Raw genomic sequence first — 52,664 nt, 5'->3', positions numbered from 1 at the left:
TAAAAAAAATAGACACTTTGTTCAGAAAGCAAATTATCCTTGTGGTTGAAAGTCCTGCCTACACATGCGAATCGGCTGGGGAACTTTGCAAACATCGGGATGCCTCAGCCCTGCATCAGAATAACTCAGTCCCATCTTTGGGGTGAAACCAAGCTTCAGGATGTTTGGAAAAGCTCCCCAGGTGATTCCCATGTGCAGCCAGCATTCCACTGCTCCAGTGGAATGTCTCAGAGCGATGGGCTGACGGGGTTTGAGCGGATGCAACATTGATGGTCTGTGGAGAGAGGAAATAGGTAAGAGGAGGTGGTGGAGAATCTACTAGACACCAAAGAGGGATATGTACCCATTAAAGAATTAAAAGCTCAAGATGGAAAAAAAAAAAAAAAATGGCAGCCAGAAATAACACACGGATTAAAAAAAATATTGTCTCAGGAAACATATCCACAATCTGAACGTAAAAATAGACGAATTACAAAGAAAGGAATGAAAATCCACTAAGCAATTCATAACTATCTTTATTAAAGGAGAAAATATGATTGTTTCCCTAAAAGGGAGGGAGGCTAAGCTTTAAATGAACTTCTATCCACATTTATTAAAATGTTCAAATATGAATAGCTGCTCACTTGGGGGAGAGTCTAGGAATGTGTTTGAAGTTGAGTGGCTCTGTGAGGTGCAGTTTTATTATAGAATAATTACGTGTGTCTACCCCTGCGATAAAGTAGAACAAGGTCCAGTTCAATATTGGCTTCCTGAATGTTATTGCATTTGCTCCTCACAAAAAGCTGGTGAAGCAGATAAGGCAGGAATTTGTGTTGGTATGTGACAGAAAAGGAAACTGAGGCTCAGAGAGTTACATAAAACCATGCAACTAACAAGAAGCTTATTGGGCACTTGTGATCCCAAATCAAACCTCTTCTCGTCACACAATCCCACCGCTAGTTACAAGCGGGAGCTTTACAAAACCTCGATTTTAGAACTTTACAGAAGTTCCAAGTCTGGTTTAAAAATATGATAATAGATTAAAGGGCCATATTAGGCATATGGTTGTGGGAAGACTTGGCCATTCAAAGGAATGGGATTATTTTGCAGATCACTCCCAGACTGGCCTTGAAGAGATCAGCAAGGTCATTGACCCTAGTCTTTAGACAGTTTGTGGTAGAACAATCTTACAACTTTACACATTAATTCCATTCCAGGTTCCACTCACTTTCATCAACAGGAAGCCCTTACTTAACCCGAAGTTCTTCCAGTAACATGTGAAAACAAACCAACATTCTAAATTCCAAGGAAGAAGGAAATCATGTTCTGCTTTATAAAGTTGAAGTTGACAGGGTGCTGACCTGAGAAACCAGGGTGTTTTGAATAGACTTCGGCATCTGCGTTCCTCCTAATGATGGAGCTGGTAGCTAGCGTGCCCACTGAGCGGCTGGGGTGTTTTCCACAGGCTGTGGCATAAAAGAAGCTACCAACTAGGGCTCTGGGTGGTGCAGCTGGTTAAGGGTCCAGCTCTGGGTTTTGGCTCAGGTCATGATCTCAGCGTTGTGAGATCGAGCCCCACGTCAGGCTCCCTGCTTAGTGAGGAGTCTGCTTCTCCCTCTCCCTCTGCCCCCCTGACCTGTGCTCTCTTTTTCTCTCTCGCAAATGAATAAATAAAATCTTTTTTTTTTTTAAAAAAAGATTTTATTTATTTATTTGACAGAGAGAGAGAGAGCGAGAGAGCACAAGCAGGGTGAGTGGGAGAGGGAGAAGCAGGCCCCATGTTGGGCTCCACATCCATCATGGAACCTTCTTAAAAAAAAAAATATTTTGAGGATTAAGTGTAAAACACCGAGCATTTATCTCTAGCAGGTGAGATAGTTGTTCATATAGGATTCTTTAAGAGATCAACTTTGCCTTTAATTTTAAGTTTAGGTTAAGTTAATTTTAAGTTTAGGTTAGGTTCTTAAAAATGTTTACGAAACTCCATTATTATTGAAAATGGAAGCTGGACATTTTTTTGCTAAGTTAAAGCTTAGGTGCAAGACTTTAAAGGAAGGGAGAGAAAGGACGAGGCTTATTTAAAAATGTAATTACTGCATATTTTTGGGAGAAAGAGTCGATGAATTTTAGGTCCATATTTCCTCTTTTTTTTTTTTCCCCAAAGGGAGGGTAAATAATATCGGTTACGTTTTTCCTTACTTTTCTTACTACTATGGGTATCAAAACTGCGAAAATAGAATTTTTTTTAATGTTGTAGTAGTTACTTGTGCTTTAAATCTTAAAAGAACTCAAAAAAAGGAGAATAATGCATTAATTGCATAATAAAATGTACAAGATTGATAAGACAATAGATTTAACAACAGCAGCTTACATATATTGAGCATGCCAAATTCTGTGCTAAATGCTTAGCATATTCGTTTGTCCTTTACAATAACCTGGCCACCCATCTTGCACGTTGACGCTCAGAGAGACTAACCTAATTTACCCCTGGCCTCCTGGTTAGTGGGAAAACCCGAATTCAAACCTAGGTCAGTCTGACTCCAGGGCTTAATTATCAAACTATATTGACTTAATTTTCAATCTCTCCTTTGATCCTAATTGTGCAGAAATGTAACTGAGGAAATTTTGCTTGCCCCACAGGGTGATTTTTAAAAGTCTAAGCCAAGGGGCGCCTTGGTGGCTCAGTTGGTTAAGCATCTGCCTTCAGCTCAGGTCATGATCTCAGGGTTCTGGGATTGAGCCCCATGTCGAGCCCCATGTCGGGCTCCCTGCTCAGCAGGGAGTCTATTTCTCCCTCCCTCCACCCTCCCACTTTCTCTTTGTCGCATAAATAAATAAAATCTTTAAAAAAATAAAAATTAAAGTTTAAGCCAATATTAAAAATCAGAGTGGTGGGTGGATAGTCAACATCAGAATGTACAGTTCTAGATTTTCATGAAAAGTGGGGGGATCTGGCCACGTTGGGCCTCTTTTCCGTGGATGGGAGGCGAAATACATCTGGCCGTCCCTTTTTGATGGGGCAGGTCCTCTGAACTTGGCCCAGTTCTCCGCACATGCTCTGTGGTTCCCTGGGTTTCCTGCTTCCGTCCCTTCTCCTGTTTATCAGTTCTTTGTCTTTAAGGAAACAGGCCAGTTACACCAAGCCTGCTGAATGCCTTCCGTGGTCCCCTTTTATCCGAAAGTCCTTCATACCCTGCTCCACCCCATCTCTCCAGGGTCTTCTCTGACCCGTCACCCCTGATCTGTGACCCACCTTCTTCCTCCAGCCCGCCTAACGCACCATGCCCCTTCATGCCTCAATGTGTTCCAGGCTTTCTCACGATGTTCTGGCGCTCTCAGGGTCCTTCTGCTCTTTCTCCACAGTTAAATTCTTACTCAGACTTTAAACTCCATCTCCAATGTCATCTCTTTGTGAGACAGCAAATCCTTTTCTGGAATTCTCCTTACTTACCCAGGAAGAATTCACGTCTTTCTTCTTCCTTGCCTCTGCAGCCCTTCACATCCTCAGCTTCCGCGCAGATAAGCACATTTTACCTCATCGAGTTAATTGTGGGCCTGGCTCTCCTGCCAGACTCTGAGCTCCTTAAGGGGAAAGGCTCTGTCTTGGTCCTCTTTGCATTTCCATAAGCTGATAGAGAGATGGGCACAGAGTAAGGGCTCAGTCTGTGTTAGTCCCCTCCCTTATCTTACCATCTCCAAACTTTCTCGGCTTAACTCAGCAGCACTGGTTTCTGGGGCATAATAGTGTGTTCACTGAGTCTGTGTTGAACTATCAGTTGAACGAATGTGTGCCTGTCATTGTGGGTCTTCACCTGTGTCTGAGCCAATGTTGAGTTTGGCCCTTCTGGGACCCTTCTGTCTCTCTCTGCTCGAGTTCTCCCAGCTGCTAGCAGTTCCCGTTACCTAAAGCTGACAGGATTTAGTTCCTATTACCTAATCATGAGGCCAATGAGGGAGTTGGCTTAGGAACCAACGTATGTTATAGTCAGTGTTCTCAGAAGCAATAGAGGTGAACAAAATCCCAGATGGCTGCCTGGACACCAAGCTCCTTCTCCCCACCAGCCTGCCTGGCCCTCTGGTGGGAATTCTATCCTGCTTGACTGGCCTCACCATCTTGCCCGAGTTCCCTACTGGGACAGAAGCCTGGACTTGTGCAGCAGCCTCGGAGGTGTGGGTTCCGGGCACCTGGCCAAGCTCTCGAGGCCCATCTCCACGGCTCCTGTTCTTCTTGTTATTGACACCGCATTAGGCACTGCTAGGATTGTTCTGCCACTATGCCTGGCTGGGTCTTTTTGAACACTGACGAGCACGCAGAACTTGCTGGGGTTTGTGCTTCTCTCAAACTTGGTTGTTTCCCCGGGAAATCCTCTGTTGGAGTAGGGAGCACAGCTCTGCTCCTGTGGTCGGTAACTCCTGCCAGGAACCCCCAGCATGCCTCCCAGAGTTGTGTCCACTCTTTCCCTGGGTCTTCTCAGCCGCTCGTCCCTTTGTTTTCTGTCTTCTAAAGATAGATCGTGGACTCCCTGGTCCTTCAAGTAACCATCTTGGTACATTTGTTCTTCTATAAAAACCAAAAAAAAGGGGGCGCCTGGGTGGTTCATCGGTTAAGCATCCAGTTCTTGATTTTGGCCCAGGTCTTGATCTCAGGGTCATGATCTCAGGGTTGTGAGATCGATGTGCTGGGCATGGAGCCTGCTTAAGGTTTTTTCTCTCTCTTTCCCTCTGCCCATCCCCCCTCCCTCTCTATAAAAACCGAAACCAAAAAAAAGTTCATATTATTTTTAACTCAAGATAATAAATTATAATCATAATGCTATGGGTTTTCAGTCCTGGGCTGACAAAATTTCTTTTTAAAAGAATTCCACAAGGAGACTCTCTGCACCCCTAAGTCTCTGCATCATAGAAGGGGTCTGTGGCCCTCCCTCACGGACTCAGCAGCCTCTTCTCCAAGCCAGGTGACCCAGCTCTCTCCTCACTACCAAGATGCCTGATCACAGGGGCATCCTGCACTCCCATTCCTTGTCTTCCTGGGAGCACAGAGACAGGTTTCCTCTGTTCTCTGACAGTAACATTGGAACGCATCCTTACCGTTTTCTCACCGAGAGTGACTTATTGGGATAGTGTGGCACTTGCCCTGCCTTCGTTCTCTTTCCTCGTTGATCTTGTACGACTTGTCTCTATGAGGAGACACTTGCCGACGCCCTCTTGGTCCTGCAGTAGAAACATGAGTGCTGGCTTATCGAGCCCGTTCCTCCCCAGATGAACCAGGATTGTTGACGGGGAGGGGGCCAAATTACTGCAAGGGTAGGCCTACCTACACATGTAATGCAAGAATGCCCCTTGGAAGCAGGGACCCCACCAGCACACCTTTTATGGTCTTGCTCACGATCTTGTCTAAAACGACAGAAGCTACAACATACAGTTTGGTTCCCTGACCGTCACAGGCCTGAAGTCTCCTCAAACAGCTCCCGCTTTTGAGTTTTTCAAAGGTCCTTCTCTTCTTTGTTTCCAGGCTTCTGGGTTGGGGTCCGGGGGGCACTTTCTCTGCCCCTCCCTCTGCCTCTTTCCTTCTTATTTTGGATACAATTACAACCTTCGAGTAAATTATTGCTAAAAATGGCATGTGCCGGGAAATAGTATACACATGCGTCTGTGTCCTCCGCCCCCTTCCCCAAACTTCCCCTGTGTCTCCTTCCACGCAGAGGCAGTAGAGCTTACTGGTGAAATGTGAGGATTCTGGAATCAGGGAGATCTGGCTTCCAGTGCTGGTTCTGCTCTGTAGCCCTGGATTAATCACTTAACCGTTCTGAACTTATGTCCCCATACAGCAGATAGGACTCGTATCACGGGGTTGCTCTGAAAGGATTGAAATGGGTGTGAAGTGATTGGCACCATGCCTTGGAAACACGGTATTTGTCAATTATTATGATTGGCTGCATGGCAGAAAGAAAGATTATCAAAGTGGCCGGCCAGCCTTCCAGAGCGGCTGTCCTCTCAACGGCTGCTCAGTCTTGGCTCACCGATGTGTGGGTTATCCATGCCAACAAGTCAGCCTCCCATATCCGCACATATATTCCAGATGCTTCAAGAATTTCAGTATTTTCCTATGTAAGCAAACCTCAGGGGAGAAGCATCTTAGCAGTGTCAATCGGTTTTATTTCTAAAATGATAATAATGTGTATTATACCTCAGGAGGAATTTTGTTTGTTTGCTTCTGAGCTAATAGAAACATTAAAATTAATTGCTCCAGTGAGGAAGTGGGTAGGGAAGAGGCCCCTTCCCAATGTCACCATTTTATTTTTTTAAAGATTTTATTTATTTGAGAGAGAGAGAGAGAGAGAGAGAGAACATGAGCGGGGGAGGGGAGAGTGTGGGGGGAGGAGGGGAGTTGGGGGGTGGTTGGTGGGAAGGACGGAGGGAGGGAGAAGCAAGCTCCTGAGGATCCCAGAGGGATCTTGACCTGAGCCGAAGGCAGAGGCTTAACTGACTGAGCCACCCGGGTGCCCCCCCACTGTCACCATTTTAAAAAGCTTCCTATAGGGCTGCAGTGACATGGACTCCTCACTGCCCAGGGCGAGCTGAGGTCTAGCAGTTTACATTGTTACAGCTTTCATCATTTAGGAGCACCATCAGGTTGGCTCCTGTGTCTCTCCCTTCCTGGCTCCCCCCTTTTTCTTTTAGCATTTTCCTACTTTCTGGTACCACCAGAAGTTCCAGACTCCTCTTGTATTTTCTCTGATCCTGCTCCAGGATTAACCACTTCTCCTAGAAGCCCTGGGTCCTTCTATTGGACTATGGTGCTTCGAAGTAAAGGAAAAACACGGTATTGTTTACTCTGAACACTTCTGTATTCTGGTCACCGGGTGGGCGGTATTTTTCCACACATCAAACAATTCTGCGACACCAGCTGGGTGTCCTGCAATTTAACTCAATTCTGACACTATCTACCTGGAGGTGGCATCAGATCCCACAGGTGAAGGACTCGGTCCTACAAGCCTGCCTCCTCCCCGCCCCCCATCCCCACCCCACTTCAAACACCAGTCAAAGCCCAAGTTGTCACCTGGGCTTCTGACCAACTGGCTGTAGCCTGGAGGCTTCCATGACCTCCTTCTTGGGTTTGATTAATTTGCTACAGTGAGTCACAGAACTTGGGAAAACAGTTTATTTACTAGATGACACATGTTTTGTAAAACGATATGTTCAGTTGTTTTAGTTTTAATTTTTTTATTTATTGGTTTAAAGAAAAGACGTTTACTAAAAGCAGCTAGCAGCAAGACCACGGTCATCAAACTAATTTCTCTCAGGGAGTGGCTATTCCTTTAAGTGTTTCTGAAATTTTCTTGGACAGTCTTAGCGTTCTAGAGAGTCTGTGGTCATACATATATCATTTATTGTCACTAAACAGTCTTGGGCAGAACAGCCCAGACGACAGAGGTGCATACAGCAAGGCCTGGGGGCAAAGGGCTCTGAGCTTCCAAACTCTCTCTGGGCACACCACTCTCCTAGTACCCCCTGTGTTCACTAATGAGGAAGCTCTCCAGACCCCATCCTGTTGGCTTTTTAAGGAGGCTTCATTACCCAGTCATGGTTGGTTAAATCATTGACCACTGGTGATTCAGCTCAATCTCCAGCCCCTCTCCTTTCCCCAGACGTGGAAGTGGGGGTGGGGGCTGAAAGTTCCAACACTTTAATTTCAGGTCGGTTTCCAGGGCAACCAGCCCCGATCCTTAGGGGCTTTCTAAAAGTTAGCTACGTTCTCAGGACACAAAATGAGATAAATAGGAAAGCAATAGCCAAAGGATCAATAACCAGTGGTTACCCCAAATCCAAATTCACATGAGTCATGATCAGAGAATTAATTCTTACAAATGTTTTTCTCCTGCTAATCTGAATTTGAAAAAGAAATGTGAGAGTGAAATTTTACCTTTCTTTCTTGATTGAGCACTATAGGCAGAGATCTGGGAGAGCTGACTTTGGTAAGAATGCTTACCCTTCACCAGTTTCTGTCAGATTTCCAGGATCCCACCTGCAGGTTCTGGGGCAAGTGGTATGTCTCAGGGGGTCCCATCTGAACTGCCAAAAGTTTAGAGGAGGAAAAATAACTTTCTACCCTTCTGAATTCTTGGTTGAAACACTCTATAATAAAAGACAGATTAAGAAGGGAAAACCACAGTTTGTTAATATGTAGACCTCATGTATACATGCGAGATTCCCAGGGAAACTCCCAAGTAACTCCCCGAGACAGCCCAAGCCACCATCTTAAATACCTTCTTTAGCTAAAGACAAAAGAAAGATGCTGGGGTACAATGGGGAGACCAGTTCTGGGAGGCTATCAGGAAAAGCATGGTAAACAAGGGGAAGGTTTGTTTTATAGACTTAAGTGGCTGCTTTCTCTGTTGATAAGATCTTCTTGTGATTTAGAGTCATCCTTCTTTCTCTTCCTGGTATGGAGAGACATTTATAAAGGCACCAAAAAAATCAGATTTTTTTGGGTAAATGTAAATGTCCCTTATGAAAAGACAACTTGTACTCTGTTCTCAGAGCTTCTCCTGTGTCTGCTGTTTCTTAAACATTATCAGCTCAAAAGAATCCTTAGGCCAAAGAGACATATTTTGGGATGGCGTATTCTACTACCTTTTACCCAACAGCCAAAGACCACAAGTAGCACACCTATTGTTGAACGAAGTTGAGTTTATTGGTTCTTGTTGCAACAAGGGAGGCTGCACACCACAGGGCAGTCCAGTAAAAAGGGGTTTGGAGGGGCTCGTATAGATGGGTTTTGGTCTTGTGTTAGGTGATTTGGGGGAAGGTCATAAGGTGGGATCAGTCCTATTATCTAAATATGATCTAGGAGGTGGGAGGAATGGAGAGAGGTTAAAGCTATAATGGGAAAGAAATAGCACTCACTCCCTGTTATCTGGAACGTTTGGTCATCTTTGCCGTTTTTGGTGTCCTTGTTCTTGCTTGCCATGCTCGAACACGGGAGGGAATGGTCTTGTTTGTGTCAGGCTCCATCATGGTCACAGAGTGACCTCAACTGATGATAGCATTCTGTAAATTGTTTATGTTGCATTGGAAAACATGATGGCCTCGCTGAGTGCCAGGCTGGCTCCCAGCTGTGGGCTGTCAGCGTCAGCTTTTTCCTCTCTCTTGACCCAAGGAAGTGCCCTCCAGTGGTCTCCCACCAGAGCAGACAGTGCTGGGCGTTCTCAGGGTACTTATCTTCCCAGCCTACAAGCATCAACAAGGAGCTATGCCCTTCCTAACCCCATGCTAGGAATCTGGGACATTACCCAGGACATGGCCTCCCTTCCATGTCTTCCGATCTGCCCTCCCCTCTGCCGGGAATATTCTTTTCTCATTGCCATTCCTTGCACTAATTTTCCAGGTGCAGCTCCTGGGCCACCTCCTTCCTGGACTGGTTGTGAAAATATTGGAAATGCTTCCATACCGTTTGGCACATCACTTTTGCCCTGAGCCTTGAGGCTGACCCATGTCACTCCTTTGGGATCCCAGTTCAGCCCCAGGACCATGGGCACCCATTTTGATAGGTCTCTGTTTTTGCCTTGTCTTCCATGCTTTACAGACCACCCCCGGGTCTCTTTGCTCACTGCCACAGAATTACGTTAAACTCTCACAGCACGTATTTCTTGTTCCATTTTATTTTATTTTGTTTTATTTTTTAAAAGATTTTATTCATTTATTTGACAGAGAGGGACACAGCGAGAGAGGGAACACAAGCAGGGGGAGTGAGAGAGGGAGAGGGAGAAGCAGGCTTCCCGCAGAGCAGGGAGCCCAATGCGGGGCTCGATCCCAGGACCCTGAGATCATGACCTGAGCTGAAGGCAGACGCTTAAGGACTGAGCCACCCAGGCACCCCTCTTGTTCCATTTTAAATCAGTTTTGTGAACGCCTATCTCTCTCAGGTAGCCAGGACTATGTGTATGTGACATTTATTTTCTGAGTTTTACAATGATACTTGATATAGGGAAGGTCTTAGCCGCTGTCTGTTATATATTGAGCCCAAATTGGTCCCCTGACCTCCAGGCACTTATGATCCAGGCAGTTTGGTTTGGGGACAAAATTGTAAATTTTTATTTACTTTCTTTTTTCTTTTTCTTTCTTATTATATAATTGATAAATATTCACTGTAGAAAAAATAGCTAAACAATAATTTATGTCCTCTCGAATCCCATACCTTGGAGACAAATGCCATTAACATGGTAGTGTTGATTTTTCCAGACTATTTCCAGATGCACAGAGAAACATGAGATTATACTTTGAGGCTCTTTTGACAAATGTTATTTTACTTAAAATATCATGAACAGATTTCCATATCAATAAATATAGACCCACACCACCAATAGCCAATTGCACGTATGTATTAAACAATGATGACTGTGGGGATTTTAAAGTCTGACAGTTTTCCTGCTGATAGTATTAACTCGACATCATTGGTATTGTGGGTGCTTAAAAAGATTAAGTAATGCCACAGAGAACAGGAAGAGCAGAAGCTTTTATTTAGATTCGGGGCAGCAGGGTGGGGGGGCTGGCGGTGCATACCCACAGAGGAGTTGAAATTTAGGTACTTATTGATATTTTAAGCAGATGTCACTGTGATGAGATCTGTACTGTACACAAAACCTTTCTGCTGAAAGGGAATTTTTGAAAATCTTGGGAAGCTCTCTGTTCCATTTAAGACAAAAGTTATCTTATAGGGAGGGTATGGCCCATTTCTAGGGAATCTACAAATTAAACCAATGTAAATTAAGCTTCCATTTCCAGTCACTTGCCCCAGATTGAACCCAATTGGCTCCTGCATTCCAATAGTTACTGATTCCTAGAAGGAAATTTATTTCCAGATTACTTTGGAAATTATAATCATCTATCCTAATAGAAGGAAACTCTTAGGGAAGGAAAGGTGGGCCTATCAGGGAAAATGTCTACAGAAGAAAAAATAAAGTATTGTCCATATTTTACATCTGTAGATAATGGGCAATACCTTACAGAAAAAAAGGCTTTCTTGGGATCACCCAGAGAAATTGGAGGCATGGCTGTTATCTGTGTATTCAGGAGTCTTCCTGTAGCAGATGTGTTAGCATTTGTCAGCCCAGCATCTCTTGACATCTACTCCTCCCCCAGTGGAGCTAACGGTCCCAAGTTCCCATCCCCCCAGCACTGCGGTGGCCGTGGGGCCAGGGCTGGAAGAGGAGAGCATGCGCAGGCTGACCTCTAGCACTCATGGATGGTTCTGCGGTGGCATCTCGCCCCGGCAGGATCAACAGGAGTCCTTTTGAGAGACCTGATCCAGACATTCGGAGAGAGACAGGGATTTTGGACACGAGGGATCTGGTGATCTTGGGGTGTCTAGGGACCATCCCATGGAAAAAGCCCGTTTAAGGGTGAAGCCCACACGGCAGAAAGTTTCCCACTGTTTGAACTCTGGAATGCATCGCTGTGTGACAACAGCTGTGACTTCCCACTTCTAATCCTATTTCAATTTAAACTCTTTCGAGTTGAGGATCTGTCACTTGCAATGAAAGGAGTCTACTATACCTCCCTGGAATCACATAAACAAACTCCCATGAGTAAGAAGAGAACGCACTGTTAAGTTCAGTTCCCACCTACATGGAAACCCTCTTTATTACTCAGTGACTGTCAGCTCCTCCTTGGACATGCTGCAAGGCTCCCATCGCATTGCCGGATACCTCTGGCTCCTTTAAAATTTCTTTCATGTTGAACTTGTAACAGCCTTCCCCCAAATTACACCCATTGGTGTTAATTCTATGCTGGGCTCACACAGAAAATAGTCTAGGCTCCTTTTCACATGGTAGCATTTTAAATACCTGAAAACACTAACAATTTTCTTCTTCGGTCCAAATAGGGCCAGTTTCTTTATCTACTCACAGGAGATGGTTTTTAGACTCTTCCTAATCTTGATGTCCTCTTCAGAAAATATGACATTTTAGTAACGATCCCTTTACAATATATTGCCTAGAACGAAACAATTGTTTGACTAGTTTGGAGAACAGTACATCTATTGTTTCCTTTATTCTAGGTACTGTCGCTCCATAAATACACTTACACATGATTTGCAACCAAACTGCCTTATCCTAGGACATCCTAAATTAAACTTTGGGCTTCAGGATAATTTTTAAAAATCCACAGCAAGTACAAAATATCATACTTAGGACAATAAAATAAATAAATAAAATGTGATAATAATAATAGCTAATGTTGAATGAGTTATTATATGCTAGGCATTTTATAGCATTATATTATTATTATTATGTCTCACAAAACCCCATAAGGTGGGTTTTAAGGTTATCCCTATTAGGCAGATGGGAAAACTGTAGCTTTGGTTAGAGAGGTTAGGTCGCTTCCCTGAAGTCCCACAGCTGGCTCAGGGTAAGGTTAGTATCTAAGTCTGACTCTCAAAACTAGCTCTTGGGAATTCAAGAGCAATGTTTTCAATAGAAACTAGCTGGATGGTTATGGTAAACTGTCACTGTGCCAACCGAAGTATTATTTATGGGAATTTCAGCTTGTTGTTGTTGCTGCCTTTTTTTTTTTTTCTACTTCTGCTGCTTCTTAAATGCAAAATTGTGTTCTGTGAATCCTTGAATATGGATTTATAATGGAGGGCAGGGGGCGGGGAGGTAGAACAATTCTGAAAAAAGCCTTTAAGATTAAATACATAGTAAAGACGAAGAGTTGTGAAGAACAAAATTCAAGTTGGTGGGACAAAATTTGAAAATGTATGAAGAACAAAATTACAAAGTCAGTGGAAAGAGTGAGCTGTGGGGCATGGAAACCACAGGGAAGAATCTGAAACATGGGCAGCGGCGTGGTGGTAAGACCTGGCTTAGAACAGACCCATTTGATTTCCTGGAAAGAAAAGATGGTTGAGGTAAGACAGGGTTTATCTTATTTTCCAGGCCAGGACCCTGAGAGGGTGAGGCAGGTGGCCACAAAGTCAGGGAGAGGGTCAGTTTCAAAGCTGGAGTCTGGTAGATCCTCAAAGGGATCTGGGATCTGGGCTGGTTTGCAGCATTCCCCGGCCATGTGGGACATAGAGCGAAGGTTTTCTAGAATGCTTCACAGAGCCCGAAGGGTAAGAGAAGGTGAACTATATTTGTGAGCTCTAGCAACAGTTCCCAACTCCTACCTTTGAAACCAACATAAACTGGGAGTAAGAGGGCTCAGGCAGAAAGACAAACATCGCTTGGAGGATACTGCTCAAAGCAGCCTCAAGACGCACAGCTTGGGTGTTACTGGAAAGAACCAAGGTTGGGACTTTCAAATGCAAGGATGGGCAATTGAGGACCCACGCTGCACACTATTCGCTATCTCTGCATAGTCCTAGGTTGATCTGAGAGATTTTAAGACCTATGGGACGAGGCTATCCTTGTATGTCTGTAGACACTGAGAGAGGGACCGAGGAACACAGGAAGTCAGCCAATAAGATTTGAAATAGCTCTCCTGTTTATTTTCTCCCCCAAACGAGATGAATCAGACTTCTGTAAACAATGAGTCCTATACAATGGTAAGAAAAAAATGCAAAGGATATAAAAAAGAGTTGGTTGAGAACTCATAAGTAAATAGGGGTTGCATCTGAGGGTGAAATGAAGGAAATGTTTGAAGCAGGATTTGGAATGTATCTTACCCATGGACCTGAAGTTTTATAAATTGGATCTGTCGCATGTTGCAAGATGGAGGAAGACAGGGATCTGTTAAAAGTCACAGTGCAAATGCTGGATTCTCCAACTCGAAAGGGCCACATCTGCTCCGGTGAACACAGATCAATTGTCATGCCTTTCTTCGGCTGCTCTTATGAAATGCTTACAATGTGTCACAAAGCTCTCAAACAAATAAGATTTACATTGGTTTAATAAGCATTTTGGCTAATAATAAGTTTGCCCTGCATACACTGCCTAGCAGAGTATATTTAAAAGGTACAGAATAATCTCTTAATATATGTGATTTTGAAAAAAAGCTTTTAGAACATACTTGTCTTTTTTCTGCTGAGCACTAGGTGGAGCTCTCATCTAAATTAAGTAAAAGCATTGTCTAAGCAAAAGAGAAGGAAGCTACTTTTTTTTTGTTTGGAATTTTTAGTTATTCAGTCTCTGTGGCGCAAAAGACTTCTTTCTCTTTTTTTAAGATTTTATTTATTTGGGGCACCAGGACCCCAGGATCATGACCTGAGTGGAAGGCAGATGCTTAATGACTGAGCCACCCAGGTCCCCCCACAAATTTTCTTTTTTCCTTCATTTTTTTTTTTTTTTTTTTAGTAATCTCTACACACAACGGGCTCAAACTCACATCTTTGAGATCAAGAATCGCATGCTCTTCTGACTGAGTCGCTAGAAGCCCCCAAAATTTTCTTGATGAACTGGTACACAGTGCTCTCCAGTGTAATGGTCAGAAAATCAAAAGTGATATGAAACAGCAATTAGATTCCACTTTTCTAATTATCTTGGCATTGTTCCTGCTGACTTCCATGTTTCCAGACTTATCTGCTTTTAAGAATTAGCTAAAAAGTCATTACCATTTATTAAAAAAAAAACCTTTAAACATTTTAAAAATATTTATTATTATTATTATATTTTAGGTAGGCTCCACAGCCAGTGTGAAGCCCAGCGTAGGGCTTGAACTCTTGACCCCGAGATCAAGACCTGAGCTGAGATCCAGAGAGGGACACTTAACTGACTGAGCCCTCCTGGCACCTCATAAAAAAACAAAAAAACAAAAAAAAACCCTCTTTTAATTTTTTTTAAATTAAATTAAATTGTTTTAAATGAAAGAGAAAACTTTTATTGTGTAAGTCACCGAACTTTAGCATTATTTGTTAGCCCTCCCTCCCATACATTCATTTTATTTTATTTTTTAAAAGATTATTTATTATGTATATATAGAGAGAGCGCATGCATGCAGGCGGGAGGGGCAAAGGGAGAGCGAGAGAGAGTCTTGAGCAAACGTCACACAGAGCGCAGAGCCTGACGCAGGGCTCGATCTAATGACCCTGAGATCACCACCTGACCTGAAACCAAGAGTTGGTCACTTAACCGATTGTGCCACCCAGGTGCCCCTCAGACATTCATTTTATTTTTTTTATTTTTATTTATTTATTTTTTTAAGACTTTATTTGAGAGAGAGAATGAGAGAGAGAGAGAGCACATGAGAGGGGGGAAGGTCAGAGGGAGAAGCAGACTCCCTGCTGAGCAGGGAGCCCAATGTGGGACTCGATCCCGGGACTCCAGGATCATGACCTGAGCCGAAGGCAGTCGCTTAACCAACTGAGCCACCCAGGTGCCCCCAGACATTCATTTTAAAGCTGAGGTGCCCAAGGCTTCATCGACACACACTTCCTGAGGATCCTATCCCAATTTATGACTTTCAATACCATCTACCCTCTGCTGACTTGCAAACATTGATCTCCAGCCCATGCCTCTCTCCTGAACCCCAGGATGGTTGCCTGGTTAACCATTAACCAGTTGTCCGGTTAACAACTCCACCCGGATGTTCCTAGACATCTCAAACTCCTCTTGTCCAAAATGGGACACCTGGTTTTCCTCCCCAGACGTGCTCCCCCTGTTTGGGTTGAAGACAGCTCCATCCTTCTAGTGGTGCAGACCAACCCTCTCCGTCACACCCACGTTGAATCCAATAGGAGTTTCTGTGTTCACAATGTCTTCACCATGTGGCCACTTCCCACCTCTGTAAATGCCACCTGCCCTAAGCCAGCGACCTCTTTTTTCTGAAGGGCTGCAGTAGCCTGCTAGCTAGCTGGTCTCTGTTTCCTTCTTCCCCTCTTCCTCTTTTTACTTTAAAGTTACTTTAAACAACTTTAGCAGTTAGTAGTAACAGAAACAACCATATCACAGAATATTCTATATTCCAATTTTGGTTTTAGAGAAAAAAAATAGTTTTTTTAAAGAAAGTTAGAAGTGTTTTGGCAAAGTTCCTATGAGGTTATGAGTGTGTGTGTCAGACTAGCTGCTGCCTCTTGGAAGAGAAGGGGGTCACAGTGCTTGCGGAGAAAGCAGCGTTCATGTTTGCACGGACACTTCTCCTTTATTGGTTTTTGCTTTTGTGCATTTCAAATGGTTTTGCTTGCTCCGTTGTTCTCTCTCTCCCTTTTTTTAAAAATTCTTTTTTGTTTTGCAGCTCAGGTTCTAGATGCTGGTTGGGAGCCTTGTGACACCATTTCTGTCTCAGCTAAGGTCTCATCAATAATGCCACCTCCTGGGGCACCTGGGTGGCTCAGTCAGTTAAGCGCCTGACTCTTGATTTCAGCTCAGGTCATGATCTCAGGGTCGTGGGATCAAGCCCCTCGTTGTTAGTTTCTGTGCTCTGTGGGGAGTCTGCTTCTTTCCCTCTCTCTCTCCCTCTGCCCCCACACCCCCCAGCACTCTCTCTCCCTCTCAAGTAAAAAATCTTAAAAAAAACCAAACTAACTAATGCCACCTCCTTCCCAGCTCTGGCCTTAACCATCTGACTACCTTCTCTCTCACTTCGCCCCTCTGGGTCTCTAACACTTCAGCCAACTTGAATCACTCCTTGTTCCCCTCATATGTGCCATGTTTTCTTCCCTATGGGACAAGATCTGTCCAGAACATTTTCACCACCTTTATACCCATTTCTTCCACCTCCACAGAACCTAATCATCATCATCGTAGACACTTGCTGAGCACTCACCATATGCCAGGCACTGCATGAGCACATACAGGCCTTGTACCAGTGAATCTCACAGTGTGTAAGGGACACACTCTTGTTATATTAGCCCTGTCATCCTGAGGAGGGGTGCTCTGCCCGGACCCCCTCAGATCCCTTTCCAGCTCTGCGTGCTTGCCCTCCTACCCAGCATCTGCAGACTTGTCTGATACAGCTCACCCTGCAACTTTCTGAAGATTGCCTCTTGCCAGCAGGTGAAGGGAGTCCAAAGGGTCTGGGAGCTTGGGGTGTCCTCCTTCCCCCAGTGACTAATGATAGAGGGACTGGTGTGGAAATACCAGCCTCCCCTCCCTCCCCCCCCATTCCTTTGCCTCCGGGCAGGAGACACTAGAAAGGGTGATCCCGGCTCTAGGGCTCTCCACAGAATCAGACTGAGTTGGCTTCCTGCCCTTCTCTATCTTGCTTCTCTACTCCCTCACCTTTCCTCCTGGAAACACTTCTCTGATAAATCACCTCCTCCTGAATCTTTGGTTCATGATCTGGGTCTGGGGGAACTTGACCTAAGACTCTAGCCTGGCTAACACAAGATCAGTTCACATTCAAACCCAAGCAGTCAGATCTAACTCCAGGCGGATTTGAGACTCCTAATCCCTCCGTTATGCTGCCTGTCATGTGGGTGTGATGATTCTGTTTCAGTGTCTTGTTCCTAGCATTCCACTGAAAAGTTACCAGATGTTGGAGCAGTATCTTTTTTTTTTTTTTAATGATTTTATTTATTTAACTTAGAGAGAGAGAGAGCACAAGCAGAGGGAGGGACAGAGGCAGAGGGAGAAGCAGACTCCCCACTGAGCAGGGAGCCCGATGCGTGGCTCGATCCCAGGACCCCGGGATCATGACCTGAGCCAAAGGCAGACGCCTAACGACTGAGCCACCCAGGCGCCCCTGTTCTACTCATTCTTATTTCCCAGTAATGGGCACAGTGTCTAAAAGGTGCTCAATCTTTTGGGATGTAATTCTGTAGTACAAAAAACTAGATTTAGAACCATGGTTCTCAAATGCCATTTGCATAAGAAGCCGCTGGGGGTGTATTTTAACAAGTGTCCCAAGTGATTCTGATGCAGGTGATTCTTGATCCATCATTAATAGTTTGAAAAGCACTAGTTTATAAGGTCCAAATACTCCATAATAACCAAGGAACATTTGTGTTATAAATGCTTATTATATAGCATCTACTTTGTGCTTGGCGCTATTGTAAGAAAATTAAAAATTTAAAAATAAAAACTTATGTAATCCATATCACAATCTTATGAGATGAAGAGTGTTATTACTCCAATTTTTACAAATTAGAAAACCAAGGCAAAAACAAATGCTAAGGAACTTGCCCCATCACCTATCGCTGGTAAGGATTTGGACCAGGCATTCAGGCTCCAGAGGCTGTGCTCTTAACTGCTACCCCATACCACCCTTTCCACCGATATGTGTAAGCAAACCCACATCATTCCCAGCTTGCTTTCTGCTGAGCCCTACCAAGGAGGCTGAAAGGAAAAGAGGACCACGTGACTGCATGAAACACACGGGAAATACTTTATTAGCTCCCAGATGGAGAATAGGGTAGAGTAAAAATGTTTCAATAGTAATCCACGGCTCTTCTCAATGAGCCCACTCGGGCACTCGTGGCCCCCCAGTCGTGGTAGCGCCGGTAGTCCCCCGGTCTCAGCAGGTACTGCCGCCCCCGGTAGTTGGGCAGCTCGTAGAGGATCCAGCTGCCCTCCAGCACGTGGAAGGAGTGGATCTCAGTGAAGTGGAAGCGGTCATGAAGCGAGGAGCAGTCCTCCGTGATCTCTACCATCTGGCCTCTGTAGTCCTCTTGCTCGTAAATCCTGATCCTGTGGGAGCTGGTCTGTGGGTTTGGCAATCAGCAGATGAGGAAAAGTCAGAAAACCTAGCTCTTCGCAACCAGCCACACACCCCACCAGGGGGAATGGGCATCTCTTTATCTTTTCTATATCAAAGGTGACCAAATTAAAGGAGACTACCAATACCATGGCTGCTGTGTACAGTTGGGTAGGTTGTATACTGCAAAACTAAAAAAAAAAAAAAACCCACCATTCACATAGACCATGATATGGATGAATATGTGAATGGTGCTCCCTAGGGTTTTTTGGGAGGGCACAACCTTTATGAAGCATACACACTGGATCCATTTACTACCATTCTTAAGTAACAATTTGCATATAATTGTTTTGCTCTATCCTTCATAGACTTTTGGTGGTCTGGGGTTCTGCTTGGATGATATAAAAATAATTAGATATTAAAATAAAAAGACAAACATATCCCTAGCAAAAGGCGTTATTTTGAATCTTGAGAGCGTTAGAAGAGGCGAGGGAGAAAGGAAGTCAGATTGCTTTCTGGAAAGCGAGGCACAGATGCTCTGGGGCGGTTCCTTAGTCTCTTCTGCTTTAAGCCCTGCTACTCTAACATCCTGGAAAGCAAGAGCCATCACAGAGATGAGGTCTCTGTTCTCAGCTCTAACGTATGCACAAAACAGTTTTAGGTCATTAATAAAAAGGGAAGCTCAAGATCATGAAGGAGGCCTGCGCAGGACCAAGGGAGTATACAACCTTTAGAAAAATGGAAAGTTAGGCTGTTTGTCCTGAGCAAATCCTGCCTGTCTTTCCTTGAGCGCTTGCTCTTCTTTGATCTGCCTTCCCAGAGGGTGCCGAGTGTCTCAATGTCTTCCTGCTCCCACCACTGAGCGCTCTTTAGAAGTTCTCACAAGCAGTCGTCCTGCAGTGTGAAAGACTGCTAATAAGGTATCTCCCACGGTTGGGAAAGGACCCACATGTACATCATTTAATTTGGCCTTCACAGCAGGCCGGCGCACATGGAGCAACCATTCTAGCCTTTTCTTCTTTTACGAGAAACTAATGGACTGGAGCTTTAAGTCTGTAATTAGAAAAGTCCGGACGGGGAAGGAGAAGCCCGGATTCTCAGGCTCCTCGTGCTCGTCTGGGTCCATCAAGGCATTACACCCCCTGAGGGGGTTTCACACTTCGCAGAAGTGGTACATTTTCCAGGGGACTGTGTCATAGATTAGAGAATCCCCAACTGTGGGATTTCAGGCTGCTGGGGCTTGATTTGGGGAACAGTGGGTTCTGCAGAAGCTGCCAGAATCACCTTGCTGGTTACTTGTTCTGACTGAACAAAAACCGGAACTTGATGTTCATCATCATAATAGTTAATATTCAGGGGAAGTGGTAGCTCGCCTTGTGCTAGGTACCCTCCTTTCATCCTTATTCCAACCCTATGAATTAGCTACTTTTATTGGCCCCATTTTACAGATGAGGAGAGAGAGAAACAGCCCAAGGAACTAGCCCCAGGCCACCTGATGAACCGGTATCAACACGCTGCTCATTCCTCACCTGGGCCGTGGACCCCGGGAATTACTGCATTTCTTTTCCCCGGTAGAGGTGAGTTGAATTTTAGCAAAGCAAAATAAACTTTTAAATTAAAAGCATTGCACCACATTCTCAGTGTTAGAAAACCCTAGAGATATTCACAAAGGAAAGGAGAACATAGTTAGAGCCTGCAACAGAAGGCGGCCACCCCGTAGTCTGAATGCCACATCTGGAGCGCCGGGGTGGCGGGAGGGCCCAGCAGGAGCCGGGGAGCCAGACTCACGTGGGGGATGAGGCGGCAGGAGCGGACCGAGTCGCTGAGGCCCAGCCACTGCTGGTAGTCGGGGTAGTCCCCACGCCGCAGGAAGTACTGGCTGCCCGCATAGTTGGGCTGCTCATACAGCATCCAGCAGCCGCTGTCCACCCGCACTGAGTTGCAGCGGCTGAAGTAGGGCTGCAGGTTCGGGTGGTCACTGCTGCACTCGTAGTGGCGGCCCTGGAAGCCGCGGTCCTCGTAGAAGGTGATCTGCAACGCAAGGGAGGGAAAGGCTCAGAGGCCTGGCCCCCAGCCCCGGCGTGCGGGGCCCCCTCCCGGCCTGCGGCTGCGCTGGGCTCACCTTCCCCATGGCTGGTGGATGGAGGTCAGTGATGGGCCGCCCTGGCGCGCGCGACTATATAGCAGGAGGGTTGCTGCGTTGGCAGGAACAACACAAAAGGGGCCCGCGGGGTGAGGAGGGGATTTTCTCTCTCTCTTTTTCTATATAATTACGGCGGGGGTGGGGTGGGGGACTTATTGTATGTTTTCTCTTAGACTCTCCAGTGTTTTCGAATTGATGACCCGCGTTAAAACTGTCACTTGGTGCCTCTGGGGCCTTTAAATGAAGCCTATTTAGGAATTTGGAACTGAGCAAAAGCCCTTAACTGAGTTAATAATTGCAATGAAATATTTTAGTTTCTTTTTAAAGTTCAACACGATCTCCTTTTGAGTAACAGAGCCGGGTAGTGACTGAGTCTGAGGTCAGAATGGACCCCAGCATGAGATGTTTCCATTTGAGAGCATTTTCTTGGTGTGAGAATCTGGAACATGGGGAAGAACCTGCCTTCTCCATAGTACGTTTAAAGTAAGATGGGATTTGCCTGTAAGAGGAAGAACCTCTCCATGACCCTACGGGCTGACAAGTGGGTACAGCAGATATTGTTAACACTTGAGGAAGGGTGATGGGGCGTTGGCCCTTGAGGAAGCCGGGTTTAGGCACCGGCTTCCACTCTGCTCCCTGGAGACTGGGCTGGACCAGGGTCCTCTCCAGGGCCTCAGCTGGGGTGCCTCTCACTGCACAGGCGTGGAGACCCACTTTTGAAATTCATGAGGTGACTCACTGGTGGTTCCAACTCACAGGGTAACTTTCTTTTTAAGTTTTGCAAACTAAGTGCTAAGATTAGTTCTATCTGCTGATAAATACAAGTTAACATGCAAATGTAACAAATTTAAAATCCTACAATCTTACAGAGTATCTGCCTTTTCTCCCTTTCCCAGCCCTGGGCAAGCCCTGCTTGCTCTGTAGTTAAGGCTCTGACTCCAGGAGCTGGAGTCCGCCTTCCTCCCCCAAGACCCTACCTCCATCCCCAGCAGCTCCTGATGCTCAGCTCTCTTTAGAGCAGAGTTTCTCAGCCTCACACTATTTTGACATTTGGGGTCAAAATATTCTGTTGTGGGTGGTTGTCCTGTGCATTTAAGGATGTTTAGCAGCATCCCTGGTGTCAACCACAAGATGTTAATAGCATTAGTCTCCTATTTGTGACAACCAAAAATGTTTCCAGACATTGGAAATGTTCCCTGGGGGAGCAAAATCAACACTGGTTGAAAACCACTGCTTCAGAAGAAGCAGTTCCTCAACTTGAAACAACCTGATACACTATTTCATTATTTAGTTTGGATTACCAAACATTATGTATGGTAGTATGTTATCAGACCATGGTTTATAATATATATAAAAAAAGACACAAATGAAATGTCCAAAATAGGGCATTAATTAGATAACTTATAGAACATCTGTTTGATGAGATATTATGCAGCTACCAAAAATCATGTTTGCAAAGAATTTATTTAAGTATATGGAAAATGCTCACCATATGTTAAATTTCTTTTTAAGTAAGTATATTACACACTGAGAAGTATTGCTGAAGGAAAGAAGATATAAATAAATGGAAATACATTTTATGTTTATGGGTTGGAAGACTCAATATTGTTCAGATATTAATCCTACACAAAGTGATCTACAATTCAATGCAGTCCTTATCAAAATTCTAATAATTTTTATGTAGAAATAAAAAAAAATCCCTCCTAAAATTCACATAGAATCTCAAGGGACCCTAAATCCCCAAAACAATCTTGAAAAAGAAGAACAGAACTGGAGAACTTGAACTTTCTGATTTCAAAACATACTACAAAGCCACACGGATCAAAACAGTGTGGTACTAGCATAACAATAGACATATCGACCAATGGAAGAGAACAGAAAAACCCAGAAACAAACCCTCACATATATGGTTAACTGACTTTTGACAAGGTTGGCAGGACCATTCAATGGGAAAAGGACAGTCTTTTTAACAAATGGTACTGGGAAAAATGAATATCCACACGCAAAAGAATGAAGTTAGACTCCTACCTCACAGCATATACAAAAACTAACTCAAAATGGATTAAAGACCTAAAGACCTAAAACCATAAACTCTTAGAAGGAAACAGAGGGGAAAAAGTTTCATGACACTAAATTTGGCAATGATTTCTTGGATATGACACTAAAGCATAGACAATAGGTAAATTGGACTTCATCAAAATAAAAACTCTGCAACAAAGGAGACTATCAACAGAGTGAAAGGCCATGGAATGTAAGAAAATATTTGCAAATCATAAATATCTGATAAGGCAGTTGTATCCAAAGTATATAAAGAACTCCTACAATCCAGCAACAGGAAGCACAAAGCAAAAAAAACCCAACCAACCAAACAAAAACAAACCCAATTTTTAATACAAGGACAGGAATAGACATTTTTCCAAGGAAGATAAACAAATGGGCAATAGTCATATAAAAAGATGCTTAACATCACTAATCACTGGAGAAATGCAATCAAAATTACAATGAGATACTACTTCATCCCTGTAAGGATGGCTATTATAAAACACAAAAATAAAATAGAAAATAACAAGTGTTAGGGAAGATGTGGAAAAATTAGAAATGTTGTGCATTGCTGGTGGGAACGTGAAATGTTGCAGCCACTGTGGAAGACTGGAAGTTCTTCAAAAAGTGAAACATCGAATTACCAGATGATCCAGCAATTTCCCTTCTATGCATATACCCAATATAATTGAAAGCAGGGACTCAAGCAGATATTTGTACACCAGTGTTCATAGCATTATTCACAAGAGCCCAAAGATGGAAGCAACCCAAATGTGTATTGAGGGATGAATGGATGCAAAATATGTGGTAGATGCATGGAATGGAATATGATTCAGCCTTAAAAAGGAATTAAATTCTGATAAATGCCACAACATGGACCAGTCTTGAGAGCACCATGCTAAGTGAAATGAGCCAGGCAGGATGAATACTGTATGATTCCATTTATTTGAGGTACATATAGGAGTCAGATTCGTGGAGACAGAGAGTGAAATGGTGGTTACCAGGGGCTATTGGGAGGTGGAGGATGGGGACTTAGTGATGAATGAGTGCCGAGTTTCAGTTTGGGATGATGACAAAGTTCTGGAGATGAATGCTGCTGATGGTAGCACGGCAACGTAAATGTGCTTTATGCCACCGAATTGAATACTTAAAGATGGTTATAATGGTAAATTTTATGTTATGTGTATTTTACCACAATTTAAAACATTTTCCATGAACAAAAAGAAAAGAATACATCTATGTCAATTTTATCAATATTAACTTCTTGATTTCAATAATTCTAACGAGGCTGTATGAAAACAATAAAATGGGGTGAATACTAGGGATTAGAAGGGAATTAAGCAGCATTTACAACAGTTTATTTTAAGGTACTTATAGTCCTCTTACTTTATAATAGGAAATAAAGCAATAATAAATATAATTAATGTCTTAAATATTTTTTTATTGGTTCCTTTCCCTCCTTGGGCTTTCTCCCTCTTTCTCCCTTCACTCTTTCCATTCCATTACCTTATATCACCAAAGCTTACACTCAAGAACCTTGATAACATTTCAAGGTCTTCTTTAATCCTGGTAATCTGTGCTCTGTGTTGTAGGCACAGATCGCTGGGTGCTCGTCTTCACCCAGCCTTCCTTGTATGCTGCCAGGGATACCGACCTGCTACAGGACCATGCAGATGCTCAATATGGTGGGAGACAGACAAAACCTGGGGCCCTGATGACATTGCTGAGCTGCTGAATCAACCATCCCTAAATCCTGTGCCATCCCAATACTTCTGTCACATGAGCTAGTAGATTTCTGTATCGCTTGTCCTTTTGATATGGAGCTTCTGCTACTTCCAGTCTAGTGTTCCTGTAGCAATTCAGATTCATTTTTGGCTGAGAGATGAGGTTGAATTTTTTTTTAAGATTTTATTTATTTATTTAAGAGAGAGAGCAGCGGCAGGGGGAGGGGCAGAGGGAGAGGGAGAAGCAGGCTCCCCACTGAGCAGGGAGCCTGATGCGGGACTCGATCCCAGGACCCTGGATCATGACCTGAGCCGAAGGCAGATGCTTAACTGACGGAGCCACCCAGGCGCCCCGAGATGAGGTTGAATTTTGATCAAGGTTTAGAGAATGAGCTGCTCACCAGAGGGAAGGTGGAGAAGGGTAATTCAAGGCATGGAAACAATGTGAGCAAAGGCAAAGAGACGTGAAAATGCTTGGTGTGCTGGGAGGACTCAGGTGGGTCAGAGCGTCGATAGGAGAGGGAGTGGATGGGTTGGGGCTAGGTTCTTGTAAGAAGAATTTTCCCTCGTGGACAGTGGAGAAATATTGAAGGTTTTTAAGCAGGGAAATGACTTGATCAGATCAGTCTTTGAACATACACACCCTCTTCCTTTCTAAAATTCTAGCAATGAGAGCACAAGACAGAACAGAAAGTGGAAGAATCAATGTAATTGAATATCGTGCCCTACTGCCCTATAGCCTTATGTGTATAGTGTGCTAACACTCCCGCACACTCATATACTGTACGTACAAGTACAAGCTTATGTACGTTTATTTAACTGTGGGGGGGGATGTGCATAGATACAGATAGAGAGAATGAAGCTTTGGGTTATCCTATTTATTTAATTCAATTCCTGCTTGGTCTTATGCAATGACCTCATGGTAAGAATCAGTAAGCTAGTGCTGTCAGTACTTTGACAAGAATCTTTCTGATTCCACAATGGAAAATCAGTGATCTCTGAGCTGTGGTTCTAGCTTCTGATGCCACCTCCATTATTAATTGTTTGACATTAGAATTGGACTTCAGCTTACCTTACATAAAATGAGTTATCTAAGTTATAGATGCTCTCCAGGTCTAAAATATGTTAAAAATCAAATGACTTCATTGTTCTATAGTGCCTGATTTCCTTCCTTCCTCTTTACCTCCTTCTCTTTCTTTCTTTTTCTCCTGGTTCTTCTTTTTTTTTTTTTTTTTGCATTTTTCAATAGGAATTTCTTTGAATACAGTACTCAACAATCACCTCAGAAAAAGTCACATATACTCTGTATTAGCTAGAAATGTGTGTTGAACTATAAATAACAGAACAACCAATTACAGTGGCATAAATGAATTTGGGTTTATTTTACTCCCATTACACAAATTGTGAAGGTCAAACATTGCTGGCATTGTCCTTAGTAGTGAATGCACCATCTAATCTGTTGGGAGCCTGATTAGAACGAAAAGGTGGAGGAAGGACAAATTAGTTCTCTGCTTAAGCTGAGACATCCATCTTCTCTTGCCTTCAGATACCAGCGCTCCTGGTTCTCAGACCCTTGGACTTGGACTGAATTACACCACCAGCTTTCTTGGTTCTCCAGCTTGCAGATCATGGGACTTCTCAGACTCCATTGGTGAGGTAATACTTCTCATAAATCTCATATTATCTATATGTATCCTGTTGGTTCTGTTCTCTGGAGAGCCCTGACTGATAGACATTGGTTCGGGGGCTGGACCACCTCAAGGCTAGCATTTCTGAAACTCTGGCATTTCCATCACACTTGTCACCTCTTGGGTATAAAATGCCCGAAGAGGAGGGAATTGTGGCATCAGGGGGAGCTCCTCCCCTCCATCAGGAAAGCAAAAGTTTTTCCGGAACCATTTCTTCTCTCTTTCTCCACCAGCATTCCTCCACTTAGGTTTCCATGTCCAGGGAGTGTCATGTGACAGCCTCAGCACCGAGAGAGTCTACCAGAGATCTGTGAACTCAACTTGTACATACAGTTTAGGGGATTCGAAAACCTTCTGAAGCCCATTATGGAACCCAGCTTCAGAATCCCTGTTTTAATAACTGGGTCACTCTATCTCTGAACCTCAGCTTTGTAGAGCCTCACTCCTCAGAGAAAAACTGAAATCTAAACAGATTTTTAATAATCTGGTTTGAAGAAACATCTTGTTTAAACACCAGAGAATCAAATGAGATAATGTATTATAAAAGTGCTTCGCAAACTGTAAAGTTCTCCTTAATAGGAAGGCATGTTTTTATTGTGAGAGGCGTGCTTTATTTGTTCTGGGTCACACATCTCGGTTTCCACTTGCGTTGTGTGGGTTTGTGTATGTGTGTGTGTGAATAATAAAGTAAGAGGAGGACAAAAGAAAAACACAAGCAAACCAATGCCAGGAGCACACAGAAAATATTTTATTAGTTTCCAGACTGAGAAATGATGAGGAACTTATTTCAATAGTAATCCATGACTCTCCTCAAAGAGCCCACTCGGGCACTCGTGGCCCCCCAGTCACGGTAATGCCTATAGTCCCCCGGCCTCACCAGGTACTGTCGCCCCCGGTAGTTGGGCAGCTCGTAGAGGACCCAGGAGCCCTCCAGCACGTGGAGGGAGTGAAGCTCATTGAAGTGGAAGCGGTCCTGAAGAGAGGAGCAGTCCTCAGTGAACTCCATCATCTGGCCTCTGTAATCTTCCCTCTCATAGAGTCTGATCCTGTGAGAGCCAGCCTGGCCCATCCAGAGATGGAAAGAGGAGGAAAGCAAGACATGAAATGGTTGCAACACATTCATGCAGTCCAGCGCAAGCTATTTTGAAATATATGGTAAGCCTTAACTAATTTTCAATATTTATATATTCCCCATTTTCAAAGGCAGAGATTCAGTACCTTTTCAAGACCATGAAGCATGATAGAAAGAATTAAGAAGGAAATTCCACTCTATATATTTAAATATTTCCCAGGATGAAATACTAACCATGCTCACCATACCAGGGAGAACCTCAAACTTTTAACAGCTTATTACTATTTTTGCCATTTTGAAGAGATATTTTTAATTTTTCAAGCATGTGTGTTTGAACAGTAAAGTCAGTTTATGAAATGAATGACCTTGCATTAGGTTTAAGATAAATCTCGGAAAAATAACCAAGGACTTGGATATTTCTGTTTCTGTGGAAAGCAAAGTTAAACATCTTAAGTCTCTCAGACAATAATCGATTCTTGTCTAATAATTTAGGAATAGAATGAGGAAAAATGAGAAAGAAAAATCAGTTAAGGCCCAGGACTAATTTTTCAAAAACTTTAGCGTTTTAAAACATATTTGAAATATATGTGGCACAAAATTTCTCTGTGTTTCTCTCCATTGAGAGAAAGTGCTTTTATTTGTATAGGTGGGGTAAACCAAAATATGCAAGTGGGGAGCAAAAGAGAGAGAGGTCTTAAACAAATGGACCCTTGCAAAAGTTTCTTTTTCAACTCCTATCTGCTCTGTAACTACCATGTATTCTTTCACTTAATTATTCTTCTATGGGATATTAGTGGTTTTTCTGCAACTCCACTGTAAGTGACTCCAGAGCAGGACCTATAGCTCGTACATGCCTGCGGCAGCCAACACATTCTTAATAAATATTTGTGGATTAATGGGTACCTGCGGGAACGCTTTGCTTCTGTTCGGGGCCAACTACATGGAGCTACTCTACATAGCTTGTCTCATGTCCGAACCCTCAATCATTCGGAATGATCACTACTCCAAATGTTTAAGTTTTGCTTGAAACTCTCCATTCTGTGTCCCCACAGGGAGCCGGACTCACGTGGGGGATGAGGCGGCAGGAGCGGACCGAGTCGCTGAGGCCCAGCCACTGCTGGTAGTCGGGGTAGTCCCCACGCCGCAGGAAGTACTGGCTGCCCGCATAGTTGGGCTGCTCATACAGCATCCAGCAGCCGCTGTCCACCCGCACCGAGTTGCAGCGGCTGAAGTAGGGCTGCAGGTTCGGGTGGTCACAGCTGCACTCGTAGTGGCGGCCCTGGAAGCCGCGGTCCTCGTAGAAGGTGATCTGCAACGCAAGGGAGGGAAAGGCTCAGAGGCCTGGCCCCCAGCCCCGGCGTGCGGGGCCCCCTCCCGGCCTGCGGCTGCGCTGGGCTCACCTTCCCCATGGCTGGTGGATGGAGGTCAGTGATGGGCCGCCCTGGCGCGCGCGACTATATAGCAGGAGGGTTGCTGCGTTGGCAGGAACAACACAAAAGGGGCCCGCGGGGTGAGGAGGGGATTGTCGTGTGCTCTTTTTTCTCTTTGCTGTCATAGTCCACGGGGCTCATTGTAGGTTTTGGTCCCTTTCTCTCTGGAGTATTCGGGTTGCTATCACTGGCTGATGCTATTGAGACGGTTTGAAAAAAAAAAAACAAGTAATTTAGAACATTGTTGATTTAATAATAGAAATAGAGCTTCAGCCATTTCATATATAGTCTACACTTTTATTTGTATAGGCTGGGGAAAAACAAAAAAGTGTAAGTCAGGGAGCAAAAAAAAGCAGAGTCTTAACATTGTAAATATAAAATTAATCTGTCAGATCTATCAAGGGACATGTGTGCCACAATATTGAATACTAATTGTTAATAGGAAGGAAATGACCTTAATGGAATGTTGAAAATTTCAACTTAGTCCTTTAAGAGAATTTTCTTATTAAAGGGTGTAAGAAATTGGAATGTTTTACCAAGGGAATTCACAGAACTTCAAACATGCAGTATGGTAAAAACAAAAACAAAAACAAAAACAAAACAAAACAAAACCAAAAAATCCCAGCAAGCACAGATCTTCAGTATTTGGTCTGAATTTGTTACAGTCTGGAAGTAGACTGAATTTGTTACAGTCTAGAAGTAGACTGAGGATTAGAGGTTTCATCTTGGCTAATTGTAATTTAAAAGGGAGAATAGTTTTAAGAGGCTTCATCTCAGAAAGAACTAAAAGGGAAATTTCTAACTTGGACAAGATAAGGAAAAGTTACAACACAAAAATCAATTACCTCTCAGGTTATTATAAAATAAAACCAAATTCTTAAGAAATCAATTTCTAGGAGGAATCTAGATAGACCTTTTCCTCGGGGAACAAGAGTACACAAAGCTTTTGACTCAACAGAGATTAATTGCATGAACACAAAGAGGAGCTACAGCAAAAATGGGGAGAGGAAGGAATAAATCTGGAAGCTGAGACTCTAGGAAGACTTTAGAAAGTATTTATTAGCCTGGAAGATAATAGTTTGATGGACTGGAAGGAGCACTGGAGTGGAAGATGACCTATGACTTTAGCCTCTTTCATGTTCAAAGAATTATTCACAGTCCTGTGTTGTCTCATGGAAATACTTTGTCTTGACTTTGGGTCATAAGTCTTTGTAAGTTGGTATTTATAAATAAAACACCAGCTCTGTGCAATATGATGATTTCAGTTCTTTTTATCCACTATAGATAGGCATATGTTTGCAAAATTACTTCCGTTTACAGAGTGGAAAATAAGCAGCCCAAATCAAAAGAATAAAAAAAAATAATGGTTTTAGTTAAAAATTTAAAAAATAATAGTTAACAAAATAAAAATTTTAAAATTGCCATTTTGCTCAGAGTTGTTTCTGTGGGGAAAGTGTTGATTGATAAAAAACAGTAAAACATGAGAAAGAAGCGAATGCGGAGTCCCAGAGAACACTTAGGGGAGCAGGGGGGGCTGGCTGTGGGGACCTCCACTACCATAGCTGACATACAATTACAGATTTGGGATACATCTGGAGGGCCAAAACAAGGGGACTCTGCATTTGGTTTTTTCATTGACTAGGAAGAGAAAAGGCTTTATTTCGGCCTGGGGAAAGAAACAGGGAAAAAGAAAAAAAAAAAAAAACAACTCACAGTTTTCATCAAGCTGAAAAATGAATGGCTTGGGCCAAAATGTGGCTTGATTTTAATGTTTTACAGAAAATTCCGGCATTGACAAGTGTGTGCTCGACCGAAGCCCCAAGTTGCACTTAGTGTGCTAAGTGAGCAGAAGTTAAGACTTGAGAATCCTTACGCCTATAGCCCTGAAGCAGAGTTCTATACAAGCTGCTGGAATGACTGATGGGGACCGTGTTGGAAGGAGAATAAGGGATAAGCGTCAGGCACCCTCAACCTGAGCTCTAGTCTGTCAAGTAACCCTTTGTCACTCCTAAATATTCAGGTGGTTTCAAACAAAGGTGAAGGCAAAAGGCACGAGTTCAGGTTAGAGTTTTGCTGCATGTAGGGTCAAAGATTTCTGTAGCTGCTGTAAATGTCAGTCTATAAAATGAAGTATATAAGAAATACCACTTTCCTTATTTCCTAGAGCTCGAAATATTTTATGAATCTAAGTCTCATTGAATCTAAGCATGGAGAGAAAATTTCACTGTAGTCATTGCTGGGGTTTCGTCACCTCATGTTTCCAAGCTCCGTGTTTGGGTTCTGTGGGCTTAACATGAGACCAAGGCATCTCATGGGGGGAGAGGGTGCACTGGGAACTCCCGGGCTGTCCTCGGTGGTGGCTCTCCCCAGCTTTCACACCAGCATGGAAATGAGAACTGGCGGCTCCGAGGGCTGTGGAACTGGGATGTGTTTTATTTGTATGTTTAGATGTTCTCCATGATGCTTTGGGATGGTTTGCACTTTCCGCAGCTCACCATACTCTTCATCACTCCTTGTGGTCTTAAAGGAAGTTGTTTTGCTCATGTACATCATCTCTCTGGCCCCTGAAGGTATTGGGCTGCAACCTCAATCAAGAGTCTTCAAACTCTGCTCAGTTTTTGCCAAATGAAAACACTATACAGCAGAGCAAATTCCATATTTTATTAGGAACTTGTGTATTTGGGGGTGTTATGATGTCCTTTTGTAAATGTCTCTTCTTTTATAAAATAATGTATGAGTAGATGGTGCTTAGTTTTATGATTTTGTTGTTTTGTTTTTAATCTTAAAGGTCCTTGCTTGGCAAAATAAAAATTGGCAAGTCTGTGTTGGTCTCTGTTTAAATAAAACTGGTCTGGGACATCTAAAATATTGAGAACCATTTGATTTGATATCATGATTTAAGCCATTTGGTATCATAAGAAATATGTAAATAAATATTACTGCATTTGTTTCCCCTAGAAATTTGTCTTGGGATGACTTTAAAGTGCTAAATAAAAGTACTTGATAAAAGTGATTACATATGTATTATTTAGTACTTGAGAAGTACTTGACTTTAAAAAGTGATTACATGCTTACTGTTTAGTGTAAGCATTTCATATTCTTTCTGTGTAGAGCTCTGTGGTGGTGGGGACCATGCCTTTTATTTGTTTTGGTTGTTTTTTTAATCCTCAGTGCTACATATGGCAGGCCTATGGTAGGTGCTTAGTAAATGGTAGAGATACTAACTCAAAGAAGTTAGGATCTTTGGTGGCTAACAATTGGGCAGAGTCTATTAAAATTAAAAATATCTTGTGCTATCATTGGGCAGTCTCACTTCTAGGTCTCTAGCTTCTAAAAATTATGGTGTGTGTAGATAAAGGTGTATGTGCAATGATATTCTTTGCAGCCTTGTTTGTAAAAGGAACATTGGACAAGCCCAATCACCAATGGGTCAATGGTAACATAATCTAGGGAGCCTTCAAATAAGCAATAATGCAGTCATTAGACAGAATAAGGTACTGACCTAGATCTATGTCTGTATCATTTTGCATGTTAAAAGCAAGTTGCAGACTAACGTGTACAGCATGGTTCCATATTTGCCAATAAGTAAGTAAATAAATAAAAAGCATGTTTCATGAGATGTCAATATAAGGAAAGAAAAACTTCAAGAAGGGTGCCCACTGAGTGTAAAGAAGGGTTAGCAATGAAGTGTGGGATCAGAAGGACCTTCTCTTCTTTCTTTATAGAATTTGTAAAGTAGTACGATTATAGGAGGTTTTTACTTTGGAGGAAAAATTTTAAAAATAAATTAATTCTCTACTGACGAAAAGATTTTTAATTTTTTTTAACTTGCAGGGCTTTGCTTGTGAGCAAGCAGATTTTACTTCAGTTGAAGTCTATTTAAGCGTGCCTGTGTGGCTCAGTCTGTTCAGCGTCTGCCTTCAGCTCAGGTCATGATCCCAGGCTTCTGAGATCGAGGCCCATGTTGGACTCCCTGCTCAGTGTGGAGCTTGCTTCTCCCTCTCCCTCTGCTCCTCCCCCCTGCTTGCTCCCTCTTGCAAATAAATAAATAAATAAATAAACAAAATCCTTAAAAAAATCAAAATCTATTTAAAATATTAACATATATCTCATTAATTTATTTGAACTAGCTGCACTTCATGTAGGGTTTGGCCCAGGGGATATATTGGCCAGGAGGTGCACTCAGGTCAGGAGGCATTTTAGAGTGGGAGGGGGGATCTTCAACCGGTCCAAGAGTATGGCAATGTCCAATGGCAGACTTGACATTAGTTACATCATCCTGTGCTCAAAAGTAAACAATACTACAATTGCCTTATGTTGTCTAATCAGGCTTTTTGCCAGGTGGGCTTCTCTTCACTGCTCATCTGTGACCCTCTATGGCTTCCAGTCACCTGCTGGGTCCAAAGGAAGCTCCTGGAATGCTGTTCCTCAGGGCCCCCAACTGACCGCCTCCCTCCTCACCAGTCAGTCACCTTCTCCCATCTTGCTGTGTTGGCCTCCTTTTCTTTCTTACACAGGCTACCTCCTCTTTCCACCCCTACTTCTGAGCCTGTTTCGGACTCATTCTGCCTTGCAGAGCTTCTGGAACTGACCCCTCCCCACTCATTTGCTCCTCAGCCGTTAACAGGGAGCATTTACAGGTGGATTAACTGGCACACAGTGAAAGAAAAACAGAAGTCAGCAATTGCCAACAATACAGACTAAATACTTTATTAGGTTCCAAATTGAGAAAATGGTAGTGTGAACCTATTTTAGTATAAATCCACCACCCTCCGCAAAGAGCCTGCCTTAGCCTCTGTGGCCCCCCAGTCGTGGTAGCGCCTGTACTCCTGGGGCCTCAGCAGGTACTGCCGCCCCTGGTAGTTGGGCAGCTCGTAGAGGACCCAGCAGCCCTCCAGCACGTGGAGGGAGCGGACCTCACTCAGGTGGAAGCGATCCTGGATGCAGGAGCAGTCCTCGCTCAGCTCCATCATGAGGCCTTTGTGGTCCTCTCTCTCATACAGCCGCAGCCTGTGGGAGGTTGTCTGCCCGGTCCACCGAGAGAAGGAGAGGAAGAAGCAACCAAACAACAAATGAACTTGGTAGGTTGGGGCATGAGATCACCCATGAAAAAACCTGAGACCCTGACGTTGCTGGGTACGCCGTGCATGGAGCTGTGTTCTACTGGCATTTAATACATGCTTGCCTTCTCACTTTTTATTTCATATCTAGGAAATGTAAATTTTAAGAGGTTCAAAGTCTGGGTTAGTGTCCATCAACAATTCAAATACCTTGACTCCTCATTCCCTAATTTCCATTAATTCCTAGGTGATAAGTCAGATGTATATTTTGGGGGGGGGAATGGAAAGTATTCTGACTAATATTCTTTTAATATGAGTATTAATCTTTTTTTAGAATGAGTGTTATCTTGCAAATTTATATTCATATAAATTTCTAACTAAAGTTGGACTTTTAAAATCACATACTTCAGTGAAAATTAGCTTAAATAGTCACTTGGAACCAGAATTCAACTGCTTTTCCAAATAAAAGGCAACTACCTTTTCCAAGGTTGGACACGAACTTTGAACGGCCTCTATTAACAAGAGAGTTCCCATTTTTTGCTAGTCTGTGGTGGAACCCATCTAAGTCACTCAGCATCAATTCTTTACTATTAATTAAAATTACAATTTTACAATTTTACGTTTTTAAAATGAATCTGTTCGCAATACAGCCTTCTTACGTCCAACCAGCTTCCCATTGGCACGTTCTGTTCTCTATCCCACTATGAGAGCACACTGGTTACAGACAACTTTGTAATGGACATAACGGTAGCAAAAATTCACAATAAAACGGACTCTTCCCATAAGTGACTTCTTCTTGTATGCTCTGCTGTTTTTGTGCATTTCTCTATCTGGGCTTAGGCAGTAGTTAAAGCCCACTCTACCCCTTAGGTGCTTTTAAAGGAAAACCCTCCCTCACCCTCACTGCCGTCAATAATCCGGTGAGGACAGGCAGGCAACCGGATGGAAATCAGGAGGCACTCACCTGGGGGATGAGGCGGCAGGAGCGGATGGAGTCGCTGAAGCCCAGCCACTGCTGGTAGTCGGGGTAGTCCCCACGCCGCAGGAAGTACTGGTGGCCCTGGTAGTTGGGGCGCTCATACAGCATCCAGCAGCCGCTGTCCACGCGGATGGAGTTGCAGCGGCTGAAGTAGGGCTGCAAGTTCGGGTGGTCACTGCTGCACTCGTAGCAGCGGCCCTGGAAGCCGCGGTCCTCGTAGAAGGTGATCTGCAAAGGAAGAGTGATTCCCAGTTAAAGCAGTGGCTCCCAACGGATCTGGCAGAGAGGTGTTTTTCTTTTTTTCTTTTTACTTAACTCGCATCCCGCTCACCTTCCCCATGGCTGGTTGACACCGGTGTGCGAGTTCAGTGTGATGGGCCGGCAGCGCCGCGGGTCTATATAGCAGGAGGGCTGCTGTGTTGGCAAGAACAACACAAAAGGGGCCCCAGGCGGTGAGTAAGGGGATTTTATGGATCCCTTTTACGTGCTGCATTCAGTGGAAATGCCTGTGGAGTTTGCCCTCATTCTCTGGTATATTCTAACGCTGTTCTGGATGCATCCTAGTTGAGTCCCCAGACTTGCTTTTATTTGGATTCTTCGTGTTTTCTAAATTTATCAGCACATCAATCTGAACTTTTGACCCGAAATTCATGTCTCTACGGATATGATTCCATTCTGCTCCATGTATTTTCTGGGGGGAAATCTATGCCTTTATAGAAGTGCTCCCCAGTTCCAGGGGCTGTCTGTGATGTAGAATACCACAAACACTTGATGGCAGAGGTCACTGTAACTTAATTTTTTTTTCTTTATACGATTTGCCAGTCTAGTGCAGGACACAGATCTGGATTCTGATCTTTGCTAGTTTTGATTGTGGTGACCTGAGGCTTTAAGACACAGCAGCAGCTGACTCCTCCTTTGGTGGGTCTGTCTCATGTACTAGAAATCAGCCCTGCAAGTCAGCTTGTGATAAGAACCAAGGGGAAAGTTTCTCTGGTCCTTGGGTCCCAAACTGAGAAATGTTTGCTTTTTTGGAAGTGCTTTCCCTTTCCAGGGAGGCAGTAAAGCTTCATAAACTCAGAATGTCCACTTAGTAGCCACATGAACTTGGCAAGCCACATAGCCTCCCAGAGCCTGAGTTATTTCATAGTACTTATATCGTGGGATATAGTAAGTTGAAAAAGAAAGAAGGAAAAAAACAAAGAGAGGTATTTGCATTCAGAAGCTGGCCTGGCATTCAGAGCTAAGCCATGTTATTCCTCTGTTAGACATAAACAATTTCCCAGAATACCAACTTCAGGCAAGGTTACTCTGAGACTCTGATGCAATGAGACAAAATAGGGCCACTTCATAATTTTGTCTAAGCACAAGCAAAAACAAAGTTACCGTGTCACCCACGCAATACCAAACACCCCCTCTCTCAGCCCAGATGATTAACTGCTCCTTCTTTTTCAACTGCAGCTTTATCCTTCTAGGCTCCCCTCCCCAGGAGTAGATTTATTGAGATATCCAATCATAAAATTACCCCCATGTTCTGACAACATCCAATTTAGAGTGAAGCCCTGCTCTTTTAGGCTCTTCTCCAAGTCACCGAACCAGAGTACAAATCCTATAACAATATTCTTTGCTAACACCCTTTGCTGAGGCTCCCCACACTTCCTCTTAACAAGTAATAAACCCAACTTGCTTTGTGACAGGTGTTCGGGTGGTCTTTGGCTGAAGGACATTGACATGAGTCAATGGATTATGTGTATAATGTGTTTGGCATATACTTGGCATAAATGAGCATTAAGTAAATGTTCGGTGTTAGTAATAGTGCGACACTGCTAAGGATGACGTCAGCCTATTTATCTCTCACAAACATAGTCAGTCCTCTCAAAGATGCTTGAAAAATTTCTCTGCTATGAAGCCATTTTTTGGTTAAAAAAAAAAAGTAGATGTGGAGGGTACTTTAGAAATCATGTAGTGGCTTTCAAACTCTAGTGTGCGTAAAGAATCACCTGTGCTTGTTAAAACTGCAAATTGCCAGGTCCTACCCTCTCTCAAGATTTTGTATCATTAGATGCGGGAAAGACTCCAGGAATCTGTAGTTCTAACCAGCACTAGATCATTCTTGGATCAAACTTTAAAAAACACTAGTCTGGTTTCCTCTTTTTTTTTTTTCTTTTGGTAAGGAAAGAATGGTTTAGGCATCCCCAGCTAATGTTTTATTAGCACTTACACATTATTTTCCTTAAACATACAGGCAGAAGAACTCTCTGCTTTGTTCTACAAAGTTTTATATACACATAATGAGAGAATCAAAGCAGAAATACCAGCACTTAAATGATAGTGCTGATTAGACAGGAAAAGAGGCGAAGGGCTCAGAAAATGCAGAGTACTAAACTTTAGTCTTGTTTTTTTTCAGATCTTTCTCTTTCTCTCCTGGGGCGCCTGTGTTCCCTTTCTTTACCTACCTCCCCAATCTCCCCTCCCCATCACCCTCCCCTGCAGCTGCCTTGCTTGGACTTTCATCATATCTCAGCTGGACTGTCCACAGTCTCCGGACTCTGTCTAATCTTGCCTTCTTCCAAACTGCATTCTGCCAGCATGCCAGGGTGAGCAGAATCAGAACACATCAAGTCATGTCACTGCTCTGGACTGAATGTTTGTGTCCCTTCCAAACTCATATGTTGAAACCCTCATCCCCACTGTCATGATGTCTGGAGATGGGGCCTTGAGCGATAACTAGGTCCTGAGGGTGGAGACATCATGATAGGACTAGTGTCCTTAGACACTGGAAGAGATGGGGAAGAGTTTGCTTCCTGTCTCTGGGTGAGGGCACAATGAGAAGACAGTCTGCAAACAAGGAAGCTGGCTCTCACCAGACACTGGATCTACTGGCACCCTGATCTCCGACTTCCCCAGCCTCCAGAACTGTGGGGAAGAAATGTTTGTTTGAGTCATCCAGTCCATGGTATTTTTGTTATAGCAGCCCGAACTAAGGCGGCCACTCACCTGCTTGAAACCCTTCACTGGCTCCCATTGCCTCCAGAATCAAGTACTGGTTCCTTAGCATGGCACACTTGACCTGAGATCCTCTGTCTTCAGACTTCCCGACGGATCACACCGAATCACTTGTTTCCCAATGCACGATGTTATTTTCACATTTCTCATTTACCCCCCAGTTTTACTGAGATATAATTGAAATATTACATTGTGTAAGTTTAAGGTCTACAACATATAGATTTGATATATTTATATATTGCAAGGTGATTAGCACCATAGCATTAGCTAACACCTGTGTCACCTCACATAATTAACATCTGTGTGTGTGTGTGGGAACATTTAAGATCTACTCTCTTAGCAAATTTCAAGTATATAATACAGTATTATTACCTATAAACACTATGCTGTACATTGGATGCCCAGAACCGATTCATTTTATAGCTGGAAGTTTATGCTATCCTTCTCTTGTTTTTTAATATACTGATCCTTCTCACTGAGATATCAGTTCTGCATTTTTCACCCAGAATGAGGTTCATCTCAGGTATCAGTTCCTCTGTAAAGATTTTCTTGAACCTCTCCTAATCTTCCAGGCTGAATTTAATACTGCCAACTTGGTTCTATCAAGCATCTTGCTCCTGCCACTGTAATGGTAATTATTACGTATCTAATTATTTTGTTTAGACATCAGTTTCTTAAAATAAATGAGGGCAGCCCCTTTCTGGGCAGGAACTATTCCATCTTTATTTCTGTATTCCCACCAAGTGGCAAAATGAACTGGCACATAAAGGCTACTCAGTAAATGCCTGGAGGATATGAATGTTACTCCCTAGTCTGAAATCCATTGTTGTAACAGTCCATGGGACCTATTTTGAATGCTCAGCACAACCAGCATACACAGTCACATCAAAGTTCAGTATTTGCAACTTTCAATGTGTAGGATGACACAAGCACTCTGCATTCGATCTATTTAATGGGCCTTTATAACAGGGGAGATGAGTAAGCAAAAGAGAGAAAACAGGAATGTTGTGTTCTCCCCAAAACCTTCTGTTCCTTGGTAATTCTGTCAAATTTTTGTGTTTCCTGAGATGTCAAATTAATACTACAACAGCAGTGGCCAATTCCAGAGTGTTCCCAGTGCCTCAGGTCCAGGCAGCAGTTGACCTTAACACCCACCTTCCTGCTTCCTAGTAACTAATGTAGCTTTTGTATCACCCACAAGCTCCATTAAATGAGATAAGGTCATTTGGGTGGCAGCTACATAGACCAAAGTATCCCAAACAAGGAGGCTGGGTGAGACACCAAGGATCACCATCATAGCACCAGCCTCTGGTTCTCTTTCTCAGCTTGTGTTTGGTGACTGACCAATAGATGACAAGAATATAGGGAGGGGGCAACCAATGATCTACCTCTGCTTAACTCCTGTGGCATTCCATTTGGATCAAATTGGCTCTTGTGTGAAAAGCAGAACATCTCTTCTCGTTTAAGCAACAGGTGGTTGTGATTGTCATTTTTGCTTTAACAAACCCACAAGAAGCTTTGAACCCCTAAAATCTGGAAGGGAGGGAATAAGACAATAGCAACATCAGGACCTAAGCCCGTGGCAGAAAGGCAGGATAACTGGAGAGGGAGGCCATAATGAGGAGCACCCTTTGAGCATGTAACACAATAGAGCAGTTCGTGGCGCTTCTTTATGGAATGACTTCAGTTTCTTTGCTTGGTGGGTCTTATATAGGTTAGATTGACCAGAAGACACTATAGGTTGAAAGGGAGAAAAGAGGGATAAAGGGAAGAAAAAGGTTTAGAATCTGGTGCTCATTTTGGCAGCATGCATTCTAAAATTAGAGTGATACAGAGGAGATTTAGCATGGCCCCTGCACAAGGATGACATGTAAATTCTTGAAGCAGTCCATATTAAAAAAACACAAAAGATTTAAAATCTGGACTTATTATGAAGTAGGATATACAGGAAATACTGGTGTATATAATGTGTATAGGCTGACCCTGGGCTTATCTTGACTTGTTTTTTCATCTTCATGGGGAAAAGGTTAGGAGGAATCCTGTAGGGTACCCCTTCTCCCATTCCTCTCTTGGAGGCGCCTTCCATCTCAGACCTTTTCACCTCTTTGAGGTTCCAGCAGGTACTTTTGAGAGAAGAGGGAGAGAAGGAGGAAGCATAGGTGAAGAGTTAGTTTGGTCGTATTCCCCCTCTGCTCACCCCCCACCATTACCTCCCTCTGTTGATTGTTTTTAATGCTGGGATTAGAGGGAGGATATCATTTTCTTTGCCTGTTCCCCAGGCATGAAAACACAATTTTCTTTCTTTTTTTTTTTTTTAAAGAACTTATTTATTTATTTGACACAGAGAGAGAGAGACAGAGCAGAAGCAGGGGGAGAGGGAGTAGGAGAAGCAGGCTCCCCGCTGAGCAGGGAGCCTGATGCGGGACTCCATCCCAGGACCCTAGGATCATGACATGGGCAGAAGGCAGACGCTTAACCAACTGAGCCACCCAGGCGCCCCTGGAAACAGTTTTCAAGAACAGAAACTTGATCAGTGGCATCCAGGATCTCTAATTTTATGTGCTTTGGGTTCAAGTGTTTCAGGATCATTTCCATGTCTGAAGTCTGTGATTTCATGCCTACCAAGCAAATAAAGTAAAATTCAGCACTGCAAGAAGCTTTTGGCTTTCCAGTTTATGTCTGATATGTTACTATTGGCAAACGGAAAACTCTGGCTAATGTCTCCAGGAAGCCAACACTACTGTTGGGAGTTTAAAGGTTGAAGAACTGGGATTTAGGAATAATTAATACCAAATAATTCAAGAATCTGACTATTTTCCAGGGAAAGAACTCTTATAGATAGCTTAACCACGTGCAACCAGTTAGCCTTGAACAGTCCTGGTTCATTCCTCTTGCCCTGATGTAATCTCTAATAGCACATGCTTTCGCTCTCAGAAATGACTCAGGTTAAGCAACAAATTAGATGCTTGTTCTGTTCACAAGTCACGTGGATGGTAGATTGTAGCCCTGGAAAGCATGGGATGGAAGGAGACTATAAAAAATAAATAGCCATGTGGGTACAGCTAAGAACAGAGGAGAGAGGAGCAAGAATGAGAAAGAAGACCAGGCCACCCAGCAGCAGGTTGGAGCTTGCAGACTGTTTAGAGCATAGTCATGTAATATTAAACTTGATATTGTTGTACTGCTGTGATCTAAACTCCTCCCACAATCTCTATAATGAAGCTGGCTGCACGCATGAATGCTTTATGTGAGAGATGGTTCAGGAGCTCCAGGAAAAGGAGCTATGTCTCCCACCTGAGTTGGTGAGACGCATGGGGTGGGTCACGTGGGGGAGGACAAGATGACTCATCCAATGACAAGGCAGGAATTCAGAGTGGAGGGTGACTGGGGAAAGCATAAATTACTCATTCCCTTGCCAGAATCACAAGAGACATGGAGTATGTATGTGTCAGAGAATGTGGGTACACAAGTCTCCTGCTCCATGTGAGATGACATTTAAGCCATTTCATTAGAATCTCAGAGAATGGGGTACTTTAGGTGGCTTTTGACCTGAAACCATCAGCTTCATTTTCAAACTTTGTAAGAAACAGACCGAAGAACCATATTTAATTACTGCGTGCTATTAGGGATGTTGTTTGCTCAGTACCCTTTTTACTAGGACCTACATGAAGACTTTCTTTGAGGTTTCAGTTCTGGGAGCAGTTAGGCTAGTCTTGGATAATTAATTTATTTGTCTCATGGACTCTCTTAGTCATGGAACTGATCTTGTTTCCCCTCTGTCCTGGCTGCTGGATTCAAATCTGGCTTTACCTACAACAAACAAAGTGCCTTAGAACATGGGACTTGGATTCGAACTTTGCTCCTGGAAGATAAACATCCCCAAAGGAAACACATATACAGTCAAACAAACATCTCCAGAAAATGTCAATTCCTTGTTCTCTATTTAGTATTGCTTTCCAGGTATAGTCATAATTCTTTACTTCCTATTAAAGAGATAGGAGCCTGAGTTTCCCTATGTGCATATGGTTTTTGGTAGAAATCCTGAAATTCTTCTATAAAAGAGAAAGTGAATCCTATTTGGACTGAAAATCTCCTGGAGGAATGAGGTATTGACATGGAATTGGCAGCCGTTAGAAGGATAAAGAATGCAAGAGGGGAGGGTGACCGGTTTGTTCATTTGTTTTTGAAGCTAAAGGAAGGGTCTAGATGCTGAGATGACTTTCCTCATTTGGTAGGATTTGGACTATATAGAAAAGATGGTGGAGATAACCTACAAGGATAACTTGAGATGTTACAATAAGTACTAATTTAACATTGTAGCTGCAAATTTATGCTTTTAAGACTAACCATAAATGTCTTTAGCCCAACTGAATTGAAACTTGAGTCTACATGGTTTAGTCTTTAAAAGAATGCTGGCAATGATATCCTTTACTTTGTCCCCCTTATAAGACATCATTTCCCATCATGAAAACGTTTGTCATTATGTTGGGCTAAGTGCCATTATTGCTTACGAAGGCTTAATAGATTAAAAAAAAAAGCAGGACTCTGTAGTGCAAGAAACACAAGCTAAATATTTTATTGGATTCTAAAAGAGAAAAGTGGAGAACATAAATACTTTAGTAAAAATCCATTACTCGTCTGAAAGAACCAACTTTGGCGTTCATGGCCCCCCAGTCAAGGTATCTCCTATACTCCCCGGGCCTCAGCAGGTACTGCCTTCCCCTATAGCTGGGCATCTCATAAAGGACCCAGCAGCCCTCCAGCACATTGAGGGAGTGGATTTCATTGAGATGGAAGCGGTCCTGAAGAGAGAGACAATCATCTGTGATCTCTGACATTTGTCCTCTGAAGTCATCTCGCTCGTAGATCCTCATTCTGAACGTGCCGGAGTGCTGAGGGGACAGACAGAAAAGAAAAGATAAATGAACACAAATGGAGAGAAATTAAAGTTCTAGCCCCTACATCTCCCTGGCCCCACCAGACCAGAAGTTCCTGGAGTCTGGCTTTGCTTCCAGAACAATCACATTGCAGTGTTAAAGAGCCTTCCTGCCCCCATTACCCCCGCCCTTCTGGGCCTCTAATGATTTCTAGGCAATGCTAGGGACAGACCTTGGCAGCCCTTCAGTGCTATCCACCCGGCTCTGTCCTTGGCAGCCAAGGTTGGTCTCAAATAAGATTGACCATGTTATTAGAGAAGGTCCTTCTCGGAAGAAAAGTGTAAGTCATCAGAAAGCAAAGTCCCATTTGATATAGTACTCTGGTTAAAAAGGAATCAACATTTGGCTATTTTCTCTAAGACCAATGTTTTGGTTTTGCGTACACCATAGAACATAAGATTATTGGGCTCTTGTAAAAAAGAAGATGACACATTTTCTTTGTCTCTGTTTTTATTGCCTCAGTGTCACTTCAGATTTCAACCTATCTGACCCTTAAGCTTCCTTTCTGGTCTAGTCGCTCACCATCTTCATTTCCCTCAGCAGCAAAAATCATCTCCATTGAGCTCTGTTTGGATGACACTCTACCCCATGCCTCCCACACTCCAGCACATTCTTCTGAGAACTGGGCAAATTACTCTCTAGGAAATACTGATTCTCAAACTTTCATTTTGGAGTTGGCCTTTCCTCTAATATATACCTCTAAGGGAGCTAATAGATACTGACCATGAAATTAGAATAAAAACCAGAAGACAATAGAAAAGTGAGCCAAAGCAAGCAAGCGTATTTTTATCAATTAAGTAGACCCAGATTGTATCTAGAAGTTTTGATATATTATTTCTGAGTGGATACCACTTGGAATAACGACTTTAGTAAGCTCTATCTTAAACACATGGCAACTTCTGTTTTCCCTCTGTCCTGCTTTTTCTCAATTAGTCTTTGGCTTTTTAATTTTTGTAGTTACATTTTAAAATATAAACATCTGGGAGCATGTGAGTAAAAATGCAAGCACCACAGAGCTCATGAAGAATGGCTCCCCATCTGAGACCTCCTTCTGGAATGGACTGCAGGCTGTAGGCTCAGTCTCAGTTTTCTGCTCTCTGGTTGGAATGATTTGGTGGAAGAATGATATCTGTTCATGGCTTTCACTTCCGAAGAGACCAGAGACGAGGACAGAGGCACACTCACCTGGGGGATGAGGTGGCAGGAGCGGATGGAGTCGCTGAAGCCCAGCCACTGCTGGTAGTCGGGGTAGTCCCCACGTCGCAGGAAGTACTGGTGGCCCTGGTAGTTGGGGCGCTCATACAGCATCCAGCAGCCGCTGTCCACGCGGATGGAGTTGCAGCGGCTGAAGTAGGGCTGCAGGTTCGGGTGGTCACTGCTGCACTCGTAGCAGCGGCCCTGGAAGCCGCGGTCCTCGTAGAAGGTGATCTGCAAAATGGAAGATGTGGGAGCATGAGGCGATTGGCCCCCCTGCTGAAGAGGCTGCACCAGGGCCAATCCTGAGCCTCAGGTACCCGGCACTTACCTTCCCCATTTTGGAGCAAGCGAGCAGGAGGTGTTGGCTGGGTGCTGTGTGGGACGAGGGGGAGTGCCGCTGTATATATAGCAGCCCTGACTGCTGCCTCCGCAGGAAATCACACAAAAGGGGCCCATTTCGGTGAGTAAGGGGATTTGCCAGCTCCCCGCTCCTCCTCCCCCTGGTCATTGGGGTTAGCTGAATGGTTTACTCTCATTCTTTCTGGTAGGTTCGGGTTGTTCTGATTCACTAAAACTGTTGTTGCCACCAAAATGAAAAGAGTCTTTACTCTTTTAGTTGAGCAAGATGATGAGCGAAATTCTATCCCCGTGCTTTTATTTTGTCACCTACTCTGCTTAATTGACTCCTCAAAGGTAATTAAACTAAGTAATGTATTCTGCTTTAAGACTGGTGTTTTTTTTTTTAACTTTTATTAAAAATCAGAATTTAAATAATAAGGAATCTTAAGGAAGAGAGAAGCAAGTGAAATAATCTGTGAAAGTGCTTTAGAAAGCAAAAAGCTTAGTTCAAATTCAAGATTGTGTGGTCATCGTTGTTATTTTGGGGTCTATCTTGAGTAAAATTGTTACTTGACTGGAAATTTGTAGGCTCCTGGAGGCTGGGAATTCTCTCTTATTCCTTTCTGCCTCTGCGCCTAGAGCAGAGGGTTGGCACATAGTAGACCCTCAATACTTGGCTTTGACCTGAAAGAAAGCAGACAGCGAAGGCCTTCCTCCCCTCCCTCACAACTCCCCGAGAGCCTCAATCCTTCCTTCTGCTGGTGGCTGCCCAGAATACTGCTTGCTCTTTTTTGTCCCTGCCCTCCTTCAACATCTTAAGATCTTTCTTCCTCATCACCATTACAGACTCTTGCCCACTTGATAAGGGTGGTTTGAGTTAGTGTGAGGAGTAATGTAGAAACCCTCAAAATACCAACAGCTACTTCCTTAGACTTTTGAGATGCTGGAGAGCACCCAAGCCAGATGACAGAGCCTCTTGATTGTATGAATTTCACAGTGTGGTATGGGGACCCCTGAAGTCCCTGAGACACTTTCAAGAGGTTCATAAGATCAAAACAGTTTTCATAACAATACTAAGATGTTACTGACCCTTTTCACTCTTATTCTTTTACAGGTGTACAGTGGAGTTTTTCCAGAGGCTGTAGGACATTAAAGAGACTTGTAAAAACATAAAACAATTCCAATCTTTTTGTTAATTGTTTTTGCTTTGGAAAATACAGTTATTATTCATAAAAATATGTTATTTATGTTAATATGTAATAGGCTTACCACCTAAGGCCTTGGGTCAGAGGCCTATACTCAGACTTCTCAGTTGTCTAGCCAGCTTCCAATGTCAGCCCATCAGGGACCTGTACTGGGTCGGGTAGGGGGGTGAGTGGTACTTTCAGGAACTGTACCACTGGTTGGTGGAGGAGTAAGCACTAGCAAGTGACACTAACTGTGACCACCTACCCTGCCTGTCCCATGCCTTGCTTTCACAGTGCTTCCTCTAAAGTTATTTTTCTTCCTAGTACTTATAAACACCATGATATTGTTGAATAGGCATCATTTGTGGAGAACACATTCAGGTATCCATGCCTACACACATTCGCAGGCACTTTTGCAGTTTCCGTTACTGTTTGTGACATCTTGGGAAAATGACTTCCTAGGCTTCAGTTTCCCCATTTATAAAATAGGAGTGGTGACGAAAATCAAATGCGATAATGAACTCAAAAGTGCATGATAAATTGTAAAGTAATACCAGTGGTAAAAAATATCATATCATTCATATTTTAATAAGTGCTAAAGATGATAATATTGATAGAATTTCATGGTACATTGATCAAAAATAAATATGAATGTGTTTCTGGGTTTCGACCCCATAGTGTCTACACTTTTGCTTATTGTATGGAGACTAAATGCGATCTATGGATAATATCATATATTGAAATGCTTTGGTCTAATTTAGCAAAGATCTCCTGTTTGGTAATTTTGATTTCACAATCAAATGATAACTACCATTTGTGTGTGATCTTGAAGCAAGATGCCAAGAAGAGGAATAACATAGTGAGGGCTGTGCAATCAGAGCAGATAGAGTCCTTGAAGTTCACCCACTGCCGGTGGCAGATGCCCCAGCCCAGCACATGCAGCTCTTGCTGTCCACTTGCATGTGCCAAGTTGCCACAGCTAAGGCAGGACTGCAGGTTGGAGTGGTCACTGCTGTGCGCATAGGAGGTAATCTGCAATGAACATGCCTATGGTAAGGGACGTTCCCCCAAGAACACATTATCATGAGTTCATTGACAAGACTCTGTTCTACACCCATCCACGCTAGTGAACTGCAGCTGCAGAAGCAAGACTCATCATCAGCATAGCAGAGGCTCAGGTATGCATGCTTATGTGTATATGTGTGCGCATTTCCTATCCATCAGATGATTTAGGCCTGATTTGGCTGACAGTAGAATTGTGCCTTTTTTCTCATTTCTATATCACCAATGCAGTCTTTTTAATGTGTTTGACTTTTATTCTTCATTACATTATAGCTGTTAAAGTGCTTTGGAGGTCTTTGAAGCAGTGTGGAAGAGGGAAGTTGATATATAAAGGACAAGTCAGAAGAAGTGTCCCTGCTCTCATTATTTGATTAAACTTTATTATGTTTAAGTAGAGAAATAATAGGAATAGACATAATTCACACTGAAAACTGTGGGAACGTTTGTTTTAAATCATGGCAGCCCGGGAGGGCTGACTAGGGAGCATGTGCTCCCATTTGCCTTCTAAATGCAAGATGTCTGTGAGGATCTGGGCTGAGGGAAGGGACTCATTCCTTGATACCAGAACACCTTCCCTTCTCAGAAGCTCATCAAATCCCACCCAGTCTAGGCAGCCTGTGTCCCTCGTCTAGGTCATCTCTTCAGACCAGCTTTTGCTTGGCTCTCCCTTCTCTGAGCATCTACCCCACTTTATCACCACCTAGCTTAGCACTGCTGCTCTGCCTTTCTCATAGAATTTCTTCTTTTCCTTGTCCTCAGCCAGGTTAGGAACTCAAGAGTAGGGGCCACGTCACACTTCTTTATCTCCCATCACGATTTATTAGTTAAGTAGGTGGATAAATAGAGCTCTGTAAACATGAAGAACAGGAAAAAGCAATGATTCTAATTCTATTTTGGAGAACGAGAACTCTCCCACATGAGGTCACCCATGTGGATGTTCAGAGACACAGAAGCCACTTTCTCCCACTCACTCAGCTACCACTCTCTCTGGTTCTGATGCCCTCTGCTTTTGTCTGTCCTTGCTGACCTGGGGGGACTTGAAGGGAGGTAAAAATGGCCCAGAAACCCAGGCTGGCATGGGCCAACAGCAGCACGGTCTTCCTGTGAGGTGGGGAGGTGTTAGAGCACCACCAGGGCTATGCTGTTAAAGTCTCTAAGTGGCTAAGGGAGAGAGATGGGGAGTGGGCCTCAGCGAGAACAAAAAAGAAAGAAAAGTGGTAGGCAACATTTTTGTGAAGGAAAATAATAAAGAAGGTTCTTAGCTATTTCCTTGTAGTTTTTTATATTATACTTTTTAAAAGATTTATTTATTTATTTATTTGAAAGAGAGAGAGAGAGAGAGAGAGCAGGGGAGGGGCAGAGGCAGAGGGGGAGAAGCAGACTCCCTACTGAGTGTGGGGGCTCCTTGTACTTTAGAAGATGGATGGATCAATGGAATGAGACTTTAGGTCCTGGATGCTGCAAGACAGGCTTTGTTATGTCTCTTTGTATTATCAGCCAACAGCCCAGTCTAATTATGTGGGAGGTTAAGGGACTGAAGCCACTGAGCCTTTTATCAGAAGTATTTGAACACCAAGTTTAACTGTAAAGTTATATACACTTTTTTTTTGTTTTGTTTTGTTTTTAATAACTGCAATACTCCCTTTGGAAGAACTGGCCTTATTTAAATCAGAACAAAAATTTAGAAAGCTGTTTAAGGTCCTCTAGGAGCTCATGGTTAAATAAACTTGTAGATCAAAATATTTGAATGGTTCTAATATAACTCTGGCTTCTTCTAAAAACAAAATCATTCATTTAGGAGCCATTATAGTTGCCTGAGGCCTGTTAGGAGCCTGAGTGGAAATAGTTCATTACCTTTCTCCCCTCCCACCACAAATGTTTTAGTTTACAAGCTGGCTTTTCCTGAAGCATTTGCAGACTTCTTTCCTGACTCGCTGGTAACCACTCCCAAGTGAAATCTCTTGAGTTCATCAGCGCGTCATTGACTTGACCCTGCTGAGGGAAGCCATGTCTACTTTCATTTAAGCAGTTAGGATTGAAACTGCAGCAAACATTATAGCACTCACTTGACTCACGATGATGAAAACAATAAGAGTTAATAATAAATAGCCTACTGTATAAAGAGTGTCTGGTATGTTCCAGACATTGTACAAGAAATTATGTACAAAGTACATCATGTAGTCAACACAGCACAATTATTATGGGAACTTCCACAAATGTTTGTGAGATTTGGGGCAAGAGCATAAATAGAGCCCCCTTTACCTCTTCCCTCCTCTCTTTTCACTCCCTCTCATGTCCACACTCTATCCACATGCTCCTTGCCCCCCTTTGCTTCCCACAAACTGCTGCCTTTTGACTACCAGTGTCCTTGGGAGGATAGGCCCGGTAAAGACTTTCTTTTAGGTCTTGGAAACAAGGATCTATATAGAGGGAATTCTGGAGTTTCAGGTAAAAGGAGTGTGGTCTAGAAGAAATGTGGGTTTGTCCCCAAGGTTCCACAGATTCCTGTCCTGTGGGGAAGATTGCCGCTGGTGGAGGCTAGAGTAAGACTCTCTCAGGCACCCAGTTCAGGCCAAGATCCCTGACTGCCCAAGTCTAATCATAGTACTCATCACTATAGGGAAACAAATCCAAAAATGTAGACATAGCTAGTAAATGGAGGAACTGGGAATTGAACTCAGGTGTGTCGGCCTCCAAAGCCTAAACTAATTGCCTCTGCATATAACAATGGCTTGTTTTAGATGTTACCTTTCTAGGTGTGCTTATCTTATATCTTCCCTAAATTATAAACTTCTCAATGTCAAACTTTTCTTTTAATTTACAAAAGGCCTAGCATCCAACTAGCCTGTGGTGTCCCTATCAACCCTGAGAATCTTTGTCTTTAACAGGAGTTCCAGTAAATTTTAGTGGACTCTTCAATTGACTGATTGCTGTCAGGCTGAAGAAATCAGCATTAACTGACTATAAAAGGCTCTATAATCCCTTCACTTATATGAGTATAGACTTCTAAGACAGTGGTAATGGGTGACTGTCAAAGGGACATTGAAGATGTTCACATTTTCTTTACTTAAAGAAATTTTCTAGAAAACAACTAATTTATTCTGACACGTTTTCCTTATAAAGTCCATATATATAGCACAATTAGACCCAACTGATGGAGGGATGACTACTACTTACTGAGCCTCTGCCATATGCTAGCTTCTTTTCAGGAGGTAGCTCATTTATTCCTCATAAGATCATGCAGGTGGGAAAACTGAGGCTCAGGCGGGTAAGTAACTTGCTCAAGGTCACCTGGCCATTAGGTGGTCAAGCCAAGAACCAAGTCTATGGAGCTCAAAGCCTGCATTGCTAACCACTGAGATACCCCACTTTGAAACCTAATAGAGTCTTAAAGTATCAGAGCTGGAAGGAAACATGGAGCTCATTTTGTCCAGACCCTTTATTTTATAGAGAGGAAAATTTGTGGCATATTAAGCTTTGTGAGATCAAATGCTGTTTTCTAAGTCTCTAAGTTCACCACATTTAAACAAAACCAAATCCTAAGTTAACAAAATTATTTTTGCTGAGACATGTCACCTGATTTTTCATTTTTTGTTAAAACAGAGCTCGTATGTCATTAGTCACCAAACTAGAGGACAACGCGTGATGATTTAGCTAGGTTAGCAACAAAACCTCAAATCTTCTGCACATTTGGAATTGATAAGAGCCACAGCATTTTAATAATATGTGTATCTTTTTTTAAAAAGATTTTATTTATGTATTTGTCAGAGAGAGAGAGGGTGAGAGAGAGAGCACAAGCAGGGGGTGCAGCAGGCAGAGGGAGAAGCAGGCTCCTCGCTGAGCAAGGAGCCTGATATGAGACTCGATCCCAGGACCCTGGGACCATGACCCGAGCCAAAGGCAGACACTTAACTGACTGAGCCACCCGGGCATCTCAATAATATGTGTATCTTATATTTATAATTTATCCTGTAAGTTCCTTCCACAAGGACTCTTATTTTAAAAGAATCTTCATTACTTAAGTTTCTGTACAGAATATTATTTTTAAAAGATTCCATTTATTCTTTTCTTTCTTTCCTTCCTTCCTTCCTTCCTTCCTTCCTTCCTTCCTTCCTTCCTTCCTTCCTTCCTTCCTTCCTTCCTTCCTTCCCCCCCTTCCTTTCTTTTTTTTAATAATCTCTATACCCAACATGGGGCTCAAACTCACAACCCTGAGATCAAGAGTCTCATGCTGTACTGACTGAGCCAGGCACCCCAGAGCATTAGTTTTTTAAAAGATCTTTATTGAGATATAATTCACATACCATACAGTTGACCAATTTAAAGTATGTAATTAATTGTTTTAGTATGTTCATAGATATGTACAACCATTGCTACAATCAATTTTAGAACATGCTCGTCACCACAATGAGAAATCCTGTGCTTTTTAGTTTCATTCCGTTACCCACCGATTCCTCCCAGCCTTAAGCAACCACTAATCGACTTACTGTCTCTGTAGACTTGCCTATTCTGGATATTTCGTATCAATGGAATCTTATAATATACATGCTTTAGTGACTGGCTTCTTTCACTTTGCATAATGTTTTTAAGATTCATCCATGTTATAGCACGTATCAGTATTTCACTCCTTTTTATGGCCAAAGAGTATTCCATAATATGGATATATCACTTTTTATTGATGCAATCATCCATTGATAGACTTTTGGGTTGTTTTCACCTTTCGGCTATTATGAATAGTGCTACTATAAACACTCATGGATAAGTTTGTGTTTGAACACTCCTTTCAATTCTTTTGAATATGTATTTAGAAGTAGAATTGCTGAGTCATATGATAACTCTATGTTTAACTAAGTAACTGCTAAACTATTTTCCATAGCGACTGCACCATTTTACATTCCCACCAGCAATTTATGAGAGTTCCAATCTCTCTACATCCTTACCAATATTTGTTATTTTCTGGGGCTTCCCCCCTATTATAACTATCCTAGTGGGTATTAAGTGGTATCCCATTGTGGTTTTGATCTGAATTTCTCTAAGGACTAATGATGTTGAACATCTTTTCATTTGCTTATTGGCCATTTGTATATCTTCTTCAGAAAGATATATATTTAAGTCTTTTGCCCATCTTTTAATTGTATTGTTTGTCTTTGTGTTATTTAGTTTAAGAGTTGTTTTATGTATATTCTGGATATTCGACTCTTACCTGATCTATGGTATGTAAATATTTTTTCCCATTCTATAGGCTGTCTTTTCACTTTCTTTCTTTTTTATAAAAATTATTTTTTATTTATCTTATTTATTATTTTTTGTTTTTCTCCCAAGATTTTATTTAAATTCAGGTTAGTTAAGATATAGTGTAGTATTGGTTTAAGGAGTAGAATTTAGTGATTCATCACTTACACCCAGTGCTCACAGCAACAAATGCCTTCCTTAATACTCATTACCTATTTAGCCCATCCCCTTACCCACCTTCCCTCCAGCAACCCTCAGTTTATTCTCTATAGTTAAGAGTCTCTTATGGTTTGCCTCCCTCTCTCTTTTTATCTAATTTTATTTTTCCTTCCCTTCCCCTATGTTCATCTGTTTTGTTTCTTAAATTCCACACATAGGTGAAATCATATGGTATTTGTCTTTCTCTGACTGACTTTTTTCACTTAGCATAATACCCTCTAGTTCCATCCATGTCATTGCAAATGGCAAAATTTTATTCTTTTTGATGGCTGAGTAATAGTCCATTGTATATACATACCATATCTTATTTATCCATTCATTGGTTGATGGACATTTGGGCTCTTCCCATAATTTGGCTATTGTTGATAATGCTGCTATAAACATTGGGGTGCATGTGCCCCTCCAAATCAGTATTTTTGTATCCTTTGGATAAATACCTAGTAGTGCAATTGCTGGGTCATAGGGTAGTTCTATTTTTTAACTTTTTGAGGAACCTCCATACTGTTTTCCAGAGTGGCTGCACCAGCTTGCATTCCCACCAACAGTGTAAGAGGGTTCCCCTTCCTCCACATCCTCGCCAACATCTGTCATTTCCTGACTTGTTAATTTTAGCCATTCTGACAGGTGTGAGGTGGTATCTTATTGTGGTTTTGATTTGTATTTCCCTGATGCTGAGTGATGTTGAGCATTTTTTCATGTGTCTGTTATCCATTTTTGTATGTCTTCTTTGGAGAAATGTCTGTTCATGCCCATTTCTTAACTGGATTATTTATTTTTTGGGTGTTGGGTTTGATACGTTCTTT

At 42.9% G+C, this 52,664-nt stretch overlaps 4 protein-coding genes and 1 non-coding gene across 7 annotated transcripts; 1 reads left to right on the top strand and 4 right to left on the bottom strand.

Annotated features, from left to right (window-relative positions):
• Positions 1 to 18,283: 18,283 nt before the first annotated feature.
• Positions 18,284 to 20,680, bottom strand: LOC116638262 (gamma-crystallin F). Its single transcript, XM_032414114.1, has 3 exons — positions 20,672 to 20,680; positions 20,338 to 20,580; positions 18,284 to 18,556 (listed from the first exon to the last, which is right to left on the bottom strand). Exons 1-3 carry the CDS (start codon positions 20,678 to 20,680, stop codon positions 18,284 to 18,286), a joined length of 525 nt encoding a protein of 174 aa, XP_032270005.1.
• A 6,210-nt stretch (positions 20,681 to 26,890) lies between these two features.
• LOC116638199 (gamma-crystallin D) lies at positions 26,891 to 28,629 on the bottom strand. The gene is made up of 3 exons (XM_032413979.1): positions 28,617 to 28,629; positions 28,283 to 28,525; positions 26,891 to 27,204 (listed from the first exon to the last, which is right to left on the bottom strand). The coding sequence occupies exons 1-3, from the start codon at positions 28,623 to 28,625 to the stop codon at positions 26,932 to 26,934; spliced, it is 525 nt and encodes a 174-aa protein (XP_032269870.1). The 5' UTR covers positions 28,626 to 28,629; the 3' UTR covers positions 26,891 to 26,931.
• Positions 28,630 to 33,330: 4,701 nt separating this feature from the next.
• Positions 33,331 to 35,107, bottom strand: LOC116638043 (gamma-crystallin C). Of its 2 annotated transcripts, XM_032413867.1 has the most exons (4): positions 35,017 to 35,041; positions 34,671 to 34,913; positions 33,824 to 33,826; positions 33,398 to 33,670 (listed from the first exon to the last, which is right to left on the bottom strand). In XM_032413867.1, exons 1-4 carry the CDS (start codon positions 35,023 to 35,025, stop codon positions 33,398 to 33,400), a joined length of 528 nt encoding a protein of 175 aa, XP_032269758.1. In that variant the 5' UTR covers positions 35,026 to 35,041. The 2 variants fall into 2 exon arrangements, with proteins under 2 accessions (XP_032269698.1, XP_032269758.1); XM_032413807.1 differs by lacking the exon at positions 33,824 to 33,826 and having other exon boundaries at positions 33,331 to 33,670; positions 35,017 to 35,107.
• A 4,371-nt stretch (positions 35,108 to 39,478) lies between these two features.
• On the top strand, positions 39,479 to 39,586 carry LOC116638012. The gene has a single exon (XR_004300592.1). It is a non-coding gene; the product is annotated as a U6 spliceosomal RNA (small nuclear RNA).
• Positions 39,587 to 42,239: 2,653 nt separating this feature from the next.
• LOC116637936 (gamma-crystallin B) lies at positions 42,240 to 44,178 on the bottom strand. Of its 2 annotated transcripts, none has more exons than XM_032413726.1 (3): positions 44,151 to 44,178; positions 43,811 to 44,053; positions 42,240 to 42,580 (listed from the first exon to the last, which is right to left on the bottom strand). In XM_032413726.1, exons 1-3 carry the CDS (start codon positions 44,157 to 44,159, stop codon positions 42,305 to 42,307), a joined length of 528 nt encoding a protein of 175 aa, XP_032269617.1. In that variant the 5' UTR covers positions 44,160 to 44,178; the 3' UTR covers positions 42,240 to 42,304. The 2 variants fall into 2 exon arrangements, with proteins under 2 accessions (XP_032269617.1, XP_032269543.1); XM_032413652.1 differs by having other exon boundaries at positions 43,805 to 44,053; positions 44,151 to 44,159.
• Between the last annotated feature and the right edge of the window lie 8,486 nt (positions 44,179 to 52,664).

The sequence above is a fragment of the Phoca vitulina genome, unplaced genomic scaffold (genome assembly GCF_004348235.1).
Source record: "Phoca vitulina isolate PV1807 unplaced genomic scaffold, GSC_HSeal_1.0 scaffold1, whole genome shotgun sequence".
NCBI lineage: Eukaryota > Metazoa > Chordata > Mammalia > Carnivora > Phocidae > Phoca > Phoca vitulina.
This window is presented reverse-complemented; position numbering and strand designations above follow the sequence as displayed.

Coding starts and splice junctions, on each gene's coding strand:
- LOC116638199 (XM_032413979.1), bottom strand. Junction 27,205..28,282: donor CCTGCCGCCTCATCCCCCAC/GTGAGTCCGGCT, acceptor TGGATGGGCCAG/GCTGGCTCTCACAGGATCAG.
- LOC116638262 (XM_032414114.1), bottom strand. Junction 18,557..20,337: donor CCTGCCGCCTCATCCCCCAC/GTGAGTCTGGCT, acceptor CCAAACCCACAG/ACCAGCTCCCACAGGATCAG.
- LOC116637936 (XM_032413652.1), bottom strand. Junction 42,581..43,804: donor ACCTCATCCCCCAGGTGAGT/GTGCCTCTGTCC, acceptor CTGTCCCCTCAG/CACTCCGGCACGTTCAGAAT.